Below are 60,948 nucleotides of genomic sequence, written 5' to 3' on the forward strand. Positions count from 1 at the left end.
CCAGACTTGTAGTTTAATGCAGACCTGCATAGATGGAAGAGTCACACGCACACTGTGTGAGATTCTTGTGACCCATATTGTACATTCAAAGCAGAGAATTAAATTCTCAACAGCCTGTAAGAATTTACTTTTGTTTATTGCTTTTTGGGTAAGTTCAGTGAAATGCTGTAGTAGACTTTGTACAGACTGGAGAGGAATAGAATCTGATAAAAGCAAGCCAGGCAACCACTCTCAGAGAAGAAACCCCATGTTTCATCAAGACCTAAAAGAGGGGGGGAATCATACGTGCATTGTGTGGTGACACAAGAAGAATGGAGAGCAACAGAGCAGAAAGTCAAATTGCAGGAGGAAGAACTGTGAGTACAACACAATTAGCATGGATTTGAAGTCTCCGTGCAATGACTTAGCTTGCTTTTCCTCAGATGTGCTTGACAATAATACAGCAGTTTCTCTGATTTCATGGACTATGGTTTCATTTTGACTACAGTGGCTCCTAACCTAAACTGATTCAAAAAAGAATAAAGGCTGACCCTACAGTCTCTACCTGACTATCACTTTAGTTTAGTTCCAACACCGTAACACAAGCAGTTACTTGATAATGTTAATGTTGCTAATTTCTACATATCTTTGCATCTTCTTTACTGTTTAGTGCTTGCATCTGGTAGAAGCCTTCTTAAGGATTTTTACAATTATTTGAATTGTGGTTTTCCATATTTCAAATTGGTATTTTGAGCAAGATGCTATAATCTTCAAGGATACCAACGACTTAGCTCAATTTAGCTAGCTTTTGCCACAGTATAGGTTATTTCTGTGAACTGAAGCATCTCTGATAAATGAATGGTCAAAGTGACCCTTTCATTTTTCTCTGCAGAACCCATCTACCTTTGTAAGAGGTTTTTTAAACCATTCATGATTACCTTACCACAGATGCATCTCATAAAAGATAAATTTAAAGCTAAAAGCTCTCCTGCTGGTCAAACTTAAAGCTCATGTCTTCCTATCCATCATTTTGTTTGACATGCAAGAAATGTCTTCCTTTGACATCTTCCTATGAGTTATCAATCCTATTTCAATTACTTCAATGATTAAGAAAGAAAGAAAGAAAGAAAGAAAGAAAGAAAGAAAGAAAGAAAGAAAGAAAGAAAGAAAGAAGAAAGAAAGAAAGAAGGAAGGAAGGAAGGAAGGAAGGAAGGAAGGAAGGAAGGAAGGAAGGAAGGAAAGAAAGAAAAAGAAAGAAAGAAGGAAAGAAGGAAAGAAGGAAAGAAAGAAGGAAAGAAAGAAAGAAAAAGAAAGAAAGAAAGAAAGAAAGAAAGAAAGAAGAGAGAGAGGAAGGAAGGAAGGAAGGAAGGAAGGAAGGAAGGAAGGAAGGAAAGAAAAAGAAAGAAAGAAAGAAAGAAAGAAAGAGAAAGAAAGAAAAGAAAGAAAGAGAAAGAAAGAAAGAAAAAAGATATTGTTGCTCAAAATAAATCATGCAGCAATATTTCCACCTTCAGTGGCCTCTTGGTCATGCTGCCTAGTCATTACTTAATAGCCATCATATTTTATCCTTGTTTCTGCTGAGCCATTGTGCTTATGCAAAAATCCCTTCCTACATTTGTAAACTCTTGGATGGTTTATAATATCTCTGAATATAATTACCTTTTTTTTAGTTCCATGTCATATTGATATGGTAATACAATCTATGTGCCTCAATCCCATAGTGTGTATCCAGAGGTAAACCTGTGATTCCTTATGGAAATTTTATCTGTATCAGTTGGGTCTCATCAGGACAGAAGACTCCTCAGTGTAATCTTCTGTTTCTGAAGTATATAATATGGTAGATATGAAACAGTAAAATTCATTTTTACTTTAGGAATCTCCTTTTCAGTATATAGTGTGATAACTTCAAACTACCCTTTGTTCTTTCTCATATAAAACAACTTTTAAAAAGTTTTACAAGCCTGTGTGGCCAACTAGAACTTGTCATTTTTCTTTATTATTTGTCTCATTAAAAAGTACAGAAATTGAAATCTGAAAATAAGGTATCCAGAATTTTAATGAGACATTTTGTGATATATCAACACATTTCAAAAACTTATTCTACATTTTCAGATTTGTGTTCATTACAATAGTTTAGTGTGTTTATAGTCCCATCACTATGTCTATTGTAACATATAACTTGTCCATATTTCTAATCTTTTTTCTTTTTTTTTTTTAAGAGATACTAACAATATAGAGACACATTTCAAAGTTCATTAAAGTTTCAAGCAGATTGAATTAAACCCAAGTTCAAATATTTCATACCCATTGTGTTCGTGCTATTATTACACAGTATGTGAAGGCTGGAGTTTCAGCGTGAATGAAGGCTTATACCCTCTTCCTATCTCTTTTTATTATTCTTTCTTCCTCTTTCTTTACTAGATTCTTTCCTCTTGATGAGAACAGAAAATGTGTCTCTTTCCCATCCATATGCTAGAAGCAGATCCACCTTGCTCATGCTTGTCACCTAAAAAGAGGACATCAGATCATAACTGTCCCTTTACAGAACACAATTGCAAAATTCCTTGAACACCATACATCACTAATAGTGCCAATGATGCTATATTTTTCTTTTTCATTTTTCAGGACTACCTCGATAGCTCTTGCCATTTGTTCTCAATGGCCATCCCCTAAGATATCCCTAAATACACAAAAGCTTTCTTTGTTCCTATCAGCTATTTCCATGTGGATTCCATCCAGCAATTTGAAACTTATCCCTTGCACTTACTGTGGGCCTTCCTTTTATTTTGGAACCCCTGCAACATGTCCTGCATTTACTTCAGCTGGACTTCTGATGTAATGAAATATACTCCTCATGACAAAGTAATAATATTCTACTGACCTATCTTTTGGTGATAACTTTTAATCCTCAGCTGTGCACATCTCAATCTCATCCTTTTCTGTCTCATCAAGAGCATGACAGCTGCTTTTGGTAAAAAGAACAGTCAATGCCAACCACAAGTCAAGTCTTCAGTTTCTGCCATGTCTATCAAGTCTGATGATTGTTTCTGCTGGCATCTCTCCAGCAGAATTATGCTTCATCTTCAGCATAAATTTCACCAGGTGTTCAGTCTCCATTCACATTTTGCTGCTGTTTCTTCTGACAACAGTACTACAGCACTGCAGCTCCATCTGCCTGAGTGGAGTTACGTATGATTCAAGTAGTGAAGGAGAATAAGGTCTCTAATCTGCATATACAAAAACATAATGAACTAAAAAGTATTGTCAGGCTCACATAACTCAACTGCAGTGTTTCTGTGTGATTTTGAAGTCAGGTGTTATATAAGCACATTTTCTTATTACTTAATCAAAAATAAAAAATAAAAAAAATGTCCCTAGCCACATTCTTAGTCATTTCCTTTTTTGTAAAAGGAAAATAAGCAATATTTTGAGCAATTGTAACTTTAACCAGTAATTCAATTCAGGGAATAAATTTCAGTGTTTTTAATTTACTTCTCAGCAGGCTACAAGGTTGTATCATTTCTAAAAAGAATATTACTGTGTAGAAAAAGTGTCTGACAAGCGCCATCACACTTTTCTGCTATCAGTAATCACCAAGAAATAACACCAGCAATTATAAACCAGTTTTGGAGAAATGCCACACATAAGGCTTTCTGTTTAACAATTGTAGTTGTGCTTATGCAAAATATTCAGTGTTTGATGCATAGATTGTTTCTTTTTGTTAATCACATTTATTTCATATTGAAGCCTCTAATAATATATGCTGTTATCCCTACAAAATAGAAGATAATATTTATTTCTTAAGCACTTCTCCTTTGTAAGACCCCAACATACGAACAGAAGATTCTCCTACCTAGCTGATAAGGAGTCTTTTGATGACTAAGTGTAACAGGAATATCTCAAAGAACCAAGGAAATTCATAATTAAAATGAACGAATTGCTGGCAGAAGGGTTAAAGTCCTGGACCGGAGCTCAGGATTCAAGAGCTGTGTGACTTCAGGCAAAATGAAGTAGATTTTTTGGAGGTTTTTATTTTTTCCATTTTCTGACTGGCAAGATGGGTGTTACCATACAGCTTTTCTCTGCTCTGTCTGCTGGACTGACTTATTCTATTTCTGAACTGATGGACTACAGAGAGTTTCTAAGGTGGAGACAGCCTGTGCCATAGCCAAATTCAGCTTGTACAAGGATGCCAGACACAGTAGTCCCACCTTGTCTCCCTCCTCACACCTTGGCTTTTCCAAAGGAATGTGGCCACACAAATTTAACTGTTATACTGTGCAGCAGCATTATTCTGTGGCCAAATTCCCTAATCAAATGATGAGGACATTAGAACACCAGGCAGCAACCCAGGACAATTTTGTTCCCCACCCACAGTGTAAACAACAATCTATGAGAAGGTGTAACAATGAGCACAGTAGAACTGCAGTTCTGGCAATATGTTAATAACAATGGTTTAATGATAAATTATTCATTCTTTCATATTTTGATCATGCAAAATAGCAAGAGGTTAAAAGCTCAAAGTCTGTGGAAAAATGTATTTGCAGTCCTGTTTCATAGCTGTGAGTAGACCAGAAATCCAGAGTTTCTTCCTCCCCAGTGAACTCCCGAGGGTGGAAGAATGAGAGCGTTAATCTGTGCACATCTGTGCATACCTCTGTGTGTGAATAAAAAAGAGTCACATTACCCCTTACTAACATACAGCCATACTTCAAAGCAGAACATGGCATAGCACTGAACAACAGATCCAAAACCTCAGAGCAGCCTGCACAATGGGGTAGGAGAGGAAGCAAAGAACAAAAACAAAAACATAAACAAAATCAACCAAACAATGACAACAAAATCCTAGAAAGCTGCTACAGCACCCTAGATCTACATAAATATTGTGTAACTTTCTTCATCTGAAATACTGCCAAGATCTTGTTTCAGAGCTATGGAACATAGAATAGATACTGTGAAGACATTTTTTCAAATATTTCCCTGTGATGGAGAGAAGAGGGACTAAATGACTCGGAGCAGGAGGGAATAAGCAAGCTGCTGGGGATGGATCCCAGTAGTGAGAGGAAAGCTAATGGAAAGTAACTCATGCATGTTTTCCAGCTGTCTGCAGCTTCTGCACAGACATTAATTTTTGGTATTTATGCAGTTGCATGTGTGTATTTTACATATATGTAGGCCCACATATTTTTTGACAAAATTACTTAATTTGCTTCTGATAGCGTGCATTTTGTTGTGTTTGGCTGCTCACAAGAAAGAAAGGTCCTTCTCTTCTGGCCTACTGCACTGGACTTATATTATACTCTTTGAAGAGAGGGAGAAAGGAAGAGTTGCCTTTTTCCTCAAAAGCAAGATAAAATGCTGAGCTTGAGGGAACCATCTGGAGCACAGGGGCAAATAGGACAGTACGAACTGAGAAACAGCATGAAGTAGCAACAGGGACTGAGAAACTAAGTGAGAGGCAGCATGCAAGAGCGAACAAAGCCACAGCCAAAACTCAGGGGGCCATTTCACATCACCTGTCTGCCAGAAGATTTTATCTTGCTCCTTCAGCTGCCAATCTCACAGAAAACTAACCCAGGGGAAAAAAAAAAAATAATATATATATATATATATATAATCTGTTTTAACTAGAAAACTATCTTAAATAATTGTCATGCCCTGATTTATTATTTTATATTCATTGCAAAACATTGATTTAACAACTGGGAGCCTTTGGTGTCTTTTCCGTGTTAAAAAACAGAGCTCGGGAAGACATTCCAATTCCTGGCTGTGGCTGATTCCATGTCTAGTGAGGAAAACTTTCAGCAGGGGTTTTAGAGAGGCTGTCAGGAGACACGTCAGTAACAGAAGATGCCCCTAGTGACCTCTTCAGTTAAATTACTGGCCACTGCATGCCCAGGATCTGGCAGACACTGCTTAACTTCATGCAGTCCCTTCTTCCAGCTCAAATCCAGACAGAAAATATATTTGTCTGCTCCACTTGCTCTTCAACTGAACAAATAGTCCAGTTTAAAATGCCTGTTGAGATATGACCTTATTGCAGCAACAGTTATCATCAACATCATCATCATTATCATTATGATAAGTTATCATCAGCAACATTTCTAGGGACAAATTCAGTTTAGTAAACGTCAAAAAAGCACAGCTTGACTAAAAATAACCATGCTGGATTCAGATTCTGGAGAGACTGACTGATTCGTTTTAAAAATTTTCATAAACATTCTGCCAAAACGAAATGAAACAGATTTAGTGGGCACCAAACCAATGTTTATTCTTGTTGTATCTCCATTATTACCAGTGGCTTCACATCAGGGATACATTTGGCTGGATTTCTTCAGATTTTCAGGAAGTGTTTTACAAAGCTCCCAGATCCCATCTGGAGTTATTGTCTAGAGTTGACAAAGGGTTGTAAATTCCAACGGTTGCTGGCACAGCATGTTCAGAGTTATCTAAAAGCATACGAGAGAAAGAAATTCCTATAGTTACAGTTTCATTAAGCTGAAAATGAAAGAGAATACTACAGAGAGCAAAATGTGAGTGCATACACTTGTATAATTTATCTAAAAGATTCCACAAACTGGCAAAGGAGGCAACAACTTTCCAGTCTCCTGTTGATATTAAAATGATACTGAAATTCAGAGACATAGCACATAGGAAAGAACTGTCCACTGGTGTACAGAACATGTACTGTTTAGATCCAGCACCTGGATTAACAGATGGCAAATGCTGTGGTACTGATAAATAAACATGAATTTGTTATGCAAAAAAGCAGCAAAGGGGAGGGAGGATATAAAAGTGCTTGAGTATATTGATCAAGCCCCAGCTAGAGCGTGTTTGAAGAAAAATCCTCTACATTTCATTTCATTTTGCATATGGCCCTGGGTAGGGAACTAGTTGCCAAACATTCTGTTTGGGTGATGTTTTCGAGTTTAGTTCATGAATCCATGTAAAATATTTTGCAATCTTTGGAACAAAGGCAATGTAAGCAAGCAATACAACTGCTATTACTAGAATAGAATCAAATGAGTTTTCACTTCAAGATATTTTAAGTCAGTAAAAGATAGAGACTAGCTTTATATTGAGCAATTTTTACGTAACTAAAATATATACGCTAAGACACAACTTGCTGGAAGTTTGAAAACACTTGAGACGGGCAAGCATGACTTGTTTTTATCCAAGTTTACTCTCCACAGGTAAAGTTTGTGTTTCTCTTGAAGATTTTGCTTCAGTTCCTTTTGACCTATGTTGTATTCTACAACATCATGGACACCTTGTGAGTTCACCAAAGCTACAGCAGTAGTTAGATGTCCAACTGCTAAACCCAGATATCATTTAGAAGTGTCAAGCAAAATATTTAAAAGCAACTCCCAAGGCACAGTGACCTTACCACCATTTTCGTCAAGATAATGAGTTAACAATAGTGATAAACTAGAGAAAAAATAAGATTCAAAGAGACAGCCAGGACTGGAAACACCATAATAATAGGATAATTTAATTACTATTTTGTAGTTTTAAATGTCACAGTAGGGTATTTTTAGACATTGCACATGACTGTTTCATGGATAAGCTAGTCAGAGAACTCAAAGGGAGGAACTGGATTTTGACCTTCTTCTGAGAGGTATTTTTGTCCTGTGTCACAAGGTTGCTGTCACTCTGTAATATTAACTGAAATGTGTTTATACTCAACATGCTTGCAGGAGGCATGAAGGCAAGACAAAGAACCATTTGCACAAGTGTTTAACTTCAAAACACCGGCTTAGAAGCAGTCAAAAAAGCTAACTGAACATTAAGGAATTATTAGGTGCAGAATAGAGAATAAAATGGGATATAATCAATATATCACTATACAAATCCAAGGTGTCTCAGCATCTTAAATACTGTGTGCAGTTTTGATGTTCCATCTCAGAAATGATAAAGCTGAACTAGAAAAGAGAAGGCTGATAAAGATGATCTAAAGCCTGAAGCAATTTCCATGCAAAGAATGATTAAAAGGTTAGGGCTGGAAAACCAATTGCAGAGGAATAGAAGAGAGAACTGCAAAGTCAGTAGTATGGAGAGGATGAATAGCTTATTCTCTTTTATTTCGTAATACTGAGAATAGATGATATCAAGTGAAATTATGATCAAGCACGTTCAAAAAACACAAAAGAGAATATATATTCTTATACCCTATAATTAAGCTGTATAACCCATTACAAAGGGGCAATAGTGATGCCAAAGTTGACACAGATGCAAAAAGACATTATTCAAATTCATGTAGGGGAAATCATTAAAGACAATTAAACACAAAAGTACTGCCTCTGACTAAAGATATCCCTAAGTTGCACTTTGCTGGAAGCTGCAAATGTATACAAAGGGAGTACTGCTCTACTTTTGAGCTCACCTTGTGCTAGGCATCTACTGTTGCACATTTTGCAGCAGGACATGCTACCTAGATCTTTGGTCTGATCCAGGACAGGCATTTTCCTGTTCTTATGTCACTCCCTAAACTGCAGTGGAAATCCTGGAACGTGAACTTTTCATTGTAATATTTGGTCTATTCTGAGAACCAAACTGGGGGGGGGGGGGGGGGGGGCGGTCAGGAGAGAGAGAGATTCAAGGGAATTGAGAAGTAGAGGAGACAAGGCAGCTATTTATACCACAGAACTGGTTGCATTTATTTGGAGCCAGGATCAGGTTGGACTGTACTTTTCTTGTCCTGGTTCACCCAGGATAAATTACTACAAAAAATGCATCCATTAAGAGTCTGACTCCTTACAGAAAAAAATAATAATAATAATGAGAGAGAGAAAGAGAGAAAGAGAGAAAGAGAGAAAGAGAGAAAGAGAGAAAGAGAGAAAGAGAGAAAGAGAGAGAAGAGGGATGTGGGAGAAAGGGGAGGTAAAAGAGCGTCAGAGAGAGGACAGAGAGACAGGTAAAGAGTGTGAGAGAGAAAGGAAAATGAGAGAGAAAGAAAGGTATGAGAGAAAGAAACAGAGAGGAAGGAAGGAAGAAACGAAATTAAAAGGGAAGGAAGGAAGGAAGGAAGGAAGGAAGGAAGGAAGGAAGGAAGGAAGGAAGGAAGGAAGGAAGGAAGGAAGGAAGGACGGACGGACGGACGGACCTACATACCTACTGGGAAATCACTGTATTCATAGAGCAGCTCACAACCGCAGTTCTTGCTGGCCAACTGGACCTGCTCATTCACAGACAAATCTATTATAAATATTCTGGCAACCAGAGCCTATCTGGGACTTCCCTTTCCCAAGGAAACAAGCTGGCCAGCTTTGTGACTGCTTTGTGCACAAAGCTGCTGAAGAAAATTTAAGGAACCAGCCCAAAATGAATATGCATGTGCACTTTGGTTTTCTTCCAACTTAATCTCCTGTATGTTTCAGTGCTTTCTGTCATATTCTAAGGGTGACTGGTTTGGACACGTTAATGTCGCGTTATGAAAATTAGTATCTAGTATAACAGATCTTTCCTGTGTGTATCCTCAGGTTGTGGAAAAGCAGTATCATACAGAAATAGCCACCCATTAAATAACATATTGAAAGAAGATTAGGTATCTGTGATATTTATATACAATTAATCCTGTTTTACAGCAGAAAATGAGTAGATGTCTTCCACAAGTCCATTCATCCCTGTTTTCTGCAACTTCATTATACTATCAGAAGAAATTAAGATAGTTTAATGAAATAACATTTTTTGTTGTTGTTGTTGTTATACCCCCAGTTATAGGGGTGCTGACAGCTGATATTAAAAAAAAAAAAAAAAAAATCCACAAAATTTTAGTTTTAGCTCAGAAGATGCTTTGATGGGAAACATGACCAGTAAAAATCTTTCTACTAATACTGGAAGAAAAAGATTGTTTTAAAATGATGCTCTATCATATCTTGAATAACCAAATCTCATAAATCTCAAAATTAGCAACCAGAAAAATGAAAAAAATAAAATGTTTTTCAATTTCTGGGTTACCACATTTCTTCAGGAATTGCATTTAATTCCTCTATCCCTGACTTGTATAGGAAGATGAAACATCAGTCATTTGGATGTATTGCTTACTTGTACTACAAGATGAAGACAAAAACCTCTCATTATATGCAGAACCTAGCAAAAGAGGGCCTAATAAAATTCAGAGCCTCCAGGAGATATTGCGTGCAATAGCAACTCCAATAAACACTGGTGTTGTGCTCCAGTGTCAACAGCTTAAGAGTATTCACATCTCCGCCTCTACACAGAACATGCTCTTTTATTACAGGGACCAAAATGCTAATGCATGGAAGAATAACTACCACCTGAGACAACAGAACAAAGTGTTACTCAAAGCATTGATTGCAGCTTACTGATTTAGCCCCACTTCATTCCTTTCATTCCAAACCTTGCAAACAAGTCACATCACATTGCTGCTCTTTTTACGGCAGCATCTGATAAGACCATTTGATTATGCCTTCCTGCATCTTTCCTGGCTGTCTCCCCAGTGCCCAGATCACTCAAGAACTGACATACACAGCACAGCCTTTGTTCCAGTAACTGGCTATGTGCGGCTCCGAGTCTGGAAAGAAAGAAAAAAAAATCACACTTTTAAATTATTACACTTGATTACTAAAAAAGAGAGACTAGGAGTGATAGGATAAAGCAACAAAAGCTCAGGGGCCTGGAAGAAAAAGAAATGAGGACAGTAAGGCAAGCCCCAGGCACAGGCTGCTGCCAGGGCAGCCAGTGGTGGGGCACCAAAGGGTCCCGTGCATACACAGGCTGTGCCCTTACTTTGTTAATCCTTAAACGCAACATTACCAGCATTGTCCTTGCTTCCTTGCTGCTCAGTTTCACCTGCTTTACTAGCAAGCCTTGAGCCAGCTCTGATAAACCTGGACTAACTCTTCTTCCTCCTCTTGCTCACTGAGCATCTCTTCCCGCTGGAGCTGTGCGACCAGGCCTCCCCTACCTGCTGTGCAAAGAGGAGCCCACCAGCTAGAAAAACAGGCCTGGACCTGCTGGGGAGTCTCCACAGAGGTCACTCCTAGTCAGGCCTGCTAAAAACTTCATCTCAGATCCCCCTGGTCCTGCTGTCTCAACCACTGTGTCAAATCCTTTTAGAGCATCACAACAAAGGCTGGATGTTATCTTATGCAAGGGTAGCCACGCAAACACACACACAAGTACACACCCCTTTCTCTTGAACACAACTCTATCTACTTCATGTTTCAGAGCATGGTCTAACCCCACAACATGTGCTGGGCAGAACATCCCAAAATATCCCCTGGTTGAGTGCATCCCAGTTTAGATCTTTAGCAGACCGCCAGCAGTAACATCCCATTCCCATCAGATCAAGCTCAGTGTGGCAGTGAGGGGATGTAAAAAAACTTTTTAGTGGTCTGTGGCCCAGGAGTAGCCCAAGCAGAGATTTTACCTGGGAGCTACAACACCATCCAATGTCAGCTGCCACTCTGGCACAGGAAGGCTAAATAAACAATACCTCCAGACACAGGAGAAAACAAAAAGAGGCAAGACTGCTGAAATGAACTTGGATTTACCCCACAGGTCAAGATACAAATTAGTCCTGTCATACTGCACCATTAAAAAGCCATATGCCTGAGGAGCCCCTGTTATCTACATCTTGAGGTCCATCCTAAATTCCTGCAACCCTTGGCTCTCTTGAGATATAAAACAAGTCTCACAGCCATCTAGCATTTCTGACCTGACATTTCACAACTCAGGAAGGTTAGCCAGCTCTAGGCTATGGGCTGGCTTTCCAAGACCAGCACTAGCGCACACACCTCCCCGAAATGCAGAGTGATGGAAGACTTGTGATGTTCCTAGAACTGGATGCAGATCATTGTTATTTTGTGTATGTGTTTGTTTTCTTTTGTCAGGCAAACTGCCACTCCCTTGAACCTTGTTTGGCTCAGGTAGAGAGTGCCTATCAAAGACCTTGCTGTTTTTACTTGTCACAACTTTCTCAGAGAACTGCTTTCATACTTGTTTTAATAATGCAAAAGTGACACTTTTCTCCTAGGTGGCTTTGAAAAATATCTTTAAATTATCTTAAAGAACAAAAATGTATGATATTCTATTCCTCTGCTTCCAGGAATTATGCTAGGATTAAAGAGAGCAGTATTTCCATAAGAGAGTATAAGAGGTTATCTGTGCCTGATGCAAAAGACAGATGGATTTAACTTCAGCTTTATCTCCTGTGACAAATAAAATTGCAATAAAATACTGACCTCGGGTGTCTAATTATAAAGTTAACTCTTTCCTTGGTACTCTATAAATCTGCTTTGCAAGTTTTACCCCGGAGAGGAAAGGCAGCAAGGCGGCGGCGCTGGGGTGTCTGTTCCCCAAATGGAACACGCGGTGGCAGTGCGGCTGCTCTGTCCTCGGAGGGGGTTTGCAGACAGGGAGGAGTTGGTTCGCTTTCACTCGGCAGGGTTATTCAAATGATTAGACCAGATGTGGAAACAATCCAGCTATTCCTGACTAGCCTGTACTTGTACATAACACCTTCAACCATGGTATCCAGACCTTGCATAAATAACTGAGGAAATAAAAATGAGTGAATAGCATTTCATTCTCTGGGTATTCCTAGAGACGTACTTAGGAATAATTTTGTTTGTATTTAAATTTATGCTTTTGTTGTCGAGCTCTTTCACACCTCAGCTGAACACACCAATGTCCATACTTACCATCGGTTTTCTCTAAGCTGGAAATAATCTGTTTTCAGCATACCATCAAAACTAGCTTGTTCTGTAAGTCATATCACAGAGAGAGGGAAGTAGTAGGAAAGAGAAAAAAGAGTGAAAGGATGAGCTACCACAATATACCTCTTATTATACGCATTATATATATACATTTTATTTGTCTGGGACTTCTAATGGGGATAGGTTGCATGGTTTAGGCCAAGCACACCTGGACAGAATAAGAAACAAGTCTTAAAAAGAAATTTTTTTTTCCTTTTCTTTTCTGAGCTCCTTGACTCCATCAGACACCAGACAGGAAATGAATGTTTTTGTGATTCTTCACCCCTTAGTCACTATATGTATCATAATTAAACCTCTTGTTCAAAAAAATGATGATCAATCATCCATCACAAGTCACCATCCATTCAAGGATAATCCCTGAATTATCCCATTGCTTTGAATCTACAAATGACACATATTTCCTTCTCACATAACATGAGTCAACTTTGAATAATTTTGTATTGATGGGACAATCATTTACATGGTATCTTGCTATTTTCCTTGGGTAAGAAAGTGTCCTAATTCATTTTTGTTTTATTATTTTCTTGATTAAGCATTGTTTGAATGGCTGTGCAGTCAAAATTATTCCACGACCACAGCTTTCGAGTTAGCAGTTATAGTTACAAGGAAAGCAATCTGTCCCAGAAATCTCATTAAAAATTTTAAAGCCCAGAGAAAACAGCCACTTCTGTTGCCACAGATTTCACAAACACAAACATACATACTTGCACGATGAAGTTAATAATAATAATTCAATAAATAAGAAACAAAATATCAATAACTTAATAATTAAATAATTCAGTTAATTAATGAATTCAATAATTCCAAGAGAAGTAATGCCAATGTGGTAAGAGCTTGCAAAACCCTATGTGGTGTCAGTGGCATCTGAGGACACCCTCTACAAGAGTATTTTCTAAATCTTGAATCCATTTCAGGTGTATTGTATGCATAAAACCAAACTATAGAAACTATACAGAATTTATGTTTGTGCTGAAGTTCAGGAATGGAGAAGAGGGCAGAAAAAGGGAGAAGGGGAGGAAATGTTTCACATTTTTTAAAATGTTTTTTAATCTCCTCAGCAGTCCCCACTCATCTGTGCCTGCCAGTTCTTGACACCCAACAAGAACATAGTATCTATTGTTTACTGCAAATGCTTTTGTGACTGTCTGTATTTTACTAAAAGAATCTAACATAGTTTCTAACATAGTTTACATTCTTTCTGAGTTGTGATGTGTCTTCCCATTTGTTTTTCCTGCTTTATCCTGCTTGTTTTTCCATTTTTTATCCTTCCACTTCTCTGTTACATTTTCAGCCTGCCCGTCATAGTTATGCCACATAGCTCCAGCTTCCTCCTCTTCACAAATCCCTGTTCTTCTTTCCCACCTGGTACCCCACAGCTTATCGCCAGCCTTTCTGCTTCCATGCATAACCATTCCTTGTTCGTTATGAAGGAGCGTGTCGCTCCATCTCTCTTAACCAGTGAAACTATTTTTGCATATCATATGCAGCCATTAATATGACCTCTCCTGCGATAAGGCGCATGAGAACAAAAGGGGATGACGTGAGCCAGACCGAGTGACAGGACAGGACAGAACTGCCTCCTCCTCTTAAAGAAAAATGGGAGGGAGACAAAGAGTAAATCAAAGGCAAAAGGATTGTGCTGCTGCAATGTGTGTCAGCAAGCAGAACTCCTACACACGGAGCTAGTTCCTCCCCCACTCCTCAGTCTTCAGAGAATAAGCAGGAAACTGCTCCCACATTACGATGTACCCTAAAACAAGGATCATCCCACTCCCAGCCACCCTGTGCCCTCACCACTATGTCTGAAGTACTGGTTAAAAAAATAAAAGCCACACCCAGCTCATTTTGAGTGCCAGTGGCCCTCAGAAATATAGCAACAAATGAAGTTAAAAGCCACATTCACCTTTCATTTGCTTTTAAGAAATACCAGCTTTTAAGAAATACCCGATTTTCCATGAAAATGCCTACATTCAGTTTGTTGGTGTTTTTGTTTTGTTGTTTTTGTTCGTTTGTTTTTTAAATTGAGAAACCCTGGCTCATCTATTTATTTTTCTAAACGGAGTGTGCAAGTCTACACTTTCCTATCCAGAAGACTTTGCATGTCCCCTTTTCCAACCACCTCTCAAACCAACCTGATCCCAGGGCTCGTTTATACAGTAACTCCACGTCGTGTCCGAGACAGTGGGGGAGCTTGAGCCTCCATCCTGCTCCCCTTCACTGAGCCCTATTTCAGCAAGTAAGAAGCCACTTAGGACAGTAAACACCAGCACAGATGTTTGCAGAACAGCCTGTCGGGCGTTTTGGTTGTTGTTTGGTTTGGTTTTGTTTGTTCTTCCCCGGTCTTTAGTTGCGAAATTCCCTTGCCACCTTTTTACAATGGCACTGAGAGAAGACGGCTTCAGTTCACCCCTCTGCAAATCCTCTGGGCAGCCTGGAAACGTGGGAGAGCAGCAAAACTCCTCCGCCAGCAGCCCTGCACCTACTCCCAACACGGCCCCGCCCGAAAGTTTTTATCTTTACAGCGCGGGCCCGCTGTATGTAAAGCAGTTTCGTATCTTAGTGTAAGACGTAGAAGTGCCTAAACCAGCCAGCGTAATGCCAAATAACTACAGTGCAAGGCGTGTGAGGGGTGTACGTGTTTACAACAGCGTTCACGTCCAGCGGCTTCCCTCCGGGAGCCCCCTCTGGCCCCTGCGGGGCAGCCGGGGCTGAGGCCGGGGCCGGGGCCTGAGCTGACGCCGGGACCGGGCGGCGGCTGCCTGGGGCGGCGTGGCAGTGACCGCGCCCCACCGCCTAGGGCCGGGCCGGGCCGCCGCGTCCTTGTCCCCGTCAGGGAAGAAAGAAGGCGGGAGGGGAGGGGACGAGCGGGGCCGGGAGGGGAGAGGCGGTGGCGGAGGCACGGGAGGAGGCGGCCCGGCCCCGGCGGCGGGCGGGGAGGCGGTGGGGGCGCGGGCCGTGCCTGGCACCTGCGCGGCGGGCGGGGCAGGCCCCGGGGCCGTGCTGAGCGCGGGGCGCGGCCGGCCCCTGCCGTCCGTCGGCGGCCGAGCGGCGGCGGCGCAACAGGTTAGCGGAGCCCAGCGGCGCCCAGCCCGCCCGCCCGCCCGAGCTCATGGCCGGCCGCGGCCCCGGCGGCGAGCAGGGCTACATCCGCACCGTGCTGGGCCAGCAGATCCTGGGGGAGCTGGACAGCTCCAGCCTGGCGCTGCCCTCCGAGGCCGGGCTCAAGCTGTCGGGCGGCCGAGGCGGGGAGGAGAAGGCGCTGCGGATCCAGCGGCAGGTCCAGCAGACGCTGGCCAGGAGGAGCCGAGGCTCGCTGCACAACGGTGAGTGCCCGAGCCCCGCGCCCTGCCTGGCCCCCGGGGGTCTGGGGAGCCGGGTCGGGTCGGGTCGGGTCGCTGCGAGCAGCCGGTACCGCTGCGGGACTCGCGACATGCGCGGCTCTGTCGCGACTCTTGGTGCTTTTGGCCCGGGTGAGGAGTTTGTGCCTCCCCAGCGCTGCAGCTGCTCGCCCTGCACGGCTGCCCGAGGGATGGGTGGATGGGTGGGTGGATGGATGGATGGATGGGTGGATGGATGGATGGATGGATGGATGAGTGGAGACTGGGTCCTCCGACCGCAACAACCGTCTCTTGCGCTTGCTTGAGTAACTCCGTCTCTGCCCACTGGCCCTGTCTGCGAAATGAAATGGGAAGAAACGTTGGAAATGGTTTTCCTTGTTTCACCTCGAAGTGAACTAAAGGGGGGTTTGGCAAAATAACTCTAGGAAAGGCGTGGATGGGAAACGTTGGGCAGCAATGCTACCAGAGGGGAATTTACGCTGCTCTTGGACGTGCACGGTGCAAATGGAAGTCGCCACACGGTCAGACACATCCAGGATCTGCAGCATCAGGCCCCAGCAGGGTGACTTCGTCAGCGCTCAGGGTTTCAGGCCAGCTGCCTGCGGGGTGTAGTCTTAACTGCTAATAGGCAAGAAAATCATTGTTTATACAGTAAACTTAAAAAAATGTAATCTTGTTTTTACATACAAAGATATGGCAGACTTACAAGTTATATGCCCTGTTGCTACCGGTGTCATTATAGAAGCCGTCACCTTTCATTTGCAAAAAGCTATGAGCAAAGGGGCTTCAAATTTGTGACTATACTTCACTCACCTATCTTGTCAGGCAGAAGAATGTTTCCTCGTACTTCTGGCTTCCATCTAAAATACACCTCATGGCTGAAAAAGTGATGAAGAACATGAAAAACTGAAAAAGTTGGGGGTTGGAACTAGGTGATGTTTAAGGTCCCTTCCAACCGAGCTGTTCTATGAAAAAGAGTACAATGCAGGTGCGGACATATTCTGAAAAATTAGGCACACATATCACGTAAACAGGCATACATGGCTGTGTGATGTGCAGCTACGTGTGCAAGTCCTTAACTTGGCAGCTCTCATTTAAATAAGGTTTCTAAACAGTTCTTGGAGTAACCATTTCTTTTTCTGTCAGTAGAGAAGAGCAGCCTGGAAAAGACTTTCTAAAGCAATTGTTAACAAATGAAATGGTGTCATGAACCTGAGATCATGTCTCTAAACTGTAATAAAACTATGAAGACAAAGTTCCCATCTTTCTAGCTTGTCTTAGCTTCTCTGCAGTACATTAACAGACCTGACAGATTTAAGGATAGTTGTCATGGTGTGCCTTGTTTTTTCTAAAGGTCAAGTATTTGAATACTTTGCATTTCTGAGAGCCAAACTCTCAGGCTTCTAGATGAGGAGTGGCAAATGTCATGTCCGTTAGATGTATTGTTCGTGCATAACATGAACTTCTCTTCTTTAAGACATATTCTGGTGCCCAACTTACCATGCATTTTTTAGTCCCACTGCAAAGCTCAGAAAAAAAATAAATGGAACTAAAATGTATTCCATATATTCCATGCATTTATACATGCATATCTGTATATTAAAAATATATGCATATAGCTATCCATCTATGTATATATATCTGAAATACTTGTATGTCAAATGTCTATAATGTATTTAACATGCTAGCTTTCCTGAAAAAAATAAATGTATATGTGTGTGTTTATGTCCCACTGTGCTTTTTTTTCATAGAAGACTTGCACAAAGATTGAGTAGGCTTTAAAAAACATTTTAGTTTTTATATGTAAGCTACATCTTAAAATTATACACTATTTTATATACCAAAAAAATACCCACTTGACTAAGCCGTAACAGTTTTCTAGATAAATTCAGCAAAGGTTTTGTGTTGTTTGAAGTTGCAAGGAAGATAATACAGAGATTTAAAAGGGGTAAAAGCAGGTCCCTGTGCTATAACTGTCCTATCTGTAGGAGTATTTCAGACCCTGTTCAGCAAGGTACTTAGCACATACCTAACCAGAGTATTCACATACATGTCTAAAATTAGTTGGGCACATAACCACTGGGTATGGAAAATCAGTGTTAGCAGAAGCCTTACCCAGCATTGTTTGCACGCACCCGTTCTCCACTAACTGTGGTGGAGGCTTTTAAGCTGCAAGAAGTACCCCACCAGGCAGCATTTCTCCTTAAAGTTTTAGACCAAAGGTGCCTGCTTAGCCTTCAACATTACTTTTAAATAGAAAAATGAATGGAAAAAAGTTTGTTTGTTTGTTTTACCTCCTATCTTCGTATTGTTCCCCAGTTTATGCCCTTCCCCTTTTTAGGGTGTCTTTCCTTTTTGTTTTTTTTATGACAGATATTCAGGTCATCATCGGATTTGAGGGTTCTTTCAGCTGCTAAATGATTAAAATTACAATCTGCCTCAACTCTTTTTGAAGACATTGTAAAGCATTGTTTATAGTTTTTCAAGCATCAGTTTAACAACAGCTATAACTTTTTCAGTTCATCAGTTTCTGAACCTTTGGAAATTAAACATTGCTGCCCTGCCCTGAAAATTTTTGAACTAAAGTAGCCACATAAAATTTCTGAATGCTATTTAAAGATGGAAATGGAATGATAGATAGTTCAGCCTTATCAAAGAAAAATGGCATTCAGAGCGATATACATTAATGACTAGTGTTCTTCGTCTCACATGGTGCAACAATATTGATTTTTCCTTGTATACTTCAGTATATGATTCCACTTCTCTCTGATCTTGTTTGGCTTGGATTTTGATTTACTTTTAACTTCATCTATGATATTCATGTTTCTCTAGTGTAATTGCTGGACCAAAGTCTTTCTTCATGTACATCCTTACCAGGTCTGCTGTAAAAGATGAGGGCAGAATTTAGTAATATATCACACAAAACCAAATGGACCAATGGTCTATGTAGAGTTGCTTTCTCTAACACAGGGTGTTATAATCACAGAATATTTACAAAAAACAAATTTAAAGATTAAAGATTTTTTTTAAGATTCAAACTTTCATGGTTTCCAAATCAGCACCATTAAATGATTACAATCAGAGTCTTACTTTTTTCTTTATATTTCTTCACTTCTAAAATTCTTAATAGTAATTTTCTTAAACTTGCTTTTAGGAATTTGTAGGAGTTTCTTGTCCTCAGCTTTCTATTTTGCAGAAATCTTATCAAGTTTCGTAGTGATTTTATATCTTCATGGAAAAAAGAAATACAAAAAAGATGGGGTGGTGACTTCTGCTTTTTGTTGGCTTCATTAAATACCTCACCTCTGGTTTCTGAGCCAGAAGAAAAAAATAATAATTTGAGCATTTGTGTAAATGTACTGACCAGTGCAAAGTAAATGCTGGAATGTCCTTTGGGACCAGTCATGCTCTGGTAGTGTGATGAAGGGGCATGATCAAAAAGAAGGCTCTTTCATCTCTAGATGAGGTGATTCAGTGAAGTTTTTGATATTCCATTCCTAAATGGCACCAGCCCAGTCCATTGTGAGTGGTGAGGTATACAGAGGGATTAAAAGATGACAAACCAGGAATACTTATGAGTTTCTGTTGGGGATATAACCACCCACTTACCCTGAGCAGGAATGGAAAATAGATACTCAGCAGGCAGGCACTCAGCATGCATGAAAATATCATAGTCTGTAGTAGACTTCTGTGTACAGGGTACAGCAACATTAATTCCTGCTGTGGGAGGTTTAAAGCCAAAATTTTGGCTTTCACGGTAACCATTCAGGTACAAAAATGCTGAAAAAGATACACGGCTGAGAGGTAACAATGCACATGATTTGAGAGGAATCTGATACACCTACCTCCTTAATAGAGGATAATTGTCTTTTTCATGTCTCATATATCGTGGAGATGTCACTTGTCATTGTTATTTTCAAAGGCCAAGCACATAAGAGATTGATTTGTCTGCAGCTATAGCCAGCAATCGCTAGGGAGGAACTTTCAAGGCCTTTAGAAACATTGGGTTTATCACACCTAAGAGGGCTTGAGAAGAACCACTACAAGGCTGGCTGGATTTTTTTTTTCTCAATCATCTATTCAGTTGCCTTCCTGATAGTGTAATTATTATGTCAGGTCTCAAAATTTTGACATAGCTGTTGAGATATTAGGTGATTTTTGTACAGCTTTTATTTTAGGCTTGAGGAACAGTGAAGAGGTGTAGTGTTCCTCCTCCACTGTCCACGTTCAAAGAGCCAGCATTCCTGAACTCCTTCAGTTCAGACTGACAGGACAAAGGGGAGACTGTGATAACAGGTTGTATTCAATTGTCCACGCATGGGTGGCTGTTGTTCTTTGAGGAGCCTGAGTTTTCCAAAATATTCATGTTGGTTGACAGATGTGACACAGGGCCTGTAGGAAATCCATCCTTTCTTTGACTGGCTGCTGGAAACCAAGTGTGGTATCCAATGGACCCCTATGGATGAGTAACTGAATTCATATTTTCTGAAGAGAGAGTTTCAGTGAGATTTAAAACACTATTTCTCACAGTTAGAAAATATTAATTCTAACAGTAAATGTTAGACATAATACTTTAAATATAAAGACATATTTATAGACATAATACTTTAAATATATACAAATATTATTTTCTCTTCTCCTAACCAGTGCACTGATATATAAGAACTACCTAATGATTTTTGAATACATATAAAACTGAGCAAATCTGAGAGGTGAAAAATGTGTAGGTTTTTGTAGCATGTTGAAAACCTACCTGGAGGAAGCCTCACTGACAGAGGCAAGTTTTGATCAGATCACCCATCCTGCTTCTCATAACTAACAGAAAGGACCAGCATTCTAGTTACCACTTTTATCACACTGGCTTTTGGCACAAGTAAAGGGCCCATCTTGCAACCTACAGTTTATGCCTACCTAATAAATCTTCAGGTAAAACGCTGACAAAAAAAAAATAAATACTGGTACGGTAAGAGAAAGCAAGAGATACAAAAATGCAAAGTGTAATTCCGTAAGCTAACATATACACTTTATCTCTGAAAGAGAAAAATGTTTTGTTTACTGATGGATAGTTTCACAGGGAGACTGAGGGTTAAAAACAGATGACTGCTTAAAGCCACTGTTCAGCCAGAGATAAATGAGTGTTGCAATTTCTGAGTATGTTTTGCTATTACAAACAGGGCAACTGTTAGATGTGTAGTTTACGCTAGACTGCTTCATGGCCTTATTATTTTTATTTTATCCTGATTATTTTGTTTAGTAAAGACACAGAGTTCAGAGTTAACGAAAACATGCCAAAATTACTTACTCAAGGGTTCTTTATGTTCTAAGGAGATAATTTCTCGCTAAGTAGACTAGACAAAAATACTAAGTATAGAGAAACAATCATCTGTGAGTATGTACTTAAACATTAATTATATAAAAGTACTTTGATAGGTAGCAAAGAATAAAGCTAATCTTTAAAAAGCAGGCATAGACAATAGGCTAAGATGTGGTCTTACCAGGCACCTGAGGTTATACATTGGAATTATATCACAGAAATGAGAGACTTAGATGAATTTTCAGATTTTGGATGTCAGTGTATATTGGCAGGAAAATATTTGCAGTATGAAAAAAAAACAGTCTTCTGTTACTGCTTTGTCATGTACTTGGGTAACCTTTGGGCTGTGACAACCTTGTAATGTGTCATGAAGGAATTACTACAATCCAAATCATGAGTTAGACCAGGCTGCATCATTCTACTCTCATTGACGCCAAGCTAGCATGAATGTGTCTTAACAAATCACCTAATGCATGTTCAAATCTGTCTTGCATAGTCAAAGTACAAGAATTGGGATGATTAAATAAGTAAAAGTAACTGGAAAGTATGAATAAATTGGACTTCAAATTATTGCACTCAACTTTTATATTATACACAAATTTGGACTTATCCAGGTAGGTCTGTGCTAGTGGGAATCATTCACAAATTATTGCTGTTACATGAGTCTCTTGTTTCTTTTCATCCTTGTCGAGCCTTTACGAACTACATGCACTAAGGTGTGAAAGACACAAGAGTACAGAAGTTCCTAGGGATACCCACATGCAGCTGATGTCGCCAGGAGTTGAACTGCACAAACTGAAAACCTCAGCTCTTTGGAACAGATGCTAGGTGCTTTCAAAAATCCCATCAGGCTTTAGCCTGCATGTTTTTAGCACCTGAATTCCCTTCTGCATATGACTCCTAATATTTTTAGAAGTGAAGACTTCATCAGTTTGACCAAGTTAATGTTTTGCTTCTGCCATTTCCTGTATTCTTTCTCAGACAATATCAGCTATTTTGAAAATTCATGGCCAACTTCTTTATTAACTGGTATTATGTGTTCAGCCTCAACATCTGCAACCAACAGTGGCCCCATTTTTGACAGATTTGAGGAATATCTTGCCTTCTGCTTTTGATTTCTGTGTCACCTCTTCAAACCTGTGTTTTTTATATTCCTGTATGCAGATTCTCATAGCAACTTGCGAATCTCATGAACAGTCATTTTGGCTGTATCTGTTACAAAGCTTGACTTATTTTTTGTTAGTAGAAGGACTTTTCTTTCAAAATTCATTGTACCAGTGAAAGAGAAACAGCCTGAGGCTTTTGGTTCTCTTTCTTTTTTTTCTGTGCTTGTGTTTTCTTTTTGTTTTTTTTTGTTTGTTTGTTTGTTTCTTTATTTTTAATTTAAAGGATAGTGAGGTCCTAATAAAAGAAGTAATCACCAGGCACTGTTCCATTTTCAAAGCTAGGTTGTGGAAAGAAACTATCAAAGTAGATATGCTGTGGATCTTCTACCTTGTTTGGCAGATTAGTGAACCTTATAGGTACAGATTTGAAGTGTAATTAAACACCAATACTTTTTCAGCATTGTACACCACGTGCCTCCACAAGCCAAAGATTGTGTTTGTGGACTCAGGTTCTTTGGGTGAAGCACTAAGAAGATTAGTGAAGCATTACTTGTTCCAATATATTATCATTAAACTAGTGCGTAAGGGAGAAGAAACATCAGCAGTTGAGGTACACAGCTATGAAGTAAATAGTCTATGTTGAGTGTGTGGTATTTCTTTAGTGACAGTGAAAATTACATCTCTAGGGTTTAACTAGGCAGTAACAGAGTCATACACTTAAGCCCAGTTTGCTCAGTTGCAATCTACAGTTGCAGTATTTTAACTAGTTTGTGTACTGGGTGTGTTAGAGTCGGACTCTTAGGTAAACCATACGTACATGTTCAAAGCGGTCACAATGAAAAATAAGTTCTTGGTAGCACTTAATTATCTGTCATTATCTGGGATATTTAAAATATCAGCTTGTTGTGTTTAAATATCTTCCATGAAATAGCTGTGTGAACAATAAGACTTCTAAAAGTTAAATATGTCTTAAGTAAAATAAATGAGAATTATCTGAGGCCTGTGCCCTCAGACATCTTTTTTAGCCATATTTTGAATGCTATGCACTGAATGAAAACATCTTTCCGTCTTTCCCCTCTCTGATTTTCAGCTAGTATATATTATCAGCAGTGTATGAATCATTTCCCTAGTGCCCAAAACCATCCTTTATAGTAATATTATGTTTTGTTAAAATCTCACTAATTTTTATTTATAGGCAGTTTACACCGTGCTTCCAGTGTTCCGGAACATGTTTATAACATGGGGATTACTGAAAATGATTTTGCATCAAGATCTCAGTATGGTGTCTCTTACTACCAGTCAGACCAGGTGAGGAAAATGAATGGGAATAAGTGCATTACCAAATGCATAGTTTTGAAACCACAGATAACAGTATGTAGATGATATTTCAAGGTTTATTTGTTCACTTTTTGACGCCTGATTTCTAGAAAAAGAGGTTTTCATGATTGAGATCCATTAATGTTTTTCTCTCCTTCTGGTGACTTCTGAGCCCAGTGGCTAAACTCAACATAGTATGACAGATGGGCTTTTTGCAGTCGTATTGGTTTTGTGAGAATTGGCATGCGGGTAGAAAATGAAAAATCGTATTAAATGCCATTTAGGCAGAGGCTGTTGCAAGTCAGACCTTTATCCATCCCAGCAGCCAGCAGGTCAGTCAGCACATACTTAGCCCAAAGTAGCCAGAGGCCATGCTGGCATGTACCCAGATAAACATGTAGAGGTTGCTGGAGGGAGTTCAGCAGTCCTGCAGGGTAAAGAATGACAGGGGTTGGACCTAGGAATATGGTGAAAGAGGTTAGGGAATTAAGCATCCAAAACCACAGGAAAACAGATTGCACTAATTTCACAATGACAGGTAGAGTGTTCCTTATCATTTTAAATAATCCTGCTGTAATCTGTTTTAGCATTACAAGAATGTGAGTCTTTGTAATACAATAGTATTTCTAAGCTAATTACAGCTTCACTTTTTATTTTGACCCACTTCACTTGGGTTCATGGCCTAAATGCTAAGATAAATAGCTGATTTTCTTCAGGGTTCATGACTCAGCTCATAACTACTATGAACCAGTTATTATATGGTTGAGGGAGCAACCATATAATTTGGTAATCAACGCATAGCTCAATTAACATATAGCTTGGAAATCACACAGTAGCAGTGCTGCTGCATGATCAACATCAGTAAACAAATCAGTTCAGCTTGGGAATAGGAATATTTGTTTTATAAATAGTTTAGGGGGCAAATTCTTTCTTAATTTCAGATGACACAAGAATGGCATATTTTCATGGAGTGAAATAACCTGGCAGCTGGCAAATTAATTAATCAGCTCTGGCACTCTATGGCAAAAGTTAGAACCATTTACTTGACTACATTTGTCCTCCTATTCTTTGTTCTCACCTGTCACCCAGTCCCTAGCATTTGATGTGAATCTGTTCTTTTTAGAAGAGAGCAAAACGAGGAAAACTAGATGTGACATAGGAACAACAAGAAAATAGTACAACTTTCCTGACAGGAGAAGAAAAAAAAAAAAAAAAGGAAATAGGACATACTGTCCTCCCATGCTGCCATAAAAGTCAGAAAAAGCCACAAGGTCTAGTATTTCACAAAAGCATTCTTTTCTTTACCACCAGACAAGAGATAAAGAAAAGATATCCTTGCATAACTCCTGTAGAATAAACAGATAGCCCCAATGATCTTAGTCTCAGCCTAATAGATTCAGCAACCTTTGCTCCTTTTGTGAGTCAGTTATCACCCTCAATAATTCCTCAACAGTTAAAGAAAGGGATTTCAGTCACTATCTGCTAAGCCCTATCTCTTCAATGAATAACATCAGTGTAACTTCACTGTTTACCTTTAAAAATGTCTGTAATATTACAATACTTTAATACAACATGAAAATATGTGGGACTTAGGTTTATGGCTGGATGCTACTGTGCTCACTACTACTACTACTACTACTACTACTAATAATAATAATAATAATAATAATAATAATTGGCCATCGCTCCTCTATGTAAAGCAGATAGTCTCCCAAGTTGATTTAGTTCTGGAAAGTGTTGAATATGATCCAGTTTAGAACATAACAGTTCAACAAAAAGGTAGAAAAATAGGAGAGAACCCAAACAACATCCGTACAGTAAAAAGTTTTGAAGACACATCCTACAAAGAAAGGTTGAAGGAAGTGGATTTATTGAGATTAGAAAAGAGAAAACTGGAAAACAAGAATATGATCGATTACTGTCCTTGCCCACTGGGGACAGGAAAATAAAAATAATCTTAAATTGTAGTTGTAGATTAAGGGAAACCATTGAGAAGGTGAAATGGTTATTTTGATTTCCTTGCAATGTTATGGAATCTCATTCATTTTCAGTATGAAGTTAAGCAAACAGGAAAGAGAATATGTCTCTTTACTAGATCCTCCCACAGTGTGAACAGGAGAACAAAATAACCTCTCAATGTCCTGTCAAGATGAACATCATAACAATATACAAGTGTTTTAGTATATTTTAATATCTGACTGACTGATTATCTTCTGTTGGGCAGCCTTGAGTTTAATTTCAATAATTGATGTGAGTGTTAATCCTCAAGGACTTTCAAGCTGAAACTAAAATCTCTGTTTACAAATACTGCTCACTATCAGGTATAATTGACTTGTGCACCTATTTTGAGGTAGTGACAGAAGACTAGTTCCTTAGACTTTGTCTCCTAAAGTTTAGATCGTACTTGTTCTTACCTTTGTTAGGCAGATACAAAGAAGTATTGCAGAATCCCATTTAATAACCAGTTTTGGTGATGTTCACATTTTATTTTCTTATTCTCTTAGCAGACCTTATAGTTTTTATCTTTACATTACTGGTTTGATTTCTTTGGTATTAATCCTAAATGCCGTGATCTGACTTTTTTTTTTTATGCACCCTTAACAGGTGGCCTCACCATCCTCTTATACAAATGGCTGGGGGACAAGAGTTACTTACAAGACAATGGAAGAGAGAGGTCAAAGACAACCCCTGAAGAGATTAGAGGTTTCACCCCAGCGGGGTCCTGAAAGATTGTCATATGTGTCCAATGATTTTCACTATGACAGACGGTTTTCAACTGGATTCTCTCCAAGGCATGGAGATAATAGGAGACCCACCGGGACTGTCCCACCAAGATATGCTCGGTCTGAGATTGTTGGTTACACTCTTCGTGATTCAGTGAACAGGGGACGCTCTTTTAAAAGACACCCCCAGATGGTGGCTGTTAATGACACCATCCCTGATGGTGTCCCCCTTAGCCCTTCTGCACTTCTGTACCATCAAGCAGGCAACAGTCGCAGTATGACCAACCTTTTAGAGAAAGAGAACTACCTGACATCAGGTAGTGCGATGGGACAAGTAAGATCACCAACTGCTTCCCATTTTGGGTCTCAGAACAGGCAATCTTTTAGGTCCAGCTGGCACCAAACTACTTTCAGAAACACACAGACCAGGAGGGATGCTTCCCAGCCAGCTTCAGTAACCGGTGTTGCTGCAGAAACAGATGGGAAGAGGATGTCATTGACAGCTGCTATGGCAGCAGCAGGGAGAAATGGTTTCCTGCAGAACGAACAAGTCACCATCAATGGATCTCAGCTAGGGTAAGCATAAAGCAGGACCTATCTAGGTTATGGGGTATCACAGCTGAAAGGAACGTATTTGTTTAAGAATGGAAAGTAAACTATACAGCCAACATAGTGTGAAAATTCACTTCCAGTGCAGCAAAGGAAAGAGAGAAAAAATGCACGTGTATGCACATCCTGCAGGGTCCACACCTCTTGCTCATGTTCGGGATCACCTTTTTCCAACAGTTGATCATATGTTTAAGGAGACACAAAGTAAATGCTGAGCAATTTACAACTTAAATGATGTTACACAGTAATGGAAAATTTTTTGCTTGTAAGAAACCAAATGATTTTATCACTGCTTCTCACTAGAGTACATCAAAAATATGCCAATGCATATTTTGCAATTCGGCTTTTGGCAGATTGACAACCTTCAGTTGAAACTTTCATGGTTCCAAGGAAACTTTTTTGTTTTGACAAACTTCATTAAAACTTAAGCAGAAATTTCTTCCTTAGAACATTCATCCTTAGAACAAATATAAATTGCTCTGAATTTCAGGACCCCAAAGCCTCTCGTGAACAAGGGAACCATATTTTGAGGTTTTGTTAGCCCCAGTGGTAGGGGCTCCAGCAGATTCCTTAGTGTGTTTCTGAGCCACAGACAGCTATTTTGATATTCGATCACGTGTAGAAGCAATTTTGGTTCTTCTGCAGGTGCAGTCATTGGCATCTAGTTGTCTGCCTGCACAGATGTCAACCAAAGTGTTTTTCACACCTTCAGGTGTAAACATCTATCTTCAGTCATTGTGCAGGTGGCTTGCTTGGGAAAGTGCTGAACTCCAGGTGAAAGATTTGTAACCTATTGGAAATCTCTTTGGCAGTGTAACTCCTTAAGTGACAGTTTTTCAGTTCAGCTTTTGCTGGAAGTTACAAAAGAAAATGATTGGAAGTACTATGAAAGCTTCTGAAGTTCCTTTTGCAAATGTCAACACATTTCATTTATCTCAGTACTTCTGACCATTTAATTTACTTGCACATATCTTTAGATTTTCAAATAAACTAGGTTCTACTTTGGATTCATAGCTAGATTTTTTTGAGGGGGGAGCAAGGAGCTCATTGGTCTACCCAAAGTTTTAAAAAGTTTCTTTAAGATATAACAGCTTATTTTAGTGAGAGGCTGGTGAAAATTGACATGTGAGATAATTCCCCAAGAGATTTGGACCACTAGATTCTTAAATGATGAGGAAGGGACTATAGTTATTTTAGCTGACTGAAATCAGTATTTGTTACATTTGCTTATATAATTGCTCATGATATCCACATAGATTATTACTCTTTTCTGATGTCTAAAATACATATTTAGTAAGTCCCCTTGTAATTCTCATCACTGGAAGGGCTTGATGTAGAAGTCCTATTTTGGTTACAGTACATTCCGGTTCATCCACATCTCACTACTGCACAATTGAATGTCGAATTAAGTGTTTAAAACATAATAAACCAAATTTTGCTTTGGCGTACACACAGCTGTCAAATTAGAGCTATTTCACTTAAGTCCATCATATCACCAGACATACGGTTTCTTCCAGCAAGACTTCTCCGTCTGAGATGTTAGTAAAGACTTTTGCATTTCTTATCATTTCCCATTCTCTTTGATTTCAGAGTTGTACTATGTGATAGATTGCTCCCTTATTTGTTGCTCCCTTAATAATGGAAGGGACAATAAAGATAAGCCCATTTTCAAAGTAATTTGATTTTTCCAGAAATTTGTACTTCTAATACAAATAACAGTTTAGGACTTTTCAAGGTTAAGGTTTAATAATTAAGAGCATGCTAAATAGTTTAGTAAGGTTAAAGAGAAATATTGGACTAGTTCTGTATAGAATTTAAAATTATATAAATGTATTTGCAAACTTTCTGTAGAAGAATAATTCATGCTATGAAATCAAAGTAGAAAAAAAAAACAGTATAGAGATGCTATCTCTGAATCTTCTGGTAGAGTGAAGCAGTTAAAAGCATCCATATATCAAAGGAAAGAGAGGGATACCACCTGAAGCTATCTGAGAAACAGCTTACAACGCCAGACCTCTAAATGGGCTGAGGACTGTCACAAAATGATCAGAAAACACAGTATATTTTGAAAAGGTTATATTCTGGAAATTAAGATGAAGCTACAACTGGTCAAATCATTCTTTTTTAACAATCATTGCTTGAATATCCCTTTGTTTGTCATCAATACACATGCTCATTAGCCATGTGGCTTTTAGGTTTGCCTGTAAATATTTTGAGGATAGAATGGAGTAAATACATCAAATTCTATTTCAACTGAAGTTGGAGTGCTGTAACTTGTTGAATACCATTGAGGGTCAAAGATTATATTGCATCCTCATTTACTGTCTGATAAAACTTTAGTGAGAACAAATGTTGTTTTTCATCCAACGAGAGCAGTCCTAGTACGGCAGCGTACAACATGAGGGAAAGATTTTGGTTACTACTCATGAAGGAGTATCAGCCTTGAAGGGATGGTACTGGTGGATTTTGGGCTGCTGTCAGTCTCTGTGCAGTTCTGCACATCCAGCACTTAGAAATTTGGTCTCTGGCCATAGATGCATTTTTCTCAGTCTGGCAGGCTGGTGACTGCTGGTGGGCCTCTACTACTCTAGTACGTCCCTGGCATCCTGAGGCTGAGTTCCCACGTATTCTCTGATATCCCATCAGGGATCAGCTCATGCAGCTCTCTTGACCTTAGAAAGTGCATGGATAGAGTCTTTATTTGCCTGGTGAAATGACTCACAACTTAACGCGTAAGAGATGTCTGCCACTACATAGAAGGTGGCCAAAATTGTTAAAAGGTCTCCGAAGTTACTACACTAACTTGCAGGGAGGAAGGCGTGCACACATATGTAACATGCTCACAAAAGCCTTGTTGATTTAAGAAACCTGGCTAAAACCCATGCTGGAAAAGCCTGTTTTTCTGTTCCCCTTAAGAGAGACTAAGAACGAGAAATATGATCTGTTTTTTGTTTCCATACTCATTGTTCAAGATCTTGAAGTAAGTTTCTGGTCAGTACATCCCACTTGCAATGAAAGTAACTTAGTAGCTACTTTGTTTTAACTCAGGGCTAAAGTAAACTCAAAATCTGAAAGCCCTAAGCACTGCCAGACCAGAGCCCTGGGCGCTACAAATAGCAACTGTTGTTCTGTCTAATTGCACTTTGACTTAACTTCTCCATTGACATCCTCAGCGCACTGTCCACTTCATTTCACCTTTGTCTTGCACAAGTATGCTTCAGCATCCATATATGCAGCATATTTGCTCAAAACGCCAATTCAGGGGAGGGGAGAAGACAGGAAATAAGATGATTTACACTGAATGGAAATGTAAAGTCAGGTGGAAACCTCAGGGTACTGGAGCAGAACTTAATTTGGAGCATGTGCATCTTCATCTCTTTACTCTCCTTACAGCCATACTAATTGTCTTTTGCCTTGTGATTTACAGGATAGCTAGAAGAAAAAAAAAAAATCTAACAACAACCTTTTTTGTCTCAGAGGTCATGAGTTCATCACAGATATTTTGGTCTGATTTCAGTGCATTTGTACCAGGATTCTCTGTGAGAGATCTGCCTGATTTCTGCCAGCTTGTCTCTACCTTGCCTCTCCACAGCCTGTTCTGGGCAAGCCTGTGCTTCCAGGCTCTTTTGTTCTTGCCAGTCCATCACTGAGATGGCCTCAGAGCTGAAGAACCTAGTGGCTCCTGGTACAGTGCACAAACACATGCTTTACATGTGGTTCTTTTCTCAATATTAAAACATTTCTTATTTGAACTTCACTAATCTGAACATCATGTATTATTTAACATTCCATCTTAGTTAAAAGAAAAAAAAAACAATTTAAGCAAATGTGTTTCCCAACCACCTGTTTACCAAAGAAAGTAATTGTATCAAAATTTCAAATTTTAGATGTACTTGCTGAAACGATTCTCATGAAAACCATTCTGATTCAAGTGAATCAGGATGATGAAGATGACTACCCTCACTGTGGTTCACAAACTGCCCTCTATTCCCTGTCTGGCCAGACTGTGATCTGGTTGTACAAATTTATTTAGTTAAAAAAATAAATAGAATAGGTGTGGTTTTGTGTCCCCACGCACACTTTTTTTTTCCTTTCCTTTTCTTTTTCCTCCCTCCTCAGGGTGGGGAGTGTTTGAAACCAACAGTAAGTAAAAAGGCTGGGGAACATAACCACCCAGGTTATCCCAGAGTTAATGCACCTGATTGTGCCATGAATTGTTTCGTTCCCTCTACTAGGAAAAAAAAATGGGTGTGGTGATCTTTCTTTCCAGTTTTTGATATGGTCTAGCACAATTATTATTCAAGCAAACATGCAGGCAGTTAGAAAGAAAATGGCCATGCATATTTTTAATCCTACCACAGGCGATGTACTTACTCAATTTACTCAAGGTGATTGCAGCCCTTCAGCTGCTAATGGTTCCATGTTGTTTTTATAATTTCAAGAATGTCTTGTTTTGTCCACAACCTCTTATTGCTGCAACAATTCAATTTATGATTTTCTCTTCCCCCAGAATATTAACTTCTCTTAAAGGTTTTATAATATTTTCTTCTACTAGTAAGATAATAATTTTCTAAGTAAAGCTAATTGAAAAATATGAACAGTGTGGTATCACAAGAAAATTCACAGGATAAATGATGATTTTCTACAGTCTTTCTTCACTATATTTTCTTCAATTATACTTTTAAGGAGCCCAGAAGGGGAGATGACTCTGGAGCATGCAGTGAGCATATTGAAGAGTGAAAATACACAGTCAATACCTAGGATTCTTGCTGCAGTGACTTTCATACAGCATGAGTGTTTCCAGAAAGCAGAAGCCAGAAGAAAAGTAGGTGATTTTTTTATACAAGCTTCCATCAGGTAGAGCAAATAACCATACTATATGGCACTGTTTACCAACATGAAAAAATGCATTCCAGGAAACCATGTAGGATACTGATGTTGAATATTTTCCCTAAAATATGCTGATGCCTTTTGCTGCAGATTATTTAGGTCTGTAGAGTAGCACTGGTCTATGCTAGCCGAAGTTTGGGTTTTAGCATTTTGTGATAGGAAACATGGAAATGTAGAGTAAGAAAGGACATCAAGAATTCACCCAAACTATTTGTAATTGCAGATGTTTCTGACCTTTTTAAAAATAAAAAATAAAAAAAAAATACCCACAAGCTTCCTTAGACAATCAAGGAACTTTACTACTCAGTTAAAGTATAATTAAATCTTCCTTTTGCAAACCAAGTTCATTAGTTTCTATTTTGTCTTGATGGATGTGGAAAAAAATGTCAATTTTTCAGTCCCTTTTATAATGATTTTTCATGTGTGTTGAGGCTGCTAAGTGTATACCTGCTCAAGCCTACTCTTTTGCAGGCTAAATGAACATAATTCTTTCAGCCTTTATAAGTCGTAGAGTCTGAACTTTTTATCAATATAATTGCTCTCATCTCTCATTTTTGACTGGCATGCATACACTATTGGTGCAGAAATATCCCAGAAATAGGAAGTCAGGGAGTACCCTGCAAAATTATCCAAGCTTCAGGGTTTGCTAGGACCACACAAATGTGTTAAAACAGGATATGGATGAGGCAAACTGATAGGGGCTTGCTAGGACTGTACAAACACATTTATATATTGTATAGATTGATCAAACAGGTCAAACTCTTAAAAGTTTTTTGAAAGGGCATATTAAAAATATTCTCTTCTTCATCTTTCTTTAAATTTCACTGTTAAACAGAATCATGGTTCATTTGACTGATAGTTTTGTATATTCATGTGTACAGCAGCTGTTTATTTTACTTTAACCATTTAAAAAATATCTTACACTTGCTTTATTTCATGATTTGCTCAGTATTACTTATATGTAATTTCAGTGTGAACTCTGTATTCATGTATATGCAGTCCAGTTCGGTGACAACCAGACATCACTCAGTCCTTTAGTAGTTTTAGCGTACTTCACTGTAGGTCAAACTCTGTTTTGGAAAGAACATCTGTATAATTAGCAGCTTTAACTTTAGTTTGAGGACAGAGCTTCAGAATTGAATGTGTGAAGGTGGTTTATTATTCAAACCTGTCTCAGGCAGCTTCCCTGAAAAACAGGCAGAGGAGTAAAAATGTTCAAACTGAACCAGTCAGCCTGAAGCCTTCTTCTGTCTTCCTGTCTATCCCACATATCCTAGCTGAGCCTCTCTATTTGGTGCCCATCAGACCTTTCTTTGTTTGCGTTGTCTTATTTGCCATTTTTAGCCATTCAGTGTGCATTCCTTTTCTCTGCCTCCTAACGCTTTGTTCCCCATTACGTGATAGTCTAGTGGCTTTTCTTTTTTCTTTTGAACATGTGGTCTTACAGAATTTTGGTGGATTTTGTCTACCAATGAAAATTTAGACAGACCAATCAATAGCTTTTTTAAAGCTCCTCTGCACATGGGGTCCAACTAACAACACCTGTTTTACGAGAGCTACAACTCACTTAAAATTACTGACAGTAAGTCTGCATAAATGTTTGAATTAAAAACAAAGAAACAAATAAAAGAACCGTAAGGTATTGGTGTCAAACAGGCTTATCTACTGTAATAAAATGTGCCTTTGCCTTCAGAGTGTTCTAATCTCTGCTTACCTTCAGATATAGATTTCTGTATTTCCTTCTGTTAGAATCTGGGTGTTTTTGAATGAATGCAGGGGAGATCAGGTCAACGGGGCAACAGCAGCAAGAAACTGCCTTTTGTACAGTGGAATCAGAGGACAGGCAGACATGCAGTGTAGTTTGCTGGGGTACAAAGGGCAAAAGGCTTTGTTGCAGTTCATTTCTTCTGGTTCCCAACAACTGTTGGTCATATCAAATTCTTTTTATCGTTGGGCTCTGGAGTGCTCAAAACAGTTATATCAGATGTCTAAGTCTTTCATGTGCTGTCACTTCTACACAAGGATGAGTTTGTCTTCAAAACCATATGGCATTTTTAGATGCTGGAGGAAACCATCCTCAATTGTACATGAATGTAAGATATTTTCTATTGTAATCTCACTCCTAAATGAGCCGAGGCTTGATTATACCACATCGCAGCTCATCTTGCATTCATCATTTGTCACAACACATAAAACTTGGAAACTATTTGTTTCCATACAGCTGTTGTAAAATAACATCTTCTTAATTCTTCATTCATTTGGGGCCAGAATTTCATTTTCTAAAAATTAGACACTGAAGAGTAGTCTTTGTTAAACGTGGGTGGTTCAGTAGTTGACTAGCTTACAATGTTTAATGGTTTATATTTTGAAGTTCTTTATTTTTTTCTCAGTATGCCACAGATAAGTACCAAGTAAACTGTATGCTTGCTTAACATATAGTCACCACATGCACAGAAGTTAACAGGGAAAAGTATTATCTTTTCCACCAGCCTGGCTCTCGAGAAAAAAATACAATCTGGCACATCAGGAACATGTTACATCCAGAAATCTCAAAGCAGTTAATGAATGTTCCAGAGTTAAATCTCAAATATACATCTCACCAACGTAGAAGCTAAAATACAGAGCAATCAAATGTCTTGTCAGCGAGTACAAATCTGTGGCAGAGCTGGAAGACAGCTAGTTTCATTCTCTTGCATTAATTACTAAAACATGATGCCTCCCTTAGGTGTGGATTTGAACTATGACTCATATGAAAGCCCAGAAGTTAACATTCATGTCCAAATGATTAATGATCTGTACTTCAAGTGTTTCAAACAAGCAAATGAAAAAGGCCCTACAACAATAAAATTTTGGCAAGGGGAAGAGGGAGTGGATTTTGTCATTTTCAGTATCTAACTATTCTCTGCTGCATTTTCTCTTCCTCACAGGTTTTCTCACTTGGTGGTATCCCCAGACTTTTACAGCTTCTCGACATTCAGAACGAGGACATTCAGCGGGCAGCATGCGGTGCTTTGAGAAACTTGGTGTTTGAGGACAATGACAACAAACTGGAAGTGTCAGAGCAGAAAGGGATCCCAGTCTTGCTCCATTTACTTCAATACACCAAGGATGTGGAAACTAAAAAGCAAATAACAGGTAGCCTTCTGTGCCTTCAAGCGTGAAGTGCTTTAAGTAGTGCACAGGCTTTCCATGTGAGGTGCCTGATTGTTTACTTACTCCAGTGTTTAGTGACTAAATAAAAGAGCATTGTTACCTTTTTTAAACTCTTCTCTTACAGTGAAATTCCAAGGTCCTCAGACCCAATACCAGTCTGTGTGTAGACAGCAGGAAGAGAGTAGGAACTGCAACTTTCCCTCTTAAAGCTTCTTTAGAAGTGACATAGGTCTATATGTTTACGGGAACCTTAAAGGTCTTGATATTCCAGAGAAGAAAGTAAACCTCTAAACAGCAAATTCTTCCAGACCATATTGATGAACGCTGCTCTGAGCAGTCCCAGAGGTGCAGGGGACCATAATTATTGCCCACTACTTCCACTGCAGCTCAGCCCTCACTGTGCTGCTGCAAGCTCCTTGTTGGAGACTGTGCTGGGTCTGTCCCCCAGAACTGTCAGGTGCCAGGTATAGAATGCAGGTGCCCTGCTTCCCACAAACCCTACAGCCACACATTTCTACTTTGAGCTCACTCACTGCTAGCAATTTACACCCCAGAGCCCATCTTCTCAGATGAGTGAAAAGCAGAAAACCCTGCCACAGAAACACTGTGCATCCTTTCTGTGTGCAAGGGAGAGAATTCATGGAGAACATCCATTTTTTTGTAAAGATGATATGACACAGTCAGTGGAGTGACCTGCTTTCTTGATTCAGTTTTTGTGGGGATTAGGTTCTCATCCTTTTTGTTCCACTTCCTTGATGAACTTCTAAAAATGAGTGTGGCCCATTGTGATCTTGGAGGAAGAGCCCTTTGGATCAAAACCTCCATATTACATGTTTTGTCATACATCAGTGCAATGGAAGGAATGCTGGGAGTAAAAGGCCACCATTTCTCACAAGAAACCTGTGGTTACCACCCCATTGGCTTTGAGGCAGCCAGTTAAGAAATGCCCACCACTTCGTCCCTGCAATGCTGTCTGATCATAGTGTATCACTCGGAAGCCAGTTGCTGGTGACCCACATTCATTTTAGTTAGCATGCAAAGGAAGAACAGGTTTATATTTTACAAATGGAAGAAAACCTTATGAATAAATGAATGGAGATTTATTTCAAGTGTTCTTTAAAGACATCAGCAACAGAAGCTATTAAAATAGCAGTGCTTACAAAGATACAGAAGGTGTCAAGCAGCCCTGCCTTGAAGCAAAGGCATGTTGAGACCTTCTGTAGTTCTGCATTCTTTTAAGTATTTAAAATACTGTGCTCCCTAAGCTGGAGAACAAAGCTTTGTATTGTTGGCTCTTTTGGCTCAGTTCTACAACTCTGCAACATTAAAATGTCTTGAAGTTTTTCACGTTCATCAGATGCAGAACTGAATCTGCATTAATTTAATAATCATTAAATAAATTATTGCATAGCGTGTTGTCTTTTGGTGCATTTACACACCAGTGAGGCAAGCAGTGAAAATGGTGGCACAGTGGCCAGAAAACTTTGTTCATTTTTTTGCTAGCAATTCTGATACAAGATTTGCCTGTTTATGCAGGAGGACATGTACAGATATGGGTACTGTGGATATTGTCTTCCCCTTCAGTAGTGCGAAAACCGATGAAGAGTCACCTTTTTTCTGGAATTACTGCTGTCACTGAACATTTATTTATGAAGTATAGAAGACACTAAGAAAACATCTAGGCAATATTGAGCAAGTTGTTGTAGTTGGCATAAGGCAAAATATTCTGATGTTATTTCATGTCTATCAGCTGCAGGTGATGGCTTTAAAAATTAAGGACAAAAGGAGTATTGCATAATTTCAAGACCAAATGTGCAGTCAGGAGGAAGAACACTGGGTTCCTTGGTGAAAATGTCTCTACAGCAGATTTTCTGCCGTCACTTGAGGAATTCTTCTTGCTCACTAGCAAGTTGTGAGGAGCCCACAGGGCACAGGACAGCCTTGTTGATTGATTTTCTCTGAGAATATTAACCTTGCTTCCAGCCACATTTCTTTCCCAGCCCACACAAGGCAGGCAAGGAGCAGGCTGCAGGCAGAAAGCAGGCAATCACTGTTAGTGTGTGCTTACTGAGGTTGGTACTTCCAGATGCTCTTGGCATGTACAATGATATCTAGGAAACAGTGGAATTACTGTTCTGTAGGGGCTGCGTCATAAGGCTTTTCCAAGTGCAGTGCAAACTTCTGAATGCCTTTCTACCAAAATGGTTAAACCCCACGGAGCAAGTTTCCCTGAATGATTGGTGTCTCACCTACAATTTTGTTCCTCCTTTTTCATTGCCTTTGGCTTCCTTCAGGCCTAGAGGAATACCATAGCTATGCATGCAATTGCAATGGAGTATTGTAACAACATACTTCCAGGAAAAGGTTAATGCAGAATCAGGAATTCCACCTCTTCAGCAAGAGAAGGGTGCCTGTCTTTCCATATCATACTTGTTAGTTGCCTGTAAATTAGAGACTTCCAAAAGTGTGGTAAGATAGCTAGCTGCATGTCTTCCCCCATAAGAGATCAGTACCTGGTAATAACACGCTGCACTCCTGTGAGAGACTCCTGTCCCCGAAGTGAAAGCATGTGACACTCATCAATAAAGATGTCTAAGCTCAACAGAGGAAAGCTTTTTGTTTCTGCTGCTCTGTAGGAAGCCTTGTACCAAAGCATTCCACCTGACAAAAATACGTGATGATAAAGACGTTTTTGGAGAGAAGATGTTTACGTTCTTAAACAGTTCTTCATTACCTCTCAGAAACATGATCGTAGTACTTGTGCATGTGAGAAAAGTATATCTGAGCTTATCTTTAAGGTCAGTGGCTAATTAGCAGCAGCACAGTTAGTACCGATGAACCGTGCCTAATATTAAGCCATATCGTATGTTGTATATCTCACAGAGTATTTTGAAGGTCTGTGTTTTCTTCCGGCCTGGCTCTCCCTTTTCTTTCCCACAGTGAAGAGAGGAGCTAAGAAGCCCACAGGAATAACAGGAAAGTAGGGGAAAGCTCCCTCAATATCAAAAATGTGACTCCCTTGTGTTGACTCCACCACAAATAAGAACCTGCAGCTGCTCTTCCCTTTGTGTTTGCTCCAGTTTGAACACCAGAAATGCAATTGTAAGCCAGCACTTAGGCCGAGAACAGACTGAGCATAGTCATGCAGTGAGGTTTGTATCGTCCTGTGAAAAGACTGAAAGCAATGAAATGTACAGAGGTAAATGCTGATTGTAGCAAGTGCTGTGTCCTGCCACACAGTCTGTGCCTTCCAGAAGAATGCACAAAAAGCATGAAACCAGTGTCCCCACCAAAGTGGCTGTGTGCTTATGACAGTGGTCTGAAAACTACCATGGACCTGTTTACCTAATGCACACATGCAGAAAATGGCTGCTAGGTTTCTCTGTGCAATGTCTGTGCTTATAGGGTTAATGAGACTAAAGTGAAGGAGCCATAGGCTTTGTCCTTTATTTGACATACAAACTTCTTGTATGTGTTTTAGGAAAGGAATGTGGATACTCCTGAACAGTGGTAGAGGATGTCACTTTGAGACAGTGCAGGAGCCAAGACAGGAGTGATGTTTTGTAGTGTTTAGTGAGCACACTGAGGAACAGAAAGGAAAATGGTTGTGGCATGAAAAAAAAAAAAAAGGAAAAAAAGAAAAAGATTAGCTTTTGAAGGTAAGCCAGATGAGCTTCTAGAGAGTATCTAACCTCTTGATCTTGTTATCATGCAGCGTAAATCAAAGAAATAAAAGAAAATTCTTTCTGCAGGGAAGATTGCTGCACAAACAGAACTGTCATAGAAAGAAATATAAATTTTAAGGAGACCCCACCCATTTTGCCAAATAACCATCTAAGGGGAAAATATGCCACTATGAATACATTATAGCATATAGCTGCAAGGAAAGGGCCCACTCTTAAAGACATTTTCTAAATTGAACAAATCCATTCAAATACAGAATGCCACCGAGAGAATTCTTCTGACCCCAATGAGATAGAGCCTGTGGGTATAGGTAGGATTTATGTCAAAAAATTTACAACGTGAACAGCATTCAAATCCTGTTCTGACAATTCTGACCTCTATTCTAGGTATCTGTCTGTAATTCAAAATGCACTTGTGCCTTTTAATACGATATTCTGTCCTTGTGCCCATGGATTTATGCAGTTCTGTCTTAACATGCTTCCATTACCAATGCCCTTTGGACTGCTCGTCTGATTTCCTGTAAGCCTTACTTATCCCTCAGGAAAGTACATTCTTCCTTTTATCCCCTAATTCAGAGGTTGAAGAGCTGATCCAAGAAGAAGGAATGGGCTGCTTCTGGCTGGCTTTTGTTTTGATTTTATTATTGCTCACAATAGCTGTAATTAAATTCAAAGTGTAAGGAGATACAAAAGAAACATTTTTTTTTGTTGTGAACTGATGAAAGGAACATTCGCTAATACCCTGCCAGTGTTTGGAGGAGGAGGTCTATGAAACTTAGAGCAGCAAGGGGGGGAAAAAATGAATGCCTTTGTAGTGAAAATACGTGTCTAGGGAAGACTTCGTTAAAAAGATTTTTCATCTATTGGTATAGAACAGAAGCAGAGCTAACCAATTTCACAATATCATATTTGAGATTTGTTTCAGTGTTTGTACATGTGAGTAGACAAGGTATGTAGTGTTACTTAACAATTTGTTTAGTGACAATTGTCTGGACAGTGACAGCCAACCAGTGGTTAACACTTTTCTCTCTTACGAGGAATTTTGCCTTCAGGTGTTAGAGAAACTTGGTAATGGGCATCTCCCATCTTCCAGCAGGTTTCCAAAGACCTGTAAACTCACTTCCTGTGCCTCCCGTCTACCCCCCTCTGCAAGTTTATTCTCCGGTGTGTTGTTGGTACTTGGAAGCACAACTAGTCCTGCCAGGCATCTAGATGGGACGATTTCCTCCCTGGAGATGTGTAAATGATCACAGGCGTTGGGTGTTAGCTCTGTTTTACTTGTGTTGCTTGATGACTGAGAAGATGATAGCTGCAAATTAGCAATGGGCATGCAGAGCCATGGAAAACTGCACTTCTTGGTCAGGCATTGGAAGGACTATATAGATAACTGACTTTAATTACACAGATAAATGCACCCTTTGTTTTGGTGCCATTTCCACATCCTCAGATCAAAGTCCTGTCACACCGGTTCACTCTTAGAGTTGTAGTACACAGCCATGAAGGTATAAACACTTTTCCCTGTGTCAAACAACTACCTGCGTCCTCAGAAAGGAGAGTTTTATGTTAGGAAGTGTTTTCTTTGTGAAACTGACACAGCTGGGGGAGGTGGTCAAAATTACAGTAAATAATGCAATAGTGAACATTCAGAGCTACTTATTTCTTTCTTCAGTGTTAAGGTACAACTTTTGCTGTGCTCTCCAGTCATGTACATATGCCTAAAAGCTCTGTCATTTATCTGCTCAATGAGAGGACACAGAAAATCAAATTCGTTGTACATTCACTATTTTTTGCCTCCTTTTTCCATAATCCTAGAAAGAAGACATGAACCAATAGGCACCAATTTCAGACTTTAAAAATGTTCAATCCAAAAAGTTCAGTTTTTTTTTTTTGGACAGAGAAACTCCACAGTGTAGTTCAGATTCTTTTATTTGTCACTTTAGTGATTGTTTGACATAATATGGCTAATTGCACTAGTTGAAGATAAAGGAAGAGTATGTTCATTTAGTCCGTGTATGGCTGAATGCCAAAGTGCTTATCTCATGAGAGAAAATAAGAAAAAAGCCTCTCAACTCTCACTGGTGACTCTAAAGACTGAGCAGTGTGCAATCACACGTGGTAGGGTGTTGTGTGGTGTTGTGTCGTGGTGGCTGGTGAGCTCTTATCACCCTCTTCTGCTCCTCTTGAGGATGTCGAGAGCCAGACAGGCTCCTTCACTGATTAACTTAAAGGAGTTTGAGATTACATCTTGCAAACTTTGGGGGAGTCTTTTGCCACTCTGATTTTATTTTGGATATTGCAGGTTTATTGTGGAATTTGTCCTCCAATGACCAGCTGAAGCATCTGTTGGTTAAAGAAGCCCTTCAGACCTTGACGGAAGCTGTTCTCATCCCTTGCTCTGGCTGGCCAGATCGAGATTACCCAAAGTCAAGTGTTCTGTCTGACCCTGATATCTTCTACAATGCCACAGGATGCCTGAGGTGAGCATTCAGTCTACAAGTACCCAAAATAATAGTGGTGCTAAAACAGGCCTACACACTTTCTTGCTTGCTTGCTTTGAACTGTGATGGCACCAAGAGAAGGGTTTGCATACAGATCATATTTTGAAATGCTTCATGTACTTTGTGTCAAACCAGAAGAATTACTGCTTGCTACAGTAAAAACAACTTTCTTTGTGAGGTTCCTCTGTATTGATCTGATAGGTACTCCGCAGGCTATTTATACCCATAACAGAAGATAGTAATCAGAGCCCTAGTTGCAGTGCATAGCTGCATTGAAGTCAGAGAGATCTTTCCTGAATAACAGTTGTTGATATGATGTATGAAATCAGCTCCTGGCTGATGATGATAGTAGTAATAAAAAAGCTTTTTTAAAAAGTTGTAGGAATGGTACTACAAATTAGCATTTGAGAAAACCTAACAGTAACTTAAAAGAAATTTTAAGCCTCTGGGAACCATTTAAAGTTATTTTAGGACTTTAATGAACTGGTCTCCAAATTTTTTTGATTACACACCCATATCAGTAAAAAACTGCTGAGCACACTCCCCAGTATATGTATATTTATTTATAAATTATATATGCTTACTACTGTGCTAATACATTATGTACATTATAAAATGTACTCAACAATAGGAAGTAAAAAAATAAAAAATAAAGACAGAATTAATGCTATTTTTTAATATTATTTTAATTATTAATGGTCTAAAAATATTTTCTTTTTGCACTCCACTTTAGAGACCACTGCTCTGGTGGATAACTTTTAAAGCCTCTAATGGGGACTTTTAAAGCCTCAAGAGAAATTTGCTGTCATGTGTTTTATTCAAGCAGTGGGTAACGTCATTTACAGTGGGTCACTAACTGTAGACAGCCAGGAGCATTAGTATTTCCTATAAAAACCACAAAGAGGGCAGGCAGCTTTCTCTTACAATTTTTCCCTATTACACTTCAGTGTTGAATAGCCCTATCGCTTCCTTTTGGGCTACTGTAAGACTAACATACATGGAGGATTAATTGTGCTGTCATTGGACCATCAGTGGGACAACTGAATTGCTTGTGTACCTGGAATTTTCTTTCCAGAGACTGAGCAAGTCATTTTCATTTACAGCAACATTAGATATTAATGGGACAACAGTGATTATGCCATTTATGCTGGGTAAGTTCTGCTCACCTCTGAGACCTGCTGTAATGCCTGCTGAGTCTTACCTGCTGTACCAGGAATGGGAGCAGTCCTTTGGGTAGTAAGCAGAACAAGCTCAGCAGCAGCCAAGTCACTCTTTTTTTTATATGTGGCATATAAACCACACCTAACAGTTATATTCAGTACCATCTTCAAAGATCCTTTGGCTAAGTACACAGTAAAAGTCAGTCTCTAGCCATAATTGTTTCTTATCTAAATAGAGGACTTGGAAAGGGGACATGGAACAAAGAAGTACAGAGGAGTGTTCGGTTTTCAACTACTGCCAAAGACGCGTACTTCAATGTATCACAGCCTGTGATTATGCTGATTGGAAAATGGCTAAATTAGGTTTTAGTCATTTTTGAATCAAAATAAGTCACGTTTAGCTTTTTTCACAACTTTAACTAAATGAAGGCCAGGCTGCCTGGGGTTGATGAATAGATTTACAAGTGTGCATCTACTGCTGCAACCAGGTAACAGCCTCATGAACACTGCAGCTAGTACAGAGAAACAGAGTACAAAAGGCCTCAGTAGACCCACCCCTAAATTACTGCAGTATAAAAGTCACATCTTTAAAACAGGATACGCCTTTTAAAATAACAATCTATTAAACTGTGGCCCTTTGTCTTTTTTGTGAGTTCAAAGTGATTGTACATTACGTAAATACAAACGTGAGTATCAGAGACATGTCTTTTGATTACCTGAAAGGCCATAGTTTGAATAAAGTAATGAGTAATAATATGAGAGTCAAGGCAAGGCCTAAGTTTTAAACTTTTATGAGAAAAGTAAAAGGTATTAAGTTTGGAATTTAGAGGCTGGGAAGCTGCCCAGTTTTGCCTTACACATATCTATCTGTTCTGCTAACATGTCCCACAGCAGAACAGGTCTAGCTGTATTAGATGAATTTGTACTGTGTTTTAATAATTAACTTTTATTTTTTCTGATAGCTCAAAAACAAATACTGAGAAACATTAACTAGCCATAATAAAATCTTTCTGACTAGTGGTGTTGTCTCTGAAATGAAGCAGATCGTCTTTTTTCGTGTGAATTAATCTGAGCTGCATATGTACAGAGAACAGTCTGGCTGTCAGATGTACCACTCGTGATAGTGCTACTTGCTCCTGCATTTGGATTCAGGAACCATCTCTTCTCAGCAAGCCAGTGTATGGGGACACAGAGTTATTCATAATTTGAGTATGGTATTACTCTTTCTGAGCTTATTGAAGCAACTTGATATGACTTGGTATGTGACAAATAAGGAGTAGCAGTAGCTGGGTTGTTTTAAATCAACTAAAAGTGGATTCTGAACGTACCTTACTGTGTACAGAAAGTGAGTGGGGCTAATTCAAAGCTGCAGTTGGTTCTGCAGCCTTAATTGAAAAGTCTCTCAAACTGACCTTTTCCCAAAGATACATTGCCTATTTAAAAAATATGATGTCCATATGCTTGTCCTTGTCATCTTTAAATGCTTGAGCACTGAAAATGATAACTGAGAGGAGAACAAGGTCTTGAAAATTCACAGTTAAAGTTGATCTGTTGGATTGCCAACATACTTCCTAGCAGAGAATAGTTTTTAATGAGGTTTGTCATTTTTGCACAGGCCAAAAAATACAAGATTTTTAGCATGAATCAGTTTGCTTCTCTTTAATGGAAATTAACACACCTCCCAAAGTATCACCAACTATATTCCTAACTTATGTGCAGCTTAAAAAAAATCTTTGCACAAAGAAGCTCTGAAAACTAAGAACAGCACACCACAAAATAAAAAGAAAACCTGTGCATTGAAGGAATGATGCTAGTAATAAAGATGTTTTAAGTGTAGATATGTGCCAGAATATAAATCTGTAATTAGTCTTCCTTTTTGTAATACTAACATGTTTGTTGTGCATGTTGATAAGGTCTATAGCCTGCAGCTTCTATTACAGAATAAAAATAGTACTTTGAAGTACGATATATTATGCATTGTACAGTGCTTAGGTATAGAAGGATGCCAAAACTTCTTTTAAAAAATTTGCATATAACCATTGACTGACAGAGACAGCCACAGTACAAATCCAACACTGTCATCTAACATGGGTGTAGGCACTGTGCCACACAATTAACAGCTAGTAAAATAAAGCTCTCCTTAACATAGTGTCAAGAGGGAAAGTGAATCCCCATCTAGCAGATGATATTGCAGATACTACTGCTGGAACGAGTGAACAACCAGAACACTCCCCATTCTGCTAACCGGTAACTGCAAGAAATATTGTTGAATTCTGAACATCAGCTGCCTGGGTCTGTGCATGCACTCACTGATAAGGCAGTCCAATGTTGGAAGGATTTGTTAATCCCATTCTCTAAGATCTGCTATTTGTCCTAAAGTTTTGCTTCTGACGGTTTTAAGGAAACTGCAGGGCACAAAACTTTAAAGAGCAAAATGTAGCAGTGTACACCACACAGTTTTGCATTAGCAGTTAGAATAAATAACAGTATTGTTCAGTTCTGAAATGCGATTAGAAAAGCACTGTGCCCTGAGCAGGCAGAGTAAACCAAATCAAAAGACTTCACTGGTTGCCTGACAAAAAGCCAAATAAATAAACAGGCATATTAAACTATGGAGGGGAGTAGTGTGGACGTTTTGCAGACAAGACAACTCTTGTTGGATTTTAAAGAGACAGTCACTCTTTTTTGGCCTGAAAGTAGTATGCATAACAGTTCTGTCTCCAGTTCCACTAGAAATGGATTGGCCATGTATTCTGGAGATACTTAGCCTCCTCCTCCATACTCCTACTCAAAGTCTGAAAAGTAAGATGCAGAATATATGGGTTTAAATATTGTTTATACGTAACTGAATTTCTGGCGTGACTTTTCCTGTGAATTAAAAGGAAAGCTTAGCAGAAGACTGTATATTTTACTGTGAATGCTGATAATGATCTTGGTACACTTTTACCTTGAAATACCTGTTCCCAAAGTTCGAGAATGTAAGATGTTTGTGTTACTCAGGGACAGAAAGTGATTGTTCTGCTGAAGCAGCTAAAGGGAGCATTGTCCTGGGTGTTGCCTTGGAGGGCTGATCTTTCCAAAAGTTATGTTTGCTGGTCACAATTATTCCTGCAAAACATTTTTTTAAGAGCTAACGATCACAACTACAGTTTGTTTTGCATCACTGCTCTTCACCTGTTGTCTGTCCCAGCTTTATTTTATATTACACGGGGACTCTTAAAGACAGTGGAAAGCTGTTGTCTGAGGAAGTAGTATCATTGCACTTCAGACAAGAAGGCTGCATAACCATCCAGTTCCATTTTATCTGGAGATAAGTAAGGCAAAAGCTCTTAATGATGGTTGAAAAGTGTAATGGCAGATCAAGTTTGTAATGGGAGCTTCTAACCGAGGTTGTAAAACAAATGACTAATGATAACAAGTCTTTGAACCTAGGCTTTTTGCATAGCATAGCCATTCCTTTAAGTTTATTTCCATCTGTTCTTATCTTCTCTTGTCTACTCTTTGGTCTGTCTGCTCCCCCCATTCCTGAAAGGAATTTTGTTATTTCCAGCCAGCAGCTTGCAGCCTAGCATTACTGTGTAGATCCCTGAATTCCTTTCCCTCCCCGTTGCATTTTTGAATTGTATAAGGCATGAAGTGAATACAATTTCCTGAACTATTTCAGGAAATTGTTGTCACATAATTGAGTTAAATTCAAATTACCAGTTTTGGCAGAATGAGTCCCAGGAGAAAAAGCCTTCTTCTTATCAGTAGTATGGATCATTCACAGCAGTGCAAAAACCTTTTCCAACGTTGTCTGCCAGAATGTGACTCAGTGCTAGCTTAAAGGAAGCATCCCTTTTGTTTGGTTAAATTTGCAGTGTAACTGAACATATATTATCATTCAGCTTCTATCAAAATCATGCTTGATTTTACTATGTTACAATTCTTTGTACTTACCTCACTCGGAGCATAAAATTTTCCCTGACATGGAATTAGCTGATCCTCCATAAATGTCACTGGAATAAGGGTTAATGCCTACTTCAGACACAGATATAGTTCTACCATACACATGTGCAGGAGAAAATAGAAGCAGCAAATTCAGTGTGAGATGAACGAGGTATGTAGGTAGTGACATGCATCCACTTTAGCATGCAGTATTGTTTGGGCATGTCACCAGGATTAGCATATATGAGCATGCCAGAAGTCAGATATTTGTAATGGCTAGATGATATCAAAGCTTAAGCTCTAAATCTCTCAAAGGAGGGCGTCCCTGCAAGCAGCAATCTGTCTAATGCTGCATCTTCCCAACCGTTCAGTACTGATGCAGGGCAGAAGTATCAGGAATTGTGTAGCAGAAGAGGTTTTCTACAAGACTGTTGATCTTGACTCCAGCTGATTCTGTTTTCCACAGATGTATTTGTTTCGGTATAATTCTGATGACATGCAAGTAAAACAAACTTGCATAACAGGCTTGAAGATTTCTAGGTAGCCCTGGAGTCTCACCATGAGGTTGCCAGGAGCTGAAATTCTGGGCCAGTTCAACCATGGCAATTGCCCAAGTGATGGACATTTCAAGGCCTTCAGGAGCTCCACTACAAGAAAGTCCAACTCCTGAGCTCAGAGAGTGGTGCTACAGTTGTCAGGAGACATAAATCTTGGGAAGGCAGGATGAAGTCAGTTTTGCAATTTGCTAAGCAAAATGCTGCCATTGTTTCAAAATGATTTTTTTTTTATATTGGCAATTGATTCTTATGTGATGCTTCTCAGAAACATTTTTTTCCCCCCAGTCTAATAACATTTTCTTCCTGGAATTTCCCAGCATTTCAATAGGGAAAAAAAAAAAAAAAAAAAACTTTAGTTGCCAACCCATTGCCTTGAGAACCAAATCTGACCTTATTCAGAGCAAAATGGTTCCAACTGTAGTTGGACAAGTGGTAGAGTACGAGGTCTTCCCTTCCCGATCCATGTTGTGGTAATAAGGAGAAAAAAGGAGATGGAGAATGGAGTGGCCATATATGTGTGCACACACACAGGTACACATAGTGTTGTCTCTGGCTGGATAAACAGTTGAGGATCAGCTACTTAAGGAAACGGTTCAGGAATGCATTTCCTTTGCAGAGCAGGACAGTGCCTCAGCTTCATACTCTTTTCTCTGCTTCCTGATCTATGAAGCTGTGTGCCACACCACAGTCACGCCAGAAACAAGGCTGAGTGATGGCTCTTCCTTTTACAGCCATTCAGTGTGATCACAGCTGTGTAAACTTCAGTGATTTTTAGAATAACGTACTGTGACAAGATGAAGTGCTATATCAGCAGAAGTGTCTTTGGTGTGGGAAATTCCACACTTATCTTTTAATGGTATTTTTAGTCCGTGTACCTCAGAAACTATTTTTGCTATGCACTAGAAGGGCTGTAGCATGTACATTTCTGTCAGCATAACCATAAACTCACTGAAGCGTGACATGTCTCAAATGTGACATATATAGGTAAAATTAAATTCCAAAGTGATGCCTTATAGAGGAACCTGAATATTAATTCTGTGATATATAATTCCATGAGAACATGAATGAACTTATAAATAGGGACATTATTAACAGCATGACCTAAAGTAAAACTAAAATTAAAACACATTTACATTTAACCTAAAGATGTACCTCCCAGGGTCTGGGGGGACAGAACTGCATTGGCAGTATTTAAAATCACATGCATTTTACAGTAGTAAGCCACAGGAAAATTTAAAGCTGTGCCTTCCTGGCTTTGTCATTAATAACATTTTAAACTGTTGTAATTCCCAGTGGTTAAAGTAAGTGTGTAAAATAAACTCCCTGCAAATATTTAAAGTACATGACCCTCTTGTTTGTGATAGATGCTAACACTGGGCCATATTTAATGTTATTTCAAACAAAGAAGCAGGAATGTGATACAGCGTGCAGCCTTTTGGCCAGCAGAGCAGCAGGAGTCCAAAATAATGAGGCCTAGATTTACAATTGCAGCATTCCATAATTCAGAGGGCGTTCAGTTGTAAAAATAATTATACCTCAAAACTGTAAGTGTTGCTACTTCCCCGAAAATCAGAAGCTTATTTAGAGCCAAACTTCATACAGGAAACGTGTCCTTGGGCTTTTCAAGGGTTTTTAAATCACTTTCATCGTTCATTTTCAAGCTGCACTCGGGTTACCACAAAGCACAGGAAAATTCAGCAGAAAGCAGGGAAAGCAGCGGTTTTCTGTGAGCCTGGAGGAGGCAGAAAGTGTGCACAGGCATGCTCGAGCCACTGCGGTGCAACAGCAGAAGGCATCTGCAGAAGGCATCTGGCATTTCCCTCGCTCGGGCCGAGCAGTTTCTGGAGGCTTCAGCTTCGTCTGCTGAGGTGCAAGCAGGCAGAAGGCTGCTCTGGAAAGCTGGGAAGCAGCAGAGTGCGGTGTGTTTTTAACTCTTCCTTGCCCCTGCACATTTGCTCTTCTGAAAGCTGTGCAGGAGCACAGAGAGTGGTGCAGGGGCAGTGGAGGCATTGCACTGAGAGTGTTTTAGTGGGACAGAGAAACTATTAACTGGACCTTGAGGACCTTGGTATCTCCACAGAGGTGGGCAAGCAAGCATTTGGCAGAGAATCAGACAATATGCCTTGAGAAACTCTCCAGAAGACATGCCCTTCCCCATCCTTCCCATATGTCTTCTGCAGGCGAGGGGAAACACATACTGCTAGCCATGTGGTAATGGGTCTGCTGTGCACCAGAAGGACACGAGGCAGCACAGCAAAAGAAAAGGCGCTCGGCTGCTCTTCAGTGCCTCTGAGGATCAGGGGAAAGCAGAGAAGGGAATCTCCCACCAGCTGGAGCAGAAGCGTTGGTATTCCCATGCTGCTCAGCTGGCAGCGATTGCAGCTCCCTTGGGATGCATCGCGCAGGCACTCACCCCGAGCTCTCCCTGCAGGCTCGGCTGCCTTCCCCTCCCCTCTAAGAGCACATGGGTTGCTGTGTGAACCTGGTCCTTAACTGAAATCAGTTATCTTTAAGTTGAGAAAAGGTGCCTTTATTCTATGGTTCATTTACAGGCACAAGAGTGAGTTTAGGATATAAAGAAACGTCTGTTCTCTGTTTTCCAGAGCTTTAACAGTTAATGTGTGGATGTTGCTAAAACACTGAGAACGTGTGTCTGTTGACGGGTGTTCAAGAGTTGGTTGGGTTTAGGTAAATGCTAAAGGACATTTGTATGCATGGACATTTTTTATAGGTACATTTCCTCTGATAGTTTGACATAGCTGATGTCCCACCTATACGTATAAATACCTAAAAATGGAATAACAGGGAAAAAAAAAAAGAAAAAAAAGTCCAATTTGTTTGGAAAATCATAGAATGGTTTGGGTTGGAAGGGACCTTAAAGATCGCCTACTTCCAAGCCCCCTGCCATGGGCAGGGACACCTCCCACTGAACTAGGTTGCTTAAAAAGATCAGTTCAACAAGATGGAGATTTGAGTCAGGTTGTACCTTATCCATCCAAACAGCTTGTTTTTCTTAGTTATTTGTTATCATCTGGGAATCCGCTAAAGTAGAAGTTTTACTTAGAGGCTCATACTATTTCACAGTTCTGCAGAAGAAAAAAGCAGTTATCCTTAACTTCAGTATTTTAAGATTTATCTGGAATAGTTTATCAGAGGGGCACAAGGAAATATCTTTGCCTAAATCTCTTCTTACCGATGTATTCCTTCCTGCACAGAAACATGAGCTCTGCTGGCCCAGAAGGAAGGCAAAGGATGAGAGACTGTGACGGCTTGATTGATTCTCTTGTGTATTACATTCAAGGAGCTATTGCAGACCACGAGCCTAATGACAAGGTATTCTTCAAGATGGAAGGTCTTTTCCTAGGGGAAATCACAGAGAGAGCAATTTTTTTGTTCAGAAACCGGTATTCAGAAACAGCTGTGATGTAGCTGCCAAGCTTGTACTTATTTCCAAAGCTTTTAGAACTACCAGAGATGAAGGTTCAGAAAGAAGCTGTTTTTTATCCTACTGTGTAAAAGAATAACATAGCTTAGCTGTGGGAAAACAGTTTTCAGAATCACCACAGAGAGTTAGAAACTTTTAAAGATTTAGATATTGCCTTTTTAGTTGTCTAAGGGAGCTAGCTAGCTAGAAGTTTTAAAAAATTAATCTGGGCACTTTCCTATATATTTAGTGCTACATACCCCTTAGGAAATGAAGAACCTAAATCTGACTGGTAGTGTAATTTAGGAGCTTGCATCATTTAGAATGGGGTTCGTTTTCCTACTTTTTTTAGAAGTTATTCATTCTGCCTAAGCCAGAAACTGCAAGGACTGGGTCACCTCCAGAAGCCAGTTCCTCTCGTTCTCTTCCTCCCACCACTGACTGCAGCTGAGCCCAGAACATCGCTTAGACTAAATGTTTGTCTTTCAGCTGGGTGACGTTAGGTGAAAAGACCATCAGTCGCTGAGGAGGTTAACCGTAGCCTGTGAGGCACTTCGGGCATGCCTGCTATAACTTGTGCTGTACAGCATTAATTACTGTATATTTACAGCTCTTTCCTAGGATTAGTTACTTGAGCTTTTCCATCTCCCTGTATTCAGTGCCATTAGCTCCAGGGAGAATCCAGCACGTAATCCTTGTGCCAATAGCTCCCTGCTGCATTTTGTCTTAAAACCACTCATTCCCTTTTCACTTTCAAAAAAGGAGGAAATGGTAATAAAACTATTTGCCACTAAACTCATCACTCAGAAATTGTCAACTTGACCTTAGCTATGCCCAGAAAGGCTCATCTAATTTGGGGAAAAAAAAAAAATCTACCACAGAAAAGTGCTGTATCCTTGGGTGAGACACTAAGTTTTCCTTTTGCTGACATTGTGGCTGGGTGTGTACGTGATCATCTTTGCTCTTAAGTTCCTAGACGTTCCTTGGCACACTTCTGGTCTGTGCCAAATAGCACATGTCCTAACAATTCCCAGGTACATTCAAGAATTATAATGTGTCAGGACCATTTCCAGCAGGCATGCACCCTGCTCTGATCACAAGCCCTGTGTGCCAGTTGGCCTCAGCGCTCAGGAACATCCCAGGACATGCTTAATTTCTTGGTGTAAATACAGTCTTGAGGATCACTGGCATGAAGACGAGCTCTTCTGTAAGCCATTAGAAGATCTGCAGCTAATTGTTTAAGATCCAAAAATGAAAGTTCTCCCCATGTCTACACATGCCCTTTCAACACATGCCAAAGCTTTCAAGATTTCTATTCTTTTGCTATTTTAGGCCACAGAGAATTGTGTGTGCATTCTTCACAATCTTTCGTACCAACTAGAGGTAGAGCTCCCTGAGAGCTATGCCCAGAGCATCTATATCCAAAGAAGAAATATCCCTACCCATGACAGAACACCAGGCTGTTTTGGAACACGGAGCAGAAAAGTGAAAGAGGTAAAGCACATGTTTCATTACATCTCATTTGGTTAATCAGTTGTAACAACTGGAGAATAAGGCTGTGATCTACTTAGGTTGCTTCTCTGTTGGTGATGTATCCAGTAGTGTGACTCACCCCAAAAATGTAAATTTATCAATAGCCTTTCCAAACACCCATTATCATGTTCAGTTGCTAAAGGTACAGGTGACAAAGCAATTCACAGTTTCCTTAGTTAAGGGATACTGTCAGTCAGTTTCATCCCTTCTGATGGATCTAAATGGTATCTGTACCAATTACAGGAACTGTGCAAGTGTCCTACCAATGACTAGGCATTGTGGCAGTTTCAGCAGTGAAACCAGCACAAGGTTGCTTGCCAGCTCCATGGCTTGCTGGCTTTTGGGCCTCTTCTTCTGATGCTATATGTTACGGATCTCAAATATTCCGGTAGCTGGGAATTATTGGAGAGAAAAATAGGTATTGGGGAGGGAGAAAGGGAAAGAAAAGGACTGATGACCCTCCCCCATCCATTATTTTTGCTAGATCGTATTCCTCCTTCCCCTGTTCCATCCACAGTAGAGCTCTAGCATGCTATTTCTCTTTCTCCTTCAGCTCAGCCACCAATGTCAACAGCTAGACATGCAAAGCAACTTCTCTATCTATCTCCTCTTTTTGGATGGAATAGTCAGTACAGTTAAATATTGAAGTTGTACAAGTTGCCAATAAATATCTGTGTCACATTAATGTTCACTTTCATTTTCATGACAAAAGTAGTCCGTAGTAAGTTCTGCAAAATCATGTGGTCATGGAGTTACAAAATTGCTAGTTTAGATTGTGATGCTTTATGTCATATAAAGTCACTGGTTCTAACAGCTTGATCTGTTTACATGTTTAGAAGCAGCAGGACACCCCACTACCTGAGGAAAGGAGCAATCCCAGAGGTGTGGAATCACTCTGGCATTCGACACTGATTAGGATATATCTCTCTTTAATAGCAAAGAGTACCAGAAACTATACCCAGGAAGCATCCCTGGGAGCTCTTCAGAACCTCACAGCTGGCACTGGACCAGTAAGTCAGCTTTTTTCTTTTTCCTGTCATTCCCTTCTTAATGTAAATGCATAGAGTATAGGGTTGCAATGCAACGCTCACAGCACCAAGCTCAGATAACCACTGACAAGCCGCTGATTCCCAAACACTGTCAATGAAATCAAAGAACATTGAAGAGAAAGTCATAACCAGCACTGCAGATATTTCCTGCTTGGCAAATATAGGGATTACTTCTTTTCACTCTGTCTGTGTATGGAATTTGCTAATTCATTGCACAGCGAGGGATGAGTCGATGCTAAAAATGTGAAAGAGGGGTTTTCTGGATCGTAATCAGTCCCATGGGGAGAGGAAGTCTTTGACACAGCCACACATCACTTTCATGGTGAAGAAACTGATGACCTCTGTCATGTTTTGGCGTAGGAACTGGCCAAAGAGCATGTGGGAGACAGAGGGCTTGAAACTTTGTTTATATCACCTTGTCTTCTGTTGCAACTCATACATACCATCAGATCTAAAGTAATTTAAATATACTTAAGATGAGGCAGAGAACCTACTGCTGTTATTTATGAGGCTATACATTCATCATAATGACATATTATTGCCGTGTACCTTATAACAGATGCCGTTTGCAGTGGCCCAGACTGTTGTTCGGAAAGCAAATGGCCTTCCAAGTATTCGAACTATGCTGCATGTAAGCCACCCGACAGTAAAGAAGACAGCAGTCTCACTGCTCAGGAACTTGTCTCGCAACACCTCTCTGCAAAATGATATAGGTGAGCAAAGACTAATATTGTCTCTTGGGCTTTCTTTCTCTGCTCTGCTTACCTTAATCTTTCCTTCTTTAATAAACATTCAAAAAAATGGATGTGGGTTTAGTAGATAAATATTTAGGTCAGATACTTGCAGTCATTATGCAGGGTTAAAAATAATGGATTTGCCTATGGAAGAATCTAACCTGTAGTTTTCTGTACATTGTGTATTCCTCATCAGATACTTCTATTGATGTTACTTTCAAAAAATAAATAATAGACATAAAATCTACACAGGGAGTTGGACAGGGAGTTTTTCTTGTGCTTAAAATAAAGGAAGTAAAGGAAGGTAACTGCAGAGTTCTGTACTGCCACAGGTATGTAGTCCTTTGTAAGAATCATGGAACGTTTCTAGTTCTTCTAGAGATCATATTTTCTTCTCTTATACATAAAACTTTGGAAGCTTGTCTCTTGCACATTTTTCTTGTATAACTTTTCAGAAAATGAAGCTAGAAGATGCTACAGAGAAAATAATAGGGTTTTTTTTGGAGGGCTTTATTTCTAAAATGTTACAATTATTTTCACATCAGAATACATTTCTATTCTGAGTATTTTCATTTCAATTTAATTTATATTTGAATATTTTTCCTACTGATAGGATAAGTGCATTCACATCATTTGTTGTCATTTTCTGTGTTCTCACCAAAGGGGGAAGGGGAACTTACAGGCCTACAGCTTGTTCATGGGACAGATTAACCTCCAGAATTCTGCAGAACAGTCTCCTGGGCACCGCGTAATCTTTAGAAAACATTCCCTATTAATGAAAATATTAAATTATGTTGTTGTGCTGATTTTGAAAGGATAATACATGCGGTGTTAAAAATTGCAAGTGGTAAATCCTCTTGAAAGAGTAGGAATTAACCTGAGAGGAAAAAGTTGGGGTTTCCTTAGGAAAAACAATCTATAAAAGATTGTGGAAAAGGCAGAATAGCATGAAGCTCTGGAGAAAGGTGCTTCCCCTTCACAGTCATTTTCCTGCTTTACACATGGTAGAGAGAACTGGGGGAATTTCAGGTGAACCTTTTCTCCATGAAAAGGAGTTATTTTTGATTGACTGTGGATCCACATATTTTTGATATATGTGGATTCAGGTCAAATTCTCCAAATAATGTTGGCTGAAAGAAAGGAAGGGCATAATGTTTCTTAAATAAAAGTGTTTCTATTTAGCAAGCAAAATGAATATATGATACCAATTTGAGTTAAATTTCATATAAAACGTGAAAATAAAATGAATGAAAAATGAGATTAAATTTTTTATTTGATCTGAAATAAATAGCCTGTTCTGAACAGACATTTTCAAGATACTGCCAGATGTAATGATACAGACATTTTCATGATAGTGCTTTCTGAAAATCAACTTACTTGATTTACCAATGAAAAAAAAAGACTATCATCTCTGACATAATTGCTTTGACTGATATTTATCATAGGAGGTGGCTCATTCAGTTTTAAAGGTCCTTTTCTAAATTGTATGTGATTTTATCTCAATATAAACAAACCTTGTCACATATCCACCTGAAGGAATGAGCAGAAATCAGAGTGAACAAAATGCTCGCAGTCCGAGCGGCACACTGGATAGCGAGGGCAGAATATCCAGTATGGCCTCATGCTGAGTACAAAAAGCACCTTCTTTTCCAAAATGCCCCCGACTGTTGCCTGGTGCTGCTTTTTACATGGGGAGCAACAGGCTACAACCAATTGCTGAACGCTGTAATTTTCTCCCCCAGCTCTGGACATGGACCAGTCCATATGGCACAGGTCTTCACATTGCCCCACCAGTAAAACTCGTGCTATAATCACCCTCCCTCAGTTTGCTGTATACCTGTAACCCGATGACTAGCTAGAGGATGCACGTGGTTCTTCGGGAAGTGGCAGCTTGTACAATTTCGTGTGGAGGCATTAACCTAAACTGTGGGGTATAATGCAGCTATGAAACCATGACCTTTTGGGGGGATTATACAGCACCATGATAGGTGATAATGGGAGGACTGAGGTCTTGTAGGACTCCTAGATAAATCTGTACCCATTAGTAATGGAGTTGTCTGTCTGTTTTCCAACTTCTAGCTAGAGAAGTTTTGCCTGATTTGGTCTCGATACTTCCTGAGTCTGTCCCAGGGTCTGATATTGCCTGTGAAACTACAGCTTCCGTCTGCTACACCTTGTACAATTTGACACAGAACAGTTCTCACAACGCACGGCTTCTCCTGAATGCTGATGGCCTACCGAAGATCATTACCATTAGCATGAATGACAGGTAAGATGGTTGAGAAGCCTTCCCCTCCCCTTCCTCTTTTCCCCTGGGGAAAAAAAAGAACTACAACCTCTGCCGCTTGGGAGGAAAACACTGCTTCTTAAGGTACAAGGCAGCTTAAAAATGACTGCAATGTGAGTAAGATTACACATATTAGAAAATGCAGAGAAATCTCTTGTAACAACTGTTTCATCCACAGGTAAATTTGCCGTGCTCCAGCATTTTAAATAGCACCTCCAAAGATGACGGCACAATACTAACTATATTCTAATATGTTTAGTTGAAGACGATTAAATTTTATCTGTCCCCAGAAAGTTTCTGTATTTCCTGTTCTTTGTAACACAGCCCTAGTAATCTTTAATTGTTAGCACAGGAATACATTTTATAGAAATGATGGAACCATACTTAAGAATTATTTATAAAGTTTATTTTGGATAATAGATTGTGAATGTTCTTCAATCATTCTTTAATATTTAATCACATGTAACTTAAGGATTATTTATAAATTGGCATTATGGATAATAGATTGTGAATTTTCTTCAATCATTCTTTAATATTTAATCACATGTAACCAATATTTAAACAAAAAAGAATAATTCATGCTTTATGAATGTGAACAATTATTCTGTTTGCCTTCCTCTCTTTTTACAAAAAGAAAGAGAAAATTCATCTCAGTAAAGGAGACCTCATGAGGCCCTGAATAGTATTAATCCTGTCTAATTAACCAGATATTTTACCTGCTGGGAAGATACTCTAAAATACTTTTTTATTCTGAGATGTATTTTCCTCAACTGAATTTGAATTAATATGATAGCTTCTCAAAGATTAAGTCTATAGAGTATTATTTAATTTATCTATAATTTTGAAGAATAAGTTAAGCAGGAAGTTATGTTTCATTTGCTTCAGTAGTCAGGACAGCATGAGATGTGCTAGAATGCCTAAAGAGCGAGAAAGCAGCATTTAAGAGGAAAGAGGCAGAACAAATGCTACAAGGTTACATATTCTGAAGTCTGCATATGCACTGTGATTATGAAGTAGGAATTTAAATGTGTTTTATCATTCTTTTTACAAAATTGCAGTAACATGTTCAGCAAAGCTAGTAAGGCTGCTTCGGTCCTCCTCTGCTCCTTGTGGTCACATACTGATCTCCACAATGCTTACAAAAAGGTAAGACCTGGCTTGTAGCAAAAACATTTAATCTGTCCTTTCAGATCTATTTCAGGTCTTGTTTGACCTCTGTGGCTTTTAGCACTTCTGCACTGTTACTTGATAGGATTTCAAGGGGTCTCTGAATTTGGTGTTTCTTACTCATGTATAACATGACCAGCAGCTCAGGGGAGGGGATTCTGCCCCTCTGCTCTTCTCTGCTCTCATGAGACCCCACCTGGTGTATTGTGTTCAGTTCTGGGCCCCCAGCACAAGGACATGGGCCTGTTGGAGCACGTCCAGAGGCCACGAGGCTGATCAGAGGGCTGGAGCACCCCTCCTATGGAGACAGGCTGAGGGAGCTGGGGTGGTTCGGCCTGGAGAAAAGAAGGCTCCGGGGAGACCTTACAGCGGCCTAAAGGGGGCCTGCAGGAAAGCTGGGGAGAGACTCTTGGTCAGGGAGTGTAGTGACAGGACAAGGGATAATGGCTAAAAACTAATAGAGGGGAGCTTTAGATTAGGTATTAGGAGGAAATTCTTCACTCAGAGGGTGGAGAGGCACTGGCACAGGCTGCCCAGAGAAGCTGTGGCTGCCCCATCCCTGAAAGTGTTCAAGGCCAGGCTGGATGGGGCTTTGGGCAGCCTGGTCTGGGGGGGGAGGTGTCCCTGCCCATGGCAGGGGATGATTACAGAAAATCTTGCACAAGCAATGCATGCCCTTAATTTTCGCTCATCTTTGTTCATATTCTCTCCCTCTGCGGTTTTATATGCACTAGAAAAGTTTATGAAAAATGTTGCTGCTGCCTGCCAGATCAGATAGTGAGAAGAAATGCTTAGTAGGTGTCCATCCACCACTGACTGAACCAACCTGACACAGATGGCATAAGCTGCCAGCGAAAGCAAATGAAGGGTGAAGCAGCTTCTTGCTTTAAACCCAGAGCAGTTTTGTTCTCCTTATTGTCTGCGTGTTTTGTAAGCCCAGGTACTAGTTATAACCAAACAAAAAGGTAGAGCCAGGGAAAGGTTTGGCAAACATTTACTGCCACAGTCAAAATCAAACAAAAAATGACCAGCATGAATCAGCCAGCCAACAAACCAACTTGTTTCTTTCCTTTTGAGGCTCTATAAGTGCTTTTTCTATGCACAGCTGGATTGACTTCAACCTGCCTACCTCCAGCTTGCATTTCAAACTGTATTCATTCCCTATTTCCCTGCTGCTTAGAATTTCTGTCACCTAAAATTCCCAATAACCTAAAATTATCCCGTTTTCCCAGCCTTCAGCATATGTTAGCCAGTTTGCTTCTTAGCAAAGTAACAATGCAACTGAAGGCTTCTAGCTTAAAAAAAAAAACAAAAAAAAAAACAAAAAACAAACAAAAAACAAAAAAAAAAAAAAAACAAAAAAAAACAGTAAGAACTGTAAATTTTGTATTTCAATTTGCTCAAGGAAATTTACATAGCACAGTATCTTTTTATAGTCTTGCATCATACTCAGCAGTATGCTGCCTCACAAACCAGAAATCTGCATTCAAGAATAAGGGTCCTGGAACCATAACGCAATATCCCGGAAGGCACAAATTTTCTGAAGTCTTTGGTATTTTGGATGTGCATATAAGACACATATGTCCAATCTTATTTTCAAAAATCCTGTTTACTTGCTGTTCCTGTACGAATCGTGGCCCCTAGAGATATCAGGTACAGCACTGAAAACTTAAAGCGACCTGTCTGGATATTTTTGAAAAGTCAGCCTAATAAGCAGTGGAAATCATGTGATCAAATGAGATTGATACAATCCTGAGGCATTTTGGCATTGTCCTGAACTCTTTGTTCAGGCAGAGTTAATCTCAGATGACATTAGCAACCTAAGAGTTATGAGTCTGTAGAGCTGAACTAGAGGAATAGGCTCCCCATACAGTCATTGGAGAGTTAAGCAACTCCCAACAACAATTCATAGAACCACAGAATATCCTGAGCTGGAAGGGACCCACAAGAATAGAGTCCAACTCCTGGCTCCACACAGGACCACCCAAAAACCAATGACCACTGCCCTGGGTAGCCTGTCTTTGTGTCCGACCACCCTCTGGGTGCAGAACCTTTCCCTAACACCCAGCCTGACCCTCCCCTGTCCCAGCTCCATGCCGTGCCCTCGGGTCCTGTCGCTGTCCCCAGAGAGCAGAGCTCAGCGCCTGCCCCTCCGCTCCCCTTGTGAGGAAGCTGTAGAAGACCTTCTCACTTACCTTAGACTAAACTGAGTCACTTTGGGGAGGCGCATATTCTGTCTCTGTCTGCCTAGACCTCTGCCATGACTCCATACCTAGCTTTTAGGCAGGTGAACTCATCTTTCCCTTGCAGAATTGGCACTGAAGGTAATGAATTTTTCTTTCTTTCATTCCAAAGGCTGACTTTAAGAAGACGGATTTCATCAATACCCGGACCACAAAAGCCTATAACTCACTAAAAGACTGAGTCAGATCATAACACGACTGAAGATAAATGAGACTGTACATCAATTAGTGTAACTATCTTCATGTGATTGGCGTTGCCATCATGAACCAGGAAGTATCTCAGAAAAGAGAGGCTGATTGTAGACTTGAGTGGCCTGTGATAGTTGACTTGTGTTTTTAATCCTAGTCACATTGTCACTGTGTATATCAATGTATAAATAACCAAAGATGGATCCTTCAGGATATCTGAGGTGAAGTTTCATCTAGGTTTACCATTTTTCAGAGTTTCAGATTGCCTTTAGCGTAACAGGCATTTATACAGAGAGGTTTGAAATGCTGATTGGCAGCAAATTATATTCAGATTGTTTTATACAAATAGTTTTCTACTGTGGCTAAGCATCAAGTGCACTGCTCAGGACATAGAAATTTTTCACCCTTTTTTTCTTCACATATGCTAGAAAATAAGAATTTCCAAACTGTGAGTATGCACAAGAAGCAGTTTCACTACCTGCATTATAAAAGCACCAAGGCAGTTAAAATGAGTATTTTTATATTATTTGTATTCATGTGCTCACTGGTTCTTAAACCTCTTTCCTTTGAGATATTATCAGCAAAAGTAACAAAATTGATTGTACATATGTCTCCTTGTTTCTGGCTCTCCTCATCCTTGCTCACATGGCTGTCAGAATTGATAACTGTGTCCAGAAAAGGTTTTCTCTAGAAGCAATATGTCAGACACTTCGGGCTGAACTTACATCCATCATTCTTTGCTAATTGTTGGAAGAGTTAGTTGCTGGTGATTCAATGATTATTTTAAGAAAATCACATTTTCAAACCGATTCTGTTGATTAAATATAGTAAAGGGAGTGGAGTCATGTCTTTATTTTTTAAGAAAAAGATATATATATATGAGATTAGGATAATTGCTGCTTGAGGAATTCATCTGATCCTGCTTCATATTCTCTTAGTTGAAATCATCATCCTCCCTACAGCAAATACCTGCAGTGTGATAACTGACGGACTATGTCTGCACATGTGGAAATAGGTAACAGGAGGAGACAAATTCCTAAACACCTGAAGGCTGTTCCCATGATGTGATCCTAGGAGAGGAAAAAGAAGCATTAAAAACCCCTATCTGATGCCTTTAGTGAGCAAGAGTTATCTCAACAAACCAGCAGTTAAATTGTCCATTAAGCCAATTGAACATGAATATGTAAATATGTAAAGCTCTGTGTATTGGATTATGAGTTGGTATGATCTGGCATTACTCTGCTAATCAGAGGAGCTAAGCTACATTTACGGCAACCAAGACTTTGGCGTATGCATTCACAGCCCTTCCTGCAAGAAAGGAATCTGTA

General features: G+C 39.6%; 1 protein-coding gene across 1 annotated transcript; it reads left to right on the forward strand.

Moving 5' to 3' along the window:
- Nucleotides 1-15,690: 15,690 nt before the first annotated feature.
- PKP2 (plakophilin 2) lies at nucleotides 15,691-60,456 on the forward strand. The gene is made up of 13 exons (XM_083827558.1): nucleotides 15,691-16,042; nucleotides 23,673-23,785; nucleotides 26,399-27,093; nucleotides 31,813-31,951; nucleotides 34,944-35,151; nucleotides 41,152-41,329; nucleotides 50,210-50,327; nucleotides 51,751-51,912; nucleotides 52,788-52,961; nucleotides 53,560-53,713; nucleotides 55,814-56,003; nucleotides 57,080-57,167; nucleotides 59,544-60,456. Exons 1-13 carry the CDS (start codon nucleotides 15,829-15,831, stop codon nucleotides 59,610-59,612), a joined length of 2,502 nt encoding a protein of 833 aa, XP_083683684.1. The 5' UTR covers nucleotides 15,691-15,828; the 3' UTR covers nucleotides 59,613-60,456.
- Nucleotides 60,457-60,948: the final 492 nt, after the last annotated feature.

Source organism: Anser anser, assembly GCF_964211835.1.
Source record: "Anser anser genome assembly, chromosome: 1".
Classification (NCBI taxonomy): Eukaryota; Metazoa; Chordata; class Aves; order Anseriformes; family Anatidae; genus Anser; species Anser anser.

What these genes read in the sequence shown, in the direction of transcription:
- PKP2 (XM_083827558.1), top strand. Translation starts at nt 15,829, where the DNA reads ATGGCCGGCCGCGGCCCCGGCGGCGAGCAGGGCTACATCCGCACCGTG. An exon ending in AAGCAGAAGCCAGAAGAAAA is followed by an intron (nt 31,952 to 34,943) that starts GTAGGTGATTTT and finishes TCTTCCTCACAG; the next exon opens with GTTTTCTCACTTGGTGGTAT. An exon ending in GGAGCAGAAAAGTGAAAGAG is followed by an intron (nt 51,913 to 52,787) that starts GTAAAGCACATG and finishes TTACATGTTTAG; the next exon opens with AAGCAGCAGGACACCCCACT.